At 47.1% G+C, this 71,299-nt stretch overlaps 2 protein-coding genes and 1 pseudogene across 7 annotated transcripts; 2 read left to right on the forward strand and 1 right to left on the reverse strand.

Annotated features, from left to right (window-relative positions):
• Positions 1-2,196: 2,196 nt before the first annotated feature.
• COG2 (component of oligomeric golgi complex 2) lies at positions 2,197-48,993 on the reverse strand. 6 transcript variants are annotated; one of them, XM_040464967.1, is made up of 18 exons: positions 48,791-48,991; positions 35,777-35,938; positions 34,603-34,668; positions 32,311-32,391; positions 30,527-30,630; positions 27,892-28,000; positions 27,160-27,339; positions 25,373-25,497; positions 20,727-20,853; positions 18,441-18,580; positions 13,689-13,750; positions 12,082-12,233; positions 9,254-9,451; positions 8,363-8,435; positions 7,921-8,060; positions 5,814-5,953; positions 4,356-4,536; positions 2,197-2,906 (listed from the first exon to the last, which is right to left on the reverse strand). In XM_040464967.1, exons 1-18 carry the CDS (start codon positions 48,860-48,862, stop codon positions 2,805-2,807), a joined length of 2,214 nt encoding a protein of 737 aa, XP_040320901.1. In that variant the 5' UTR covers positions 48,863-48,991; the 3' UTR covers positions 2,197-2,804. The 6 variants fall into 6 exon arrangements, with proteins under 6 accessions (XP_040320901.1, XP_040320900.1, XP_040320903.1 ...); XM_040464966.1 differs by having other exon boundaries at positions 7,921-8,063; XM_040464965.1 differs by lacking the exon at positions 2,197-2,906 and adding an exon at positions 2,921-3,967 and having other exon boundaries at positions 48,791-48,993.
• Positions 42,773-46,600, forward strand: LOC121023163 (rRNA-processing protein FCF1 homolog; annotated as a pseudogene).
• A 21,707-nt stretch (positions 48,994-70,700) lies between the features above and the next one.
• Positions 70,701-71,200, forward strand: LOC121023230 (60S ribosomal protein L21-like). Its single transcript, XM_040464971.1, has one exon. It carries the CDS (start codon positions 70,718-70,720, stop codon positions 71,198-71,200), a length of 483 nt encoding a protein of 160 aa, XP_040320905.1. The 5' UTR covers positions 70,701-70,717.
• The last annotated feature ends 99 nt before the right edge of the window (positions 71,201-71,299 follow it).

Below are 71,299 nucleotides of genomic sequence, written 5' to 3' on the forward strand. Positions count from 1 at the left end.
CGACGAGAGCCTCCCGGATTACGCAGGTGGGTCCTAAATCCAACGGCAGTGCTCCTGTAGGAGACAGAGGAGGAGACACGGAGAAGAGCAGGAGGCCGCGCGAAGGCCGAGGCCGAGGCCGAGGCCGAGTTGTGCCATCGTGAGCCGAGGGACACCTCGAGCCACGAGAAGTGGGACGGGCAAGGGGGAGAGGAAGTGTGGCCCAGCCGACACCTGATTTGGACTCCGCCTCCAGAACCAGGAGGGAAGAGAATTCTGTCGTTTTCAGCCATCCCGTTTGCAGTAATTTGTTACAACAGCCACAGGGAACTAACAGGAAGTGACTCCCGGGGGGGGGGGCCCCCACACGGAAGCCACAGGATGGAGGTGGCGCCTTGCAGGCAGCCTGGGTCCCTGAGGACTGTGTGGAGCACCCCCACCCACTCATCCCCTGCCTCCCTGGCACCACATGACCAGTTGGCCAGAAAGACTCCTCTGCTTGAGACTTTTAGATTCTGTAGGCTATAAAGTAAAACACTATTATAGTTTTACTGTAAAAACGTATTATTCGTCTTCATAAACTTTGTTCCGTTATGACTCTTCAAGGCAAAGCTCAGAAAACACACGTTAAATGAAGGAGACGTTCTGGGGAGCCAGGGATAAGTGTTCTGGAACGTTCTGCTTTTTACTAAAGGTTCTTGTTTCTTCAGCCTAGAAACAGGAGTGGGACACCATGGGTGTCGCCCAGAACGAGCCCAGAAACGTGGTATTACTGAACCCAGGCCGAGCCTGGGGCTTGACAGGCGTCCGGGAAATGGATGCCTTGGGCCCCAACCCTGCCTGATCAGCCCCTCTGTTCCGATGCTCATATGAAGGAGGGAGAATTACCTGCTGCTGAGCAACCTGGACTCTGGAACCATCTTCCCTGGATTTAAATTCCATTTCTTAACTATTTTAACTCCTTAATTTCCGTTTCCTCGTCTCCATGATGGGGATAAGCCGGCTGGAGTTGGAGGGGATAATACACTGTATCCTTGTCAACCACATTTTGAAACAAACGAGAAAGAACAGTCAAGGAGAAAGGAAACACTGGGGCTACTGCTGACCAGCGGCGGGCTGGAGGGAGGCGCTCAGCCATGTGGCTAACCGGGGGACCACCGGCAGGTAGGCAGGTCTCGTCACCCTGGCAGGGCTGGGTCTCCACTCCCAGAGCTCCCAGAGCTCCCCGCTGGGCAAGGAGGGAGGTCTGCCTTGCCCACAAGGGCATGTCTGCACTCAGAAGCTCCCGTAGGCCCAGCCACCGGGTGGCTCACACGGCTCCCGGCACGACGCGCGGGCCCTGCTGGACCTCCCTCAAATCCTGGGCCAGGCACGTGAGCTCAACTTCTGCAGGCCCATCGCCGAACTTGGGGGATGGGGGTGGGGGCGGCAAGAGACAAACGTGGGTGCCAATCTATCCCCACTGGCTCCAGGTCGGCCCTGCCCTCTCTCACTTCACGTCCAGCTTCCTTCCCGGCTGCCCCGTGCCCCCTGCCGCCTACGAGCCCAGCACCGCGAGGTCCAAGCCTGATGCCAAATCCCTTCTGCTCTCGCACCCACGGGCCGGGGTCTGACTGGACTCCCAGTACCGACCCGTCAGTCCCGCTCCAGCCGGGGCAGGGCTCAGTGCTGAGGCTGGGGCACCGGCTCTCCAGGGGAGCACAGGCAGGCCCAGCGTGCAAGCCCCGAACGCTCGCGGGGCCGCACGGCCGCGGGGGCGGGGAGGACACGCGCCCGAAGTCGCTGCTCTCACCGCTTTTACGGGGGTTCCTCTCACGCTCCCTATTTCCCCGCGCTGCCTCATCACTGCGCTCACACACATACAGACAAAATCTCTGCTAGCGCCCGGATCTGCTTTCTCGATTGCCGATCGCTTCCTCTTTTCCTTGCTCTCCCTGGAGCTGACCTCCGGGCCGGGAGACGGAGACGCGATGAAACGCAGGCTAGAGGGAGAAGCGCCCCTGCCTCGGCGGCCCGTGTCGGGCGCCTACCTCTTCCCAACATCCCCGCAGCCTCTCCCGACACGAGGGCCGCGGCCTTGTCGCCTCCCACACCTGCAGGAGGACGATCCGCTGAGGAGAGCGAGAGGCAGGTGCCCTCGAGGAAACGTGCCCGACACGCCACCCCGCGGCCAGAGCACTCAACCCGCACCGGATGCACAAACACGAGCCCACGTGCTTCTGGCAGACGCTTCTTTTATTCAGGAGACGCATCTTCCTACAGGTTCCAGCTCCTGCCGGGACAGCGTGACCAGGAGCACTCTCGCTGAGCACTCAGGGGGAGGACGGAGGGGGCGCCCCTTGCCGCCTCTCTCAGGGCGTCACGAGGCGTCACCGCGCACACCGGCTTTCCCGGTGGAGGAGGGGGAGCCATCCGACACGGTCGCCCCCCCACCCCCGGCGGGCGGGCGCTTCCGACAGCGGGGTCGGGGCCCGGGCCCAGCTTTCCAGAGTCCTACGTATTCACTTTAGTCGTATTTTAGAAATCAGCTCTTCCGCGCTAAGATTTACAATAAAAATAAAATAATTTGCTCTGTAAACTAGAGTAGAAAGTTTCAAGTGTCTTAAAAACTATCTTCCATACAACGGAAAAAGGCTTCTGTGTTCTGTCCTGGGCAAAAGGAGACCCCAGTGTGCGGAGAGAAGCTGCCCTGGCGTGTTGCTCGAGACGCCGGGCGCCGTGGAAGCACTTCTTGGCCGCGGAGACTGGGCCCGAGGACAGAGCCACTTTCTTCCCCTCGGGCTCCACGTCCAGCTTTCCCCTCCCCGCGGGCTCTTCCAAGATGCTCACGGCTGCTCTGCCGTTGCCTGGTCCTTGGTGGCGGCAACCAGCTCGGCGAGGGCCGGGAAGCTCTTTATGTCCTTTGTCGCCAGGCCCATCTTTTGTATCTGCAAAGGCCACGAGAGCGGATAAAGGCACCGCGGTGTGAGCTGAGCGCGAACAAAAGAGCCTCATAAAGAACACACGGGATGTCACCCCCATCCTCTCTGGAATCTGAAAAGGGCAGCTCCCCAAAGGCTGGCAGAGCCTTCTCCCTTCACAGGAAGGATCTGCTTATTGCAGAGCTTCGCTTTTGGGGGTTAAACCCTGTGCATTCAAAGACGCCAGTATGTTCATTTATCTCAGTCCATCAGATCAGGCTCTTGCCAGGGGAAGAGCCCCTTTTGTGGACTGCAAAGGAGGCGCACGAAAAGAAATCACCGAGCGAACTATTTTTTAAGTGGAGAGTTTTCACAAAAGCGTTGGCCTGAGCACTTAATGTCTTCACGGGTCATGGACAGATTTTCTTAGAATCTGATGGACTGTGGTTGCTGTGGCAGAGCAACTACCGTGGATTGCCGTGGTAACTGAGTCGTGACAAACCACGTGCCCGCTTTTGTTAACGGCAACACACGCACGCACACGCACAGGAAAATCTGGAAAAACCCACACCAAGCATTTAGCATCTGTCGGCGTGCTGCCGTTCATTCTGGGGGCTGGCGACCAAGGAGTGCTGTCTCTTTTCCTGCACCCCCACCCCCCCCCTTTCTCTGGCTTCTTTGTTCTTCATATTTCTTTACCAGATTGTCTGGTTTGTAAAAGGACTGCAAGTTTCTCTTATGAGAGAAATAGGGCAACGGACTTCCGCCGGGATAGATCTCTAAATTCACATCAAAGCAGCAGAATTTAGATCTCCAGGGAGGACCCTGACGTGCAAGAGTCCTCAGTCAGCTAGGAAAGCAAGCACTTCCGGATGGAAATTCTCCTCCAGCTGCAAGATCTTCCTGGAGGGTGTGTGCTATATGGGGACCCTAAACAGTATAGAAAGCCAGCTTCTCAAGAACGAGAGAAGTTTCCTGATCCTTGAATGAGTCACCTGTGTGAAGAGAGGCCTGGCATGCAACCCACATCTGCCTCCTAAGTGACACCACGTCCAGCAATGCTCCTGCGCCTGCTGGGACTCCAAAACCTGTGTTTTATGGGAACAGAGGAGACTCGGCCAGGGAAGCAAAGAGGTCAGGCTTAGACGACCTCTCAGGGGCCACACTGAGAGATCCACGGGCTAATGCTTCTCTGCTTATTCTAACCGCCTGACTACGTGTCAGGCACTTCCCCGGTGGTGGACAGAAAGGACGCCACCTCCGTCTGGGAGCTGCCCCTCGAGTGGGCTCCGTGAACCAAGTGGATGCCAACTGCACCAAAGACCAGTTGGTCAATTTCCGGTATTCGTTACGCACATCCTTTCCCCTCAAGTATTCTGGGACCCTGACCACTCCCTCCAGTCCCAGGAGGACACGCCCGCCCTCGGCAGCACGTCCGGGCTCACGTGAGGCACCTGACGACGGATCAGCAGTTACCTGCTCTCCCAAGTACTCAACGTCCAAGGCCAGCTGCAGCCTGATTTTGTCGTCGTCACTCATGCCGCCACCGGGACCGATGGGGTTGGTGGGAGTGGTTTTCCTGGCTTGTTTCAGCCGCTTCAGACTCTCCTCCATTTTCTTCACAGAGTTCAGAACGTCGGACACGGTTTCGTAGTACCTTGGGCACAAGACACGCTTACTGGTGAGACCGAGGGGCTAGTGTGCATCCCCAGACCGACTGGCTTGGTGGGCCAACACAAGAGATTCGTAAGACCAACACTCATTTCCAATAAAAGAAATCAGCCATGGTGAACTGACCAATGTTTTGTAAGACTGAAAAAAAGGAGCCTTGACACCCTAGCATCACAATCCCTCAGAACTTATGAAATACACACGTGGACTCTGTTTACAATTTTCCCGGACACCAACAAGAGAACATCGAAGGCCAAATGATCTTTCCTACTCGAAGGGGGCAACAGCTGGAGCTCATTCCCCAAGTGCAAGTAACAGATTCATTTACGGTCAGTTTTAGGAACAGTTCATCTTAAGAACAGAAAGCTTTCAAATTTTTAAATAACACTAATTACCTTCACAGTGCTCTCAATATAATTTGCAAATTATAAAGGAGTTGTATTTCAAAACTTTGTTTACAAGCTGGCTACTTGGCACTTGGTATATATTTGCCCACAAAAACAAGACTCTAATTCACTGTTATGTTCTAAATTAACCCACAAATGTTCCTGAACTCAGAAGTAATTGAAATAAATCAAGTACCATCAGAAAATAAACAAAATCCAATAGCAAAATTGAGCAAGATGCTTTTGACATAACTCAATGCCAGCATTTGGGGAAAAGTCTATTGAATGAGAAACGAAGAGACATTCGACCAAAGGGATCCCGAAGACCTCCTGAGATTTTCACGGGTTGCAGGGTTTTAGATACTGAACGCTATCAGTTACAATCAGGCTTCAGAACGTGTGTTTTCTCTTCCTTGGCTGCAGTGGTCTCGCCAGTCTGCACTTTCAATTATCTGGCGCGAGCAGAGCCACTGTGGACACAGGAGAGAGCGGATCTTACGGGAAAACGTGTGCCTGGCCTTGCAGAAAGAGGGCCACGTGAAACGCACCCTGCACACCAAAAGCTGGGCGTGCCGGGGGAGTGGGATGCGCCTGCGCCCCCAAGAAGTACTTGATCCAGGAGGTGCGGGGCCAGGGGAACCCCGGGCGGCCGGGGGGCAGGTGGCCCATCGCACTCCGGGTGCAGGGAGGGGGGGGGGGGGGGGCCCAGAGCAGCTCAGCCACCAACTCAGGTGTGAGCGCCTGCACCCGACTCGTCCAGAGACGCGGCCATCTGACGTCGTCAACAAGCCACGTGCCACCCTCCGATGGCCTCCGCGGTCTCTGACTCGGGGCTTCCCTAAGCAAGTCTGGGATGGCCTACTTCTAAGGTACTTACTTATGAGTGCTCTCAGAGAGGGCGTCTTCTAACCACTGTCGGATTACTGCCTGTCTCAGCTTATCCTTGTGCCCACTCTGAAGCTGGCGAAATGGCTTCAGGGCACTGTCCACGTAAGAGGAGGCTGTGGTTGGCACTTCCTGGAGTAATGATGGTAGGGGTTGAAAAAAAATGTATAGAAAAAAAAAAAAGTTATTCAAACTTCGGAAGGATGTTACTAATGTGCCAGTTTGGAGACATGAACGAACCCCATCCCTCCCCAGTAGTGACACTAAGGTTGTCTCCCGAAAGATATCTGAGAACAGGAGGGGTCAGGAAGAGTACAGCAAGGGAAAATAATGTTTAGAGCCAGAGAGAGAGAGGGAGAGAGAGAGAAAAGGACAGAGAGAACAAGTACTGCAGTGCGCAGTTACGCGGGCCGGGAGAGCTGTGTTTGAGGCCGTGCATTTCTAACGGGCTCCCACCAGGTCATGCTAATGCTGCTGGTCGACAGAGTGAGACGCAAGGATCTACGGCGAGTAATTTGTTCTGTTTTAGCTTCTTCGTCTGCAAACAAGGACACTGGGGCCTACTCTGGAGAAGAGCAAACGACAGCATCTGACCGCCAGCACACCGGATCTGGCCCGCAAGCACTTGGTCAATACCCCGGACGGGAAAGCTGGTGGCTTCCGCAAAGAAAATGAATGTATCTAGGAATACAGAGGAGGTCTCTCTCTCCCGCTCTGAAGTGGGAGCTTCAAGGCAGACCAGAAAGGGAAAATCAGGTGGCAAAGTCCTCTTGCTGGAAGCGGTAGTCCTACTGCACGCCCCAGATTTTGGGAAAAGGAAAAGAAGAGCCACAAGAGAGACTCTGTCCACCTCCGCTGAGCACTCACTGCCTCCAGAGCACCGAGTCACGCAGGCGGGGGTGGGGCAAGGCGCCTGTGCTGGGCACACAGAGACCGCCCCAAACCAGGGACGCAAAGGAACTCCGGGGACACTCCAAAACAACAGGTCCCGAAAATCACTTTGGTGCTAAACTGCCTGACACCCAATTCTACAACTGGAGAAAAAAGAAAATTCGATGGAAAATTAAGCGAGATGTAGCAAGAAGGAAAGGTGCGTATAAATGCACAGGAACGGAAACGACAGCTCTGGTCGAGACGAATTCCCCAAGTCGCCTTTCTGCCAAATGAGACAACGGGGGAATTCGATTTTAAACCCCAGTGTGCCCACACCCTTTTCATCTCAGAGATGCTTTTCATATTCCTGATGCAGCTTTTGGGGTCTTTTCGAGTTACAGAACAGCAGAAAGCAGGTACTTGCTAGGACGATATGAAGGGAGCAAGGTCGATTCAATTTTTTCCAGATACAAGAATCAAAGTATAGGAGTTAGAAACATTTTAAGGGGCGCCTGGGTGGCTCAGTCGGTTGAGTGTCCGAGTTCGGCTCAGGTCACGATCTCTTGGTTTGTGAGTTCGAGCCCCGCGTCGGGTTCTGTGCTGACAGCTCGGAGCCTGGAGCCTATTTCGGATTCTGTGTCTCCCTCTCTCTCTGCCCCTCCCCTGCTCATGCTCTGTCTCTCTCAGAAATAAATAAAAAACATTAAAAACATAGATCTGTGGGGCGCCTGGGTGGCGCAGTCGGTTAAGCGTCCGACCTCAGCCAGGTCACGATCTCGCGGTCTGGGAGTTCGAGCCCCGCGTCAGGCTCTGGGCTGATGGCTCAGAGCCTGGAGTCTGTTTCCGATTCTGTGTCTCCGTCTCTCTCTGCCCCTCCCCCATTCATGCTCTGTCTCTCTCTGTCCCAAAAATGAATAAACATTGAAAAAAAAATTTTTTTTAAAAATATGTATCTGTTAAAAAGCTTTCTTTTCAAATTACTACCATCTTTCCTTAAGGCCAAGGGAATCCGGGAAGAGGCCGTGCTGTGTGAGTCCAATTACCAAAGCAGCTGACCATCCACCTGCAGAGTCCCCTTCTCACAATTAAGGAGGAGGCCGGGCAGGCCTGCCTTGGGCTACCCCTGTGGACTCATTTCTGGGTCTCGCTCAACAACCCCCTGCCTCTGTGGCTTTCCTGTCATGTATTTCCCCAACTCAAAAGGCTTTCCAGGGAACAGTGCTGACCTTATTGGTTCTTCGGTAGAGCCTGGGGACCTCTAGGGCACTCTTCAGGTAGCCGAAGCAAGACTCGCTTAAGTCTTGGATGATCCTGTCACTCAAGGCAGGAGCACAGGCGGACAGAGACGTCTGGGAGTCCTCCAGGGCTGCTGTCCAGACACAGAGACTGAGTTTAGCCACTTACTGAGGCCCGGGTGCGAATTTTATTTTAGACACTGTCACAGTATTTACAGAGTGTACAACAATAAGCCGAATCAAATCAACTTATTAGAATTAAACAAAATATCTCATCTAGAGAAATTATCATCACAGAACAGAATATAGAAACAACCAAGGATTGACAACTAGAAAAGAAAATGGTGGTTTAAATATATATTACAGGCTCTAAAGTTTTATTTTAAATTATTTCTTATTCAGAGATGTGCTGAGTCTAAAGATTCATTTTTACCTGAGATAGAAGAAAAATTCTTAAAGCCAATCATTTCAAGTTTTGGCTTGATTGTTTCCAAGAGTTCTGGAAGCTGAAATAAATATATGCACTTTACATATTCAGTTACTTTTTATAAATCAAAGGAAGAGGCAATTCAGGTTGCACCTATAAACTCTAAAATACTATTAATGAAAAATGAAACTAAACTCAAGACTTCCTACAGTTTTCATCAGAAGAAAGCAAAATTCTTAACGCTTTCACTAAAACAGAATCCAGCAACACGGGAAACAGCAGTCCCCGGCTATTAACAGGCCCAGGGAAGAAGCGAAACCATTTTCTATTCTGTGGCTTTCCCCGATACCAAACAAAGACCAGCGGAAAACACTCACGTATCAGAGCACTCAAACACAAATTCGGCCCACAAAGCCCTGTTAATGATAAAGGCCCCAAACATGGACATACCCACAGAAACAGGGGGAGAAGTTTTCACAGTTCACTTTCAAAGTACACGCAAAGGTTAACTGTTGCCAGGAAATACGTGGTCGAGTAGGGGTACAACCCATTAAAATCCAACCCGCCAGCGATCATGCCAAAACGCGGAGCTAGTGAACAGTGGGGCACGGCTCACTTGTCACTTGTGACGGGAACACTGAAAAGGCAGCAGAGACCCCCCTCCCCCAGGTTCACAAAATATGAGACTAGACTGACAAGCAAGGAGGCAGAGAGCCCCCCCGCAGGGGAAAGCTGGAGAGACCGCTCGGAGCGCGGGCGAACCTGTGCTCTCCGGGAGGCCCTGGGCCCCACGATTCCAAGCCCCATGAGGCCATATGGGGTCAGACCCTCGCACATGTCACTTTCTACGAAAACACCGAACCGAGCCCCTGGACTTCTCCTGGGACACAGGCCTACCTGCTCCTGAAGCTTGTCCAGGTCGGCGACCACATATATAAGCTGCGTACTGGAAATGGAAGCCACGGGCTTTGTTTCCGCGGGGCCACTTGCTTGGTCTTCACTGTTTCCCTGGGTAACTGAAGGGTCTTTGCCACCAGTTACCAAAGGCTTTTTAATATCCTTGGCACTTTCATTAGAGATGGGCCTGAGTAAAAGCTGAAAAACCGTTTCAACGATTAACTACTTTTCCACCTGCCACATACCTGAGCATTAAGTTTTGTGGCCCACCATCTGCAAAGTATTCAGTAAAAGTTTACCAACGAAAGAACAACAAGGAGAAACAAAGCCAAACTACAACCCCACGGACATTTGTCCTCCTTAAGCTCGTGTCTACTTTCTGGTGATTAAAAGTAACAGGCAAAAAACAAAACAGGTCCCTAAACGAAATGAAAATTAATTTCTGGAATATCACAGTTAAAAAAAAATTCATTAGCTCAACTAGGTAAATCATTTACCAGGTTTGCTCGGTAAATTTACCTAATGTTAATTATAATTAATTAATAAGGATAAAAAAAGCACAATCCAAACCTCACCACATTTCAAACAGTATCAGCAAAAGTGTTACTTGCATAATGATTTGTTACAAGGGAAAAATCAAAGAGAAGTACCCCCGGCATAAGGAAAAAACGGAATAATGAACATGTGAGGCAAAATAATTTATTGGAGACCTGAGAATTACTGGCTGGTAAGAATGCAGGACCCAGCCTACTCAGGCCTACCCGAAGAATCACATCAACCCCGTTGCCTCCCCCGAATCAACTGCACAGGGGTCTTCAGAAACCGCTTGGTGGACAGGGTGGTCTGTTAAGAACCCTTCTGCTCTCAAAGTAAATAAACTTAAAAAATTAAAAAAAAAGGGGGGGGGGCCTGGGTGGCTCAGTCGGTTGAGCGTCCGACTCTCAGTTTCAGCTCAGGTCATGACCTCACATTTCGTTGAGTTTCAGCCCCACATTGGGCTCTAAGCTGACAGCACGGAGCCTGCTTGAGTTTCTCTCTCGCTCTCTCTCTGCCCCGCCTCCTCCCCCACTTGTGCTGTCTGTCTCTCTCAAAATAAGTAAATAAACTTAAAAAAATTAAAAAAAAAAAAAAAAAAAAAAGAACCCTTCTGAGCAGAGGAAGGCAGAAGGGAAAAAGAGAACTAGCTTCCACCGAGCTCCCAGAATCCGCCAGGCACTTCCGTCAACAATCTGCTGGTCAACAGATCCCTTTTTACTGCTCATGTATGGAAACCGTTTGCCATTTCACAGGTGAAGCATCTGGGACCCCTAGAGCTAAGTCTCCCAAGGCCACAAAATTTCAAAGTGGCAGAAAACCTGGGGGCGCCTGGGTGGCTCAGGAGGTTAGGTGGCCACCTCGATTTCAGCTCAGGTCCTGATCTCACGGTTCATGAGTTCGAGCCCCGTGTCGGTGCAGAGCCTGCTTGGGATTCTCTCTCTCTCTCTGCCCCTCCCCTACTTGCGTTCTTTCTCAGAATAAACTTGAAAAAAAAAAAAAAAAAGTGGCAGAACCTCAGTCTGTCTGCCATGAAAGCCAGTGCTCCTTCCGTTAGAAGACCCTGCAAGACAAACCGGGCTCTCCTCTCCAACTCAAGATTGCATTCCTTCTGATAGCTGAGGCTTTGTCACACCGTCCTTCCTGACAACTTACGCACGCCTAGGCCCATTTTCATACTCATCACGCACAGTGAACAGGCTGCATGTCTGTCTGTCCCCTGCGACTGTCCAGGAGGGGGCAGGGCCTCTCTGAGCACGAGACGCTGGCGCGGGGCCTGCCTGGGTGCTCAGGGCTGACCCGTACGATCACTGCTACGGCTGTGTGCACGACACCTGATCCATCTTCACAGGCATGTGGATACTTAAGAGAGTCAACTACTCGACAAGGAGAAAAGGAGGGTATTCTGAAATGAAGGGAAGGTTAATTAATTTTATTACCTTTTAGTCCAGATGATCATACGATTTTTTAAAACTTCCAAATTTAAAATGCGTATGTTTTTATTTCTACTCATTTTCATTAAAATGAGCATCTCTGTCTTAATTTCGAGGCATCTCGAAGATTCTGGCTTTGAGATGGGAAAATGAGCTTGTCGGGACAGTGCTTTTCCACAAGAGGAAGCACGGACAGTGGGATAATAGACACCCACCCATACAGGCAACGGTGGCAAGAGAAAGGAAACAAATACTGGATACAGACTTGAGAAATGAGTCGACTGTTGTCCTCCAAATGACCTCTCATGACAGCCTGGCCTTTAAGAGTCTTAGCGTATTTAGCTTAAGGTATCTTTTTTTTTTTTTTTTTTTAATATTTATTTTTGAGAGAAAGTGTGCACATGAGCGAGGGCGGGCAGAGAGAGAGAGAGAGGGAGAGAGAATCTCAAGCAGGCTCTGTGCCATCAGAGCAGAGCCTGACTGATGGGGCTTGAACCCACCAACTGTGAGATCATGACCTGAGCCGAAATCAAGGGTCAGATGCTTACCTAACTGAGCCACCCACATGTCCCTCTTTAATTCTTTTTTAATATTTTTTAACAATGTTTACTTATTTTTAAAAGGGAGACAGAGTGCAAAGGGGGGAGGGGCAGAGAGAGAGGGAGACACAGAATCCGAAGCAGGTTCCAGGCTCTGAGTTGTCAGCACGGAGCCCGACGCGGGGCTCGGACCCACAAAGTGCAAGATCGTGACCTGAGCCGGAGTCGGACGCTCCACTGAATGAGCCACCGAGATGCCCCCCCCCCCCCCCTTAATTCCCAACGGTCGTGATTCTGGACGAGCTACGCGGCCAGCCCTCACCTCGCTGACAAACACGGAGTACCGAGCCAAAATCTGCAACGTGAGCCTCCACAGACGATGCGCCAGCACCGGCAAGAACATCTCATCTGACCAGCACCTCTGAAGGCTGCTCCATGTTCTGTGAGAAGCCAAAAGGCAAAACGAACTGCCAGCTAGAGAAACAGACAGACATGTAAAGAATCTCAGGCAATTCCCAGCTAAATTCTAATAGTTCCGATGCTTAATTCAAGAGTGAAGAACGCGGCCATAATCCATGCTGTTTCATCTTTTGAGGCAGTGCGTTTTTATAATTTTACACGATTCCCCCTCCCGGATGTTTGAGATTGAACATCTATGGCATTTGGCAATCACTTGTCAACAGGTATTTTGTACCAAGTCCACAAACCCAAGCTGGAGTGGTCCCCTGCAAGCGTCTCAACTACAATTCCGAGTTTGTCCGGTTTCATTTGTCTGCTCTTCCGTTCCTCTACCGGAACTCTCTACATACAGGAAGTCGATCACACAGGACCATGTTTTGCAAAGACAGACGGAAAACCACCTCGGAGCCTAAAACGGTGCAGTCAGGCTGACTTAGCTATACAGAAGGGAGCAGAAACTTAAGTGGGAGTGGCCTAGAGACCCGTGTGGCCATCGAAACAGCCGTGCGTTACGTGAGTGGCCACTGGGAGTGACTACATGACACAAGATCAATGAGGCTGTGAAGGAAACCAAACCTGTCTGCAACCCACGACCCACCGTCACCTGCCCAGTGTCCCAGGACTGGGGCCGAGGGCTCAGGAGGCCTGAGGCAGGAGCCCCAGTTGTAAATCATCCCCCAGGAGGGAAGGGCCATCCTGACGCTTTACCTTAGCCTGGGAGGAAAACGGATGGAATCCAGTTTTCTAGAAAAAGCGCTGATCACCAGGGGCTAATCCCCCGTGACAGGTTATATTCAGAAACAAAACTGAGGTCTGCTTCTTACGTTCTTAAAGCATTTATTTTCAATCTTATTTTAATTCCAGTGGAGTCAACATACAGTGTTGTACTAGTCTCAGGAGTACAACATAGTGATTCAACACTTCCATACATCGCTCGGTGCTCGAGATACGTGTGCTCTTTGTCTCCATCCCCTACTTCACCCCTGCTCCGCCCCACCCCCCTCCCCTCTGGTGACCACCAGTTTGTTCTGTCTGAGAGTCTTGTGTTTTTTGGTTTGTTTCGTTTTTTTCTTTGTCCATCTGTCTCGTTTCTAAAATTCCACCCTATGAGTGAAATTACATTGTATTTCTCTTTGTCCAAGTGCCTTATTTCACTTAGGATTACGCTCTCTAGCTCCCTCCGTGTCGTTGCAAACGGCAAGATTTTGTTCTTTTTTTTATGGCTGCGTAATAGTCCGTTCTTTTGATCCTCTCTATAAGGAAAGAAGCTTTATGGACCAAAAAATATACTTTTAGCATTTTAGAAAAAAAAAAAAAAAAAGAGGTTGAGCCGTGTTTTTAAGCTACGTTTTCACCTACTGCGCGACAGAAGAAGGTGAAAGTACCCTCAGAAAACAAAGGCTTAGGTAAGCGCTGAGCTTAACTAACCCCTTGCGTGACATCCGCCATTGATCGCTTTACGGAAATTACCTGGAGCGTCCTCCAACCCGGCTGTAAGTGCTGCTTCTAAGGATCCTGCGATCTCTCTAAATCTGAGGGAAAAACAAGAGCACAGATTAGGGTTTATGCTGCTGCTGCATGCCTTTACCTCCCCGTTCTCCCTTCCTCCTGAGCCACAGGAACTTCCTCCGCTGGCTTGTCCCAAAGAGCGTCCCAAAGACACCCTTACAGATGCCCGGCCAGCCCCAGGAAGCCCATTCTCCCACTGTTTTCAACTGAGCAAGGAACAAATTTCTCCCGATTAAGCCACCGTCAGGCAGGGCTTCTCTGTTATCTGCGGCTGATTGGAATCACAACCAACCCCGTGTTTTTCGAACTAAACAAACCACCCGGTTAGACTGCCATCAAGATGCCCGTGTCAGGCCAGGCCCACGTGGCCTGTACTCGGTGTCATCGCCTCGCGGCCACAAGACCGCGGGATCTCCGATCCGCCTCGACTCACGCTGCCGTAGGGAAAAAAGGAAACGTTTCTAAAGTAAGGAATGGGAAGGCTGGACTCCAGATCTGTTTGCAGTTTGAGAAAAGTCACCGCGAACAGCCGGTGAACATTACAAAAGCCCGCTGCGTGTGCTGTTCACACTGCTGCCCAGCCTCCCGTGCTGTCCGCCCCCGCCTCCCGGGTCAGTCCTCCTGGGTTGTCAGCTGGCCCACCAGGCAGCGCCTTCTCCCGTCACAAAATTCCGTTTTAGTAACTGCGTGGGCACGTTTTCAGGGCTGTGTGACACGAAAATGCTGTGTTTTGGAAACAAGCTGCGCACGTGGCATCGGGTCCCAACTACGGAACCTCCGCCGTCGGACCTTCCCCAGCACACCCGTCACCTGCTAGTTCCCTTGCTGGCAACACATGCTGACACCCGCTCAAGATTAATTTCCCTGAGCCTTTTGGGTTTTTTATAGTACAAATTTTTTTCAAAGCAGTTCAGAGCCTGAGCTTAAGGAATATGTCTGGAGGGTGAAAGGAACAGCACGTCAGACCAAGAACAGCGGCCGTGCCCTCCATGAACGTGCAACACGGCCCAGAGCCCCAGACCCCGGGCCGCCCCGAACTGCGAGAGCTGGCTGCTTTCCCTTGGGGAAGGAAGCCCCCTCCTACTGCCCAGGGGAACCTGCCAGTGAGCGGCACGGGTGCTATGTCGCAGCCTCGACACAGCCATCTGACCGTGCAACCACGCTGGAAGACCCATCAAAGTAAAACTGCCCAGGTCACTTGGCAGAGCTGTGCCTCCCCAGCCGGCAGCCCAGCAGCAGCCCCTCGCGCAGCTCTGCTGGGCAGTTAACTTCCAGGACTGAGGTGAGGTGCTGTCGTTCTTGGAAAACGGCAAAAAGGGAGAGGCCACCTTGGGGACCCTTGAGAAGCCGCGCTGGAGTTCGTAAACGCGCGTGTGATGCCCACGGCACTTGCTAGGGTATCTGTAACAGAGGTGACCCCAGACAGGATGTTTCTACATTCTGAAATCTGGGTTGGGGGGAGGCCTCTAGACCTATCCCTCCACGCATGCCACAAGTATGCAATCACCGCAAAGCGCTTCCGTAAAAATAAAAGCGGTGAAGGTAACACTGCCGGGCGTTGGTTGCAATCTCTTCCCCGTAGTATCCGAAGCGTCGCGGGGCACATGTCTACTCCACACACACGCGTACTCGGGGCAAAGGGAAAGCACGTCGATGCTGCAGAAAGACCACATCGCTAGGAGGAGATATATTATGTTCAGCATGTACTGAATGCAATACATCTACAGTGAATGTTGCGGGTGTATACAGTATTCTAGAAAGACTTCAATTAAAGATGGCGGAGAACTTAGCCTACGGCATTTCAGGGACTGAGCCCAGTCTCTGTGGAGCCACCAGCTCACTGCACTGGAGACCAGTGGGTCATACTTGCATTTACTTTCTTCCTGTGAGAAACTGAATCGTAAACCTTTTTTCTTGTTTTTGAAGTTTGTCCATTCATTCTGAGAGCGAGCGTGAGCAGAGGAGGGGCAGAGAGAGAGGAAGACAGAGAATCCCAAGCAGGCTCCATGCTGTCACCTCATGAACGGCGAGATCATGACCTGAGCTTAAATCAATAGTGGGACGCTTAACCGACGGAGCACCCCCCCCCCAGGCGCCCCTAAACCTGCTTTCTACTATGCCTACGGGAACAAGTGACATGAAGGCCAGGCAGGGCATCGGGAACAGTGAGGGGTTCAAGTGCACCCCCGGATGGAGCTGCTGGAAGGGCCACCTCGGTTCCTAGGATGACGGGATACAGGTTTACCGTCAGACCAGTGGCGTAAGCCTGTTCCCAAGAGAGCAATGTTCATGTTCCTCCCTACGAACATGTCAAAGTATGCCACCCCACGGGTTTTGGGCCTCCTTTAAATGGCCCTGAAGTGAATCCCCTCACAATGTAACTCTGACCCTAGTCATGTTTGTGGAACTTCTGGTCGTCACTCAGAGTAAACAATGTGACGCCTGGTAAAAATCAATAGGGCAGTCCCACAAAGTATTACTTGAACTTTTTTTTTTTTCAACGTTTTTTTTTTTTGTTTGTTTTTATTTTTGGGACAGAGAGAGACAGAGCATGAATGGGGGAGGGGCAGAGAGAGAGGGAGACACAGAATCGGAAACAGGCTCCAGGCTCCGAGCCATCAGCCCAGAGCCTGACGCGGGGCTCGAACTCACGGACCGCGAGATCATGACCTGGCTGAAGGCGGACGCGTAACCGACTGCGCCACCCAGGTGCCCCGAACTTATTTTTTTTTTAATGGAAAAACAAACATAAGTGAATACAAGTTCCACACTTCGCAACTCAGACGTGATGTTTTACAAATTTCACAAATTTTAAGTAAAATGGTTTACAGAGAAAGGCCCACCGATCCTTTTGATTGCTTACTGTTAAAATCTGGTGGACGTACAAAATCATTCAGGGAACTGGCTGACTTTAAACCCAGCTCGGCTGACGGCCCTGTGAGAGGTGGCTGAGGGGAGGGTGTGCTGTTGCTGTGGCGTCCGGCCTGGCGAGCCCAGAGCACGCCCCGAAACAGCCACCAGAGCTCCTGGGGGGCAAGTCCGGGGGGGGGAGGGGCGAGGAGGGGGGGACGACAGTGCAGGATCCCCAAGGGTGGGGTCACGGGATCTGGGGAAATGACTAGGAAGAGGAGTTTGGAGGCAGCAGGCGGGACTACGTGATGTGACAGTATTGGATATCTAAAGCAATCTAACTCCACACCCGGACCACAGAAGAAATGCTAGACATTTCTTCTCCACTGCGGTCATATATATACACACACATACATATGTACATATATACATACACGTTAGTCCCCAATTTTATTTTTTTTATTTTTATTTTTAGAGAGAAAGGGCACAAGCAGGGGAGAAGGGCAGAGAGGCAGAGAGAGAGAGAGAGAGAGAAAGAATCTTAAGTAGGCTCCATGCTCACCGCTGAGCCTGATGCGGGGCTCGATCCTACGACCCTGGAAACACGACCTAAGCTGGTATTAAAAGTTGGGCCTCGAAAAAAAAAAAAAAAAAAGTTGGGCCTCAAACGACTAAGCCACGCAGGCGCCCCTCTATTGCAGTCTTATACTATGAAAGAATACTTCACTGTTTTAAATTCCGCTCCTGCATCAAAAGGGCTTCCTGCCCTGGGTTGATCTTCATTACCCTGCAACAACCACTCCCAGTGCAGTCCATGAACACCTTAGAAGAACAAATCCTTCATTTCCTACTGAGAGACAAGCTCCGTGGTGATGTCACGCTGGCAAAATTAAGCATAAAATACAGTGTGGTACGAGCAAGGGCGCCTCACTAACATTCTGGTAGCTGTGATTTCATTATCAGAAGATGATTACATACATTCTCAATCACGGCAAGCAATTACAATCAAAGGACCTAATCCTTAACATATTTCCCCCTCTGTAATTTCCCCCCAGAACTCTAGGGAAAAGGACTGCATCGTAATGAATGAAAGCACTCAGCGATTTCAACAAAAAGCCTGCAACTCTTTCCAGACCTTCCTAACTAAAACGCTCTAGTTAATGTCATTCGATGAAGGAACTTACCATGACCTCGTTCAAGACACTCTGCAAAAATGGCTGTTTTCGTCTGTTTTTCTAACAGAACATATGTTGCTAAGAGTTTATCCTAAATGCCCCCAGTTTATGAAAGCACTTATTTACGTACGTGGTATTGTCACGACATCTGTTAGAAGTGTCACCATTTTCCAGAACAGAGAGAACAAATGTCACAGATGTCAAAGACATCCAAAAGATGTCAGAGACGGCCAAAATAATAACTAGGATTCTCATAAACCGACTGACGGAACCAGCTGCGAAGAATACGCTTCTCCCCACTCTCAGGGAAAAACCAGCACAGAGAAGCCAACAACAGACCCACGTGGGCCAGGCCTGCTGCCTGACGAAGGCGGGTGGGGAGAAGGGCAAAACAGACAGGCTGCCGCGGACGGAGCGCAGGAGGACGGAGCTGGGCGCGGGGCCCACCTCGGTCCGAGGCCGGGGTCCTCAGCCCTTTAATTACCAAATGGTTTTTCTGTCATGCCAACCAGAACGCCGGCAATGACGACACTTCTTGCACGTTCCCACTTTCGATCTTGTTTCCCAAGGAACAGCACGATCATCTCCGAGGACTGTTTCCTGGAGGCAACACCCTGACCTGGTATTCTAGTCCCATTTCAGAAGGCTGGGGGGGGGGGGGGGAGGAGGTGAGGAATAAATCACTGACCTTATTTGAAAATAAACAGGCAAGTTCCACTTATTACTGAAGCTGTGATAGGCGGGATGTGCTCTTAATCTCCTCACGCTGGCCTGTGTTCCACACTGCTGTTCAAATGCTCTTACAAAATCCATGCTTACGGTGTATTTCTAAAATAAGAACAGGCGGAATTTTCACTGTGAGCAAACTAACCAGGAACAAGCACATACAGGGAAAACTGTAATCAAGATAAAGAAGGAGAACACTCTGACTCGTAGCTTCCGGAACTGACAGAGACCTGAAAGGGGTCGCCCGTCCGAGGTCCTGACTTGAAAATTCGGTACTGCCCAAAGCAGGTCGGTGACACGCTCGAGGTTTTACGCGGCAAGCCTCCCTGGAAACCCAGTGCTCTGCAAACGACAGCTCTCGTATTCTTGGCACCCCTAACCTCGTCCACCGGAACTGGAAGAGCCAGTAAATTAAGTGGTATAATTGTCACTGCCACTCCAGAGGAAGGAGTAGAACATTTTTAAAAGGAAAGAACATTAAAAGTAGAACATTTTTTTTTTTAATTTTTTTTTTTTTTTAACATTTATTTATTTTTGAGACAGAGAGAGACAGAGCATGAACGGGGGGAGGGCCAGAGAGAGAGGGAGACATAGAATCTGAAGCAGGCTCCAGGCTCTGAGCTGTCAGCACAGAGCCTGATGCGGGGCTCGAACTCACGGACCGTGAGATCGTGACCTGAGCAAAGTCGGACGCTCAACCGACTGAGCCACCCAGGCGCCCCAAAAGTAGAACATTTTTAAAAGGCAGGTGAGCCATCACATGATCTCCATAGACCAGACAGCACAAAAACGGACGGGAAGCTACCGACACGATGAAGAGCCGTGGCTGAAACTTAACATTCATCACCCGCGCGCTGTGCCTAAAACTGTATTCTTTAACATGACCCACAAAAGTACCCTCCCAGGTTAACTACTGTTATTATCATTTGGAGGATGACGCTTCCTCTTCTATTCAGGCTCACAGAGAATTTACCCAAAGACAAAGCTGAGAAATAGAGCAAACAGCACCCTGGTTGGTCAGCAAAGCAGAACTGCAGCTGTCGGAAATGCGCATTCCTCCGTGGGTCCTCTGGTCCCCCCCCCCCACAGGGCCCAGGCTCTACAGGGAACATGTGTGGACACTCCATATCCTTCTGGGTCACCCAACCATTCACCGAAACTTCCTCACGTCTGCGCTTGGGCAGGAATTTTAGTTCACTCAACACTACAGGCTTTTCATTTCTTTCAACTGGTTGGGCGAGGTGTTGAGGAGTTGAGACCAAGGTATTATTCATCCTTTGGGGATAAAAGAAGACAGACCTCTGCACACGACGAGACGCTAAAGGAACACGAGGTATTTCTCTCCTCACGAGAAGCACGTCACAGCCAGACTGAAAGCTGAAAGCATTTTGTGAAAGGAACTGACCGACGCTGTGCTCACTGGAAACAGACCCAGCCACGTTAAGGACTGGCTTAGAATTCTGAAGTCAAAGTTCTGCGAGAAAGTTTCCTTTCTGAGCTGAAACATCTCCTGAGCATAACGTGACCAGCACAACTCCAGAGGACAGCAAAACGTAAAGGGTCTTAAATGGTGAATGCTTAAGACCACTGCATCATTCTGCTTCTGGGGTCTATTTTGAAAAGCCCTACTGTTTTCAAATAATAAAAATCACTGTCACACGACTCACTGAAAACGATAGCACGTGATCACATGATTCAGCATACTGTCACGTCGCACAGTTAGTCGGAACAGGGAAGTGGTATTTCTGTGACACTATGGCTCCAAATGTGTCTTCTCGTCTGTGTTGAAGGCCAGCAGGCCCCAGGCTCACCACACCTTACCGTCTGCCTCTATACACTACAAATTAATGAGGATTTTAAAATCCAATCGATACCCTGTTTTCCTTTAAAATTATACCGTACACATTTGCAAAGCTGATTTTCCATAGAAAACCACTGCAAAGGGACTGGCTTTTAATGGTCTCGAGGATCTTTTTGAAACAGCGAGAGAATGAGGTGCATACACATCTTGTCACATTGGTACCTAGGCTGAATCTTACCCTGCATTTTAGAATTATAGTATATAGTCCCAACAGTACCAGAGACTACTACTTGGACGAAACATTTTGTGTATTTTAAGGAAATGCTCACTCACAAACTCAGATTTTTATTTTTAACAAAGCACAGAACGAAGTCTGTGCAGAAAGCATGATTTTTCCCAAGCCCCTGGTTAATATCTTGGAGAATCAGGATGATGGAGGAAAAGTACCTCGTGAAATGCATCGGGATTTCCAGGATTAAAAAGTGAAGGCAGTTTTTCTTCTAATCCTCGTACTATTTCTGGCCAGACAGAATTCACCAAAAAATCATATCCAGGAACACTGTTGCCTTTTTCACTGTAAGAAACAGCAACACTCCAGTCAGATACATGGCACCCTCCTATTTACAAAGGGCAAAATTCTACAGTGGTATTTTAACTCAAAGTTCCTCAGCCTAAAACTTACTTCCACCTTTTTAAAAAACTGTACATCAGTTAGCTTGTTTATAGCCTTCAACTTCTATTTTACTCCTTGATTCCAGTCTCACCTTGAACCTGAACGCCCTCTGTATTCTGACTCCTGTATTTATCACATAGGAGAGCAAGCTAGTGTCAAGGATAAGGCAAAACTACTACATCGAATTGCCTTGGCAGGATTTCTCCCTGGAAGCAGGCTATCGTATTTACACTCTATCTTGGAAAAGAAGTCTAATAACACAAGAAAAGCGATCTTCGCGTGCAGTCTTTTTTTAATGTTTACTCATCTTTTTTTTTTTTTTGAGAGAAACAGAGACAGAACATGAGTGGGGGGTGCAGAGAGAGAGAGAGAGGGAGACATGGAATCCAAAGCAGGCTCCAGGCTCTGAGCTGTCAGCACAGAGCCTGACGTGGGCTTGGACCCACAAAGTATGAGATCATGACCTGTGCTGAAGTCAGACACTTAACTGAGCCACCCAGGCGCCCCTCTTTGCATTGAATCTTAATACCACTAAGCTCTAAAGCCCTGTAAATCATGCTAATTTGCCAGTTACTAACAGCTTCGTGAAGATTAAGCTATCTCTAAGATTACCTTCAGTTCTCAAATTCTATGACTATTCCATGTGAAATCTTGATTCCAAATCCTGATGCAAAAAAACTTGTCACAGTCGTGTTTTTTTGTGTATCCATGCCTTATTTCGCCTTTTTTTTTTTTTTTTTTTTTTTTAAGCAAAAGTCTAGACTCTGGATTTCTAATTCACAGACTTAGATGAGAGGCAACACTGAGATGAAAGCATTCACTCAGGAGCCAGAATACCTGGGTTCAAATGGTGGGCCTTTTACCCTCTGTTTTGTTTTCTTCATCTTTAAATTGAGATGACAGGATGGAGATCAGAGCATCTTCAAATGGGTTAATATTTGTAAAGCATTTAGGCTTGTGCCTAGCATACAGGAAGTGCTGTGATAGTAGGGCTTAAATATATAAGTAAATAAATAAGTAAGGCAGATTGCTCAAGTTTTCTCTTGCACTTAAAGACACAAAAATAACTTCTAGGTAAATACCATCTCACTGAATGCTCAGTTTTAAGATAACTTTCTTTAACAATGGCCAGCGATTCAATATATGGTCTTTTTTTAAGTCTTTATTCAGGTAATCTTCACAACCAACGAGGGGCTCAAACTCATGACCCCGAGACCAAGAGTCACACGCTCCTCCGAGTGAGCCAGCCAGCTGCCCCAATATACGATCTTATTTCGGCAAAACTGGGAGTTTTGTAGCTACGTTGCGATATGAAATTGGGTATTGAAAATAAAGAAAAAAGGGGCGCCCGGGTGGCTCCGTCGCTTTAGCGTCCGATTTCGGCTCAGGTCATGATCTTGCGGTTTGTGAGTTCGAGCCCTGCGTCGGGCGCTGTGCTGACAGCTCAGAGCCTGGAGCCTGCTTCGGATTCTGTGCCTCCCACTCTCTCAAAAATAAACAAACACTTAAGAAATTAAAAAAAAAAAAAAATGAAAACAGAGATAAAAGCTTTCCTAATTTTCCTCCTTAGCAAAAATTGCCAGGAAAGATAGATTATCCAGGAAGCCAGGCCTTACTGGCCAGCAAGGGCTACCAAACAATTTTACTATAGTTAAGTACTGGTAAGAAATCACTGGCCGGTTGGAGGAGGGCTGGGGAGGGCCAACAACATGTCTATTTCCCACATACCCAATTCCACACCTCGCAGTCTATACTTTCAGCCACGCTAAGAACGAGCTCTATTAAGGTACCTGGAGAAGAGAAGAATAAAACTGGGAATTTTAAAACTACAGATGCACAGAATATAAGCAATATCAAATGACAAGATCCCCTCATCCCCAAAGCAAATATCTACTTAAAGCCCCAAAGAGAAAACTTACATCTACAAGATTAACAGCTGAAACAGATGACTAATGAGAAAAGCGAATCCACATTCTCTGGAAGACAGATCCTGCATGCTGCTGCCACTACAGATATAAAAGGCATATACAGAGGGCGACACGAAGGAAAAAGAACAGAACGTGCGAGGGAAGCACCGAGAGTGGGGAATCCTGGAGGCCGGAGCCGAGCGAGGGCAGGTCAGGGCCAGCAGGACAAAGGTGCCTGAAGCAAATGACGACCTACCAACGCACGGATTAGATTCCCCAACCCTCCGAGGCTTCGACGTGAATTCTGCCACGCTGAAAACTATGGAAAGGCCTTCGCAAAGCTTTGAAACTCGGCATTTTCAGGACCAAGACCGGCCTTGTTGAATCTAATGACTGTTTTGTTTCGGAATTGCGGCTTCCTTAGTTTTACATCATGACTTCTACTAATTTCTTACCCCAAATCCAAATTCAACTAAATCTTCATGATGACTAAACACAAGCGGCAACCCAGGCCGAAATCATGCGGTGGGAATAGAGAGAGTACTTCAAAGATCAGGTGGCATATAGTTTTTCTTTTTCTTGTCTTTCCAAAGAACAAAAATTCCCTTTACAAAGAACAAAAATTCAAGACCAAATGCACTGATTGCCTACTTCATAAAGATCTGAGACCTCCTCTGCCTTTCTGACGATGAAAATGGACCAAGTCTTTCATTCTGCAAACACGGGGAAGTCGCTATCTTCAAGACACGGTGACTGGTGAGGAAGGTGTGGGCAGCGCAGAAGGAGAGCACATCCTCAGCCTCCGGGAATGACCCCTCCACAGAGGTTAAGAGCCAACATGTACTGGAACCGAGGACATGGTGAATGCTGAACATCAGGGGAAAGCGGTCTCTTGAAGGAAGTGGTATCTGAGCGGGAGCTCAGATGGAGTTGACAGGTTAACCAAAAGCCACAGGCAATGGGAAGCGCAGGAGGCAACGAGGAAAACCACAGAAGCCCCCAGTACAGATCTTTCTTGACTTACGACGGAGTTACATCCCAATAAACCCCTCGTAAGTATATCATGAGCTGAAAATGAAAATACACCCAACCTACTGAACATCAGAGCTCGGCACACCCTACCTAAAATGTGCTCAGAACGCTCACAGCAGCCTGCAGGCGGGCAACATCACCTAACACAAAGCCTATTTTACAACACAGTGTTGGCCACCTCACGCAACTTGCTGAAGCCTATACTCAAAGTGAGAATACGGAGGGTTTCAGTGTGTCGGTTGCGGACCCTCGTGATGGCGTGGGTGCCTGGGAGCTGTGGTCACTGCCACTGCGTGGCATCACAAGAGGGGATCCTACTGCGTATTGCTAGCCCGGGAAAAGATCCAGATTCGAAGTCTGCGATATGGTTTCCGCTGAATGCGTATCGCTTTTGCACCATCGTAAAGCCAAAAAGTCCTAAGTTGAACCGCTGTGAAGTCAGAGATCTTCTGTACAAGTTGTGTTAGGGGAGGTCAAGTGCTACAGTTTGGCCAGGGACCATAGTGGTATGGGGTGGGGTTGCGGGGGCGGGGGTGGGGGGGTGGAGTTTCACAGTAGAAAGGTCTACAGTGGAGAACCACCAGGACCAGAGCATCAAGGACCTCACGGGCTGTGCCAAGAAGACTGGATGTTCCTCTATAAGCAATGAGAAGCCATTAAAGACTTACGAAGGTGGCAGAGCTCTGGGCAGATATGACAGCCAAGGGCTGCAATGAAGAGGGACAGGTGGAGCCAGGGAGGCCAGGAGGGGAGAGCCTGTTATTCCAGAGAAAACATGACAAAGGCCTGGACCAGGGCGATGGTGAAATGGAATGGGATATTTATGAAGCAGAACTGGAAAGTCATGGAAATTAAGTAAAAGAAGGTGGGGAAACTGAAGATAACCTTAATCACTATTAGCATAAAACTTATTGAATCAAGCTGAGGGGCGCCTGGGTGGCTCAGTCAGTTAAGCGTCAGACTCTCGGTTTCAGCTCAGGTCATGATCTCGCAATTCCTGAGTTCAAGCCCCGCATGGGGCTTGCTCTGACAGAGCACAGAGCGGAGCCTGCTTGGGATTCTCTCTCTCTCTGCCTCTGCTCATGCTCGCTCGCTCGTTCTCCCCCTCTCTCCCTCCCTTAAACTTAAAAAAAAAAAAAAAACCCAACTTGTTGATTTAAAGCTGAATTGATATTTATAGACATCAGAATAATGGAAGGAAACCAATTTTGATTTTGAACCCGATTAAGGAAGAAGTATAGAGAAGGTAAAAGGGGTTTTGGATTCAGAGAAATGCAACCTTCAAGATTAGCTCCTACTGTTAGTTCCATTACCTAGAAACCGAGGCTAACAACACCCGCCTCATGGCATTGGTAACAATTAAATAGGAAAGCGCACTCGTTCCCAGTTCAGACAAGACAGCCAGTAAGCAGTACGCACGGGGAGCCACCAAGTGCAATCGCCGAGCTGAGCTGACCGGGAAGCTCAGCGGTTTCAGTTACCTGGAGATGGCCCCTCCTGTGACTTCTCGAAGAAGGCGGCAATGGTGAGGAACAAACTCCAGGAGCTTATCATACATGATCTGAAGGCCGTTCGGATCAGACTCAACAATCTGCTCTACAATCACCTATCAAAAGGAGCATCATTTGTTTTAAAGCACCTAAAAGAGAAGTATGAACTATATACTACAGAGGAAAGAACAGAGAAAACCTTAAAAACACAATTCCTCTCTGCCCCCCCTCCTCCCCAGCTGACATGCCTTCGAAACAGAAGGTAAAGCACACCTTCACTCAACATCGGCTCCTAGGGTTAGGGGACACAGCTCTGACCCGGGGGAGACACAGGCTGGGTGACAGAGACTGGCCTAGAGCCGAAACACCACACACACTCATCTGCTTCCCGTCTTGAGCTTGAAAGCAAAATATGTGTGTCCTGACAACAGCTCGTACTGCCTTGACGTTGGCCTAGCCAACCACCACCAGATTAGGGAAAGGGTTGGGACAGAGAACGATGGAAGAAAACACATTTTATTTTACTTTATTATTTTATTTTTTGTGGGAAGGTTGAGAGTCAAGAGGTAAAAGAAGGACAAGCACACAAACTTAAAATACAAACGTGGCCATCGTCCCTTTAATATGCCACTGAAACTTAAAATATTTTCTTAATTTGGCACATTAGATGCGGCTCAATGAAAAAAGCATACATTAGGAACTACCCTACTTTCACTTACGGATAAAGCATAACGTAGTTAATCGGTCTTTTTTATCCCCACAGAAATAGCCATGAAATAGAACAGGATACACACAGGGAACTGGCAGAACGTTTATTTTTAGTGATCCTAATGAAGTTGAGAGGCTTACTGAAATTAAGCCTTAAATTTCACTTTTACCAACAGGATTCACTGTCCCATTTTAAAAATGGAAGGCTTTCATCCTGAAGTCACAGGGCTTGGAAGCTTTGTACTTACTGGGACAGGAAGAACATTCACACTGACAGGTGACTGCAAGAGGGTCTTCAAACACTGAGGACTGGCTTTATGGCTTCTATCGGTTTGAACCAGACGGAACCGCCATTTTCTAAGCCAGAAATTGTTGAGTGTTGGCAACCTTGTATGATACGACCTATATTCTGGCTCCTCAAAGCAGGATATACTCCCTGCCTGTAACTTAACTATACCCCGATAGGTGAAGGGTCCTGGACAACCAAGTTCAGGTTTAAGGTACTAATCTGCCCAGAAAAGCCCTTCATCTTTGAACATTCCCTCCTTCCCACTTCCTGGCCTGGCAGACTCCCCCATGGTTTTCAACACTTAGGCCCAATCTATTCTGGGAAGACACCTCCCTCGCGGACTTTCCAAGCTCACGGGGCTGTCCACACACTCCGCCACCAGGCACGTGCTGCGGAGAGGTCATCGACCTAACTGTTCTACTCCTCTACCCTGGCAGTGCAAAAATGCTTTTTCACAACCTCACTGACGTAGATTTGACACAACTTAAAACTGACCTGCAAATGTTCGGATCCGGACCTTCTCCCTAGGCAAGACCCTCACCCCTATGGTATTAGGATGATCCCTGGGTTATGACATCACTAGAGAATACTGGAGAGCATGTTCAGTTCCTGGCACTCTGACTGTAACCAACGGGGGGACCGAGCTTTTCCTACAACTGAGAGTGCAGTAACTATGAGACTGTACAGAAAGATCTCTGATCTATCCCCCCACAGCCAGTGAAGAATCCAAGTCTGAGTAGATGCTCTAGGAGCGTCTGAACGAAGAAACGAGTGCACACACCTCATCCACGTAGGGTTTCACTAGAACTTGACCGACTAAGGCCTCAGCATCCCGTGTCTTGTCAATTGTGGCGTAGGTCCGTAGGCAGTGCCGTATTATATCAACGTTGGAAGTCTGGAGACCTTCTAAGAGCAGGCCTTCCAGTGACTGCTGTAACATGGCTGTAATGCCGGCTATCCGCTGCAAGCAAAAACAGCTGTAAGGAAAGTTCCAGGTAGACCAATTGCTAAAAATTCAAATATGTATATAACAGACCTCCTATTCTACTAGAATATACGTAAGATTAAAAGATTAACATTTTCTGGAGAGTTAACAGTGATATCTCTTCTCCCCACGATTTCTTTACAAGTAAATCTTTGCTTCATCTAAGAAATGACAAAAAAAGTTATTTTCTTCTTAAGCTACAGAGTAAATCCGACAAATGTGTTTAAACCCAGCCAAGGGCTTTGGGTAAATTAATTCTGACTACCTCGTACAATGTGTCGAGTTACATGAAATTCAGAATTCATTTTACTCGTGTAATTTGGAGAATATGCTTGTGACTTTATGCAAAATCTCTCTAACATGACATGAGAGAAGCAGGGTCCCCAGAAACAAAAACTGAAAGAAAAAATTCAACGTTGGTTTCAAAGTCCTCTACGGCAACAATTATCAGGGGCAATACGAGATTTAACTAAAATCATTCAGCAAATTCCCAAACAGCAAACTGTGAAAATCTAAACCAACACTTACCGGTCTTACTTTGTCCAAAAGAGGCATGCCTTTGCTTTGAACAGCATGAAATTGTAACTGGTTAAATTCTGTGGCAATTCTCTCCAAGATCTGTCCAGTCAAAAGTGGGCTAGTAGAGACAGTTACAGAAATTTAGTTCCCAGAGTTATTTAACTTCCAAGAGACGATATCACCCAATTAGCAACAGGGAGGCTTTAGCACCCACGGTGTCGTACCTTTGCTTCAGGGTGTTTTCTCCCACAGACCCCTTGTCACAAGGTGAAAGCTAACGTACCTTCCGTGCTGTGGATTTTCACTACAAGCCGTAAGCACAGCATGTTCTAGGTGTGGTGGGGAGGTCGTCACGTATAAGCAAGCCACTGATGCTGCCTGGCCCCAGCCACAGGGCCCACACAAGCAGCAGGAGCTGGACCGGGGGAGTGTGGGTGCAACTGTGTGTTTCCACCACATTCCTCAGGCTCTCCCATTCATGAGGTCTTCATCTCTAACCCCCTTCTCTCTCTTGCCCTTTCCCATCATTCATAGATGAATCCTCCTCTTCTCTACCTGCCTCATTCTCCCTCCTTCCAAAAGACCTCTAATACGTCTCAGGCACCAAATACTGTTGTCCCTTCGATAAAATAAAACTGGCCCTCCAGCAGCAATAAATGAAACACCTCAAAGTAGCTTACTTTAAGTTTGCGTGTACCAAAGAGCAGAAAGAGCAATCTACATGCTCCGGGTCCTACCGAGAAAACACGCGTTTGTATCAGCTACCACATGTAATAAATGTACTCCCCCTCCCTCCAAACACATTATAAAGCATCAACATCACTTAAGAGGAAGCTGAATAGTGAAAGATGAAAACCACAAAGGCACTGAAAGTACCTGCTGGGCTTTTCTAAGGCATCCCACATCTGACGAGGCACAAGCAGGCAGTGAGGGGAAAACCCACATCATCAGGAAATACAAAACGCTATATGCAGACCAGCAGTGATCCACCCGGCCCTGTTTCCACAGCATCCAAATGAGCGTAGAGGGAAAGTGCCCAGCGTGACCAACCCCGAAGCTTAACCTCTAACTTGAATAACCTAGCGTGGACGTGTTGTTTACCAATTATCTCAACGTCTCCTGGCCTAGGAAGCATGATCTATTTACTATTCACCAACATGGCTCTGGCTTTCCTTTGTCTACAGCTCAAAGCTGCTGTTCAAAAGGAAAGAAAAAAGCCTCAAAGGTGATTCTGAGCAAGAAAGAGCATAATATCTATTACATTAAAGGCAGAGTTGCCAAAGGAACAGTATTACAGAAACAGAAACCACTGAGGGATTTCTATCAAAGGAACACAGCAGGAACGGGCAAAAACAAAGAAAACTGGAAGGCATGCATTGGAGCAACAGAGAGGCCGAATGAGGATGCGGCTAGAGGGACCGTCAGCAGAGCAGAGCAGCTGAAGATGAGCCGGTTCCACTAGACGGATAGGAACGGACGTTCCATGGGTCTCTGATAAGTGACGAAGGGTTCAGGGGCACAAGAGCAGTGGGCCGAAGAAACCCACCCGGCAGGCGGCGACTCCCATTTTCACGTCTGGATTATCAAAGGAGGCAGAGACGGAGGACCTGAGAACCCCCTTCCTTTGGGATGTCTCCTTTCTTTACTCCATAACGAGAGATGTGGAGCGTGGGGTCTCTGGGGACCCTTCCGAATCTAAAACATTAGTTCCTAAAGCTAAGAAATCCCCCATGCCTTTTTGGTGGGACCAAGCCTTTGAACTCTAGGTATATTCAGTTTGGCTGTGGGTGGTGCTGCCTCAATGATCCAGTATTCCTCGTGGAAAAACGTTATAGCTATCAGGGTGATTTCAAAAAGACAGCTCACGTTAAACCCAGATTTCCTAAGGGGGCGGGCCTGTGTATGCCAGGTATGGCTGACAGTCCCTCACTGGTTGAGACAACCTTGCACGTGGGGTTGCTGTCAGCCTTACACTCCAGGGGACACAGGGCACCGAAGGACCTGGACTCGGGCTCCCCAAGCCTGCGTTCTTCCCACTGTTCCACAGCGCGTCCCGCTGGTGCCGCCGTGCTCTGACAACTCATTTTCCGAGTCCCTCATCTACCCGGCTGATTGAAAATTCACACTAAGAAGGCGGTAAGTTGCAGCGTAACACAGCGGTCATCTTTTTCTGATTTCAGAAGCTTTTTCTTCCTCGTTTGTGCATTTCACCTAGACGTGCCCTATACTGTTTCTGTTAACGATATAATGCTGGTGCAAAACCACATCAATGGTTAATACTCTGGGCAGGTCTAGAGAAAATCTGAGAAAGATGAAGGCTATACCTTGAAGATCAACAAGGATTTTGCTAGCTCTTTAGGGAAGGGGATTCCAAATGTAAAAACTTTCCACGGGAGGCACACTGCCTCTGACCCCCAGTGTTGGAACTATATGGCCTAGGACCACAAAGGGTTTAAAATGACGTATAATAAACTTTACCATTTCATGCACTCTACTCTCCCGGAGCTTTGTTCGAAAACACTAAGCTACAGACGTGGATTTTCTCCTTATTCAGAAATGAATTCTAACTAAAACGAAACAAAACAATATTTAAACTGGATGTGAAGTATTAATTTACGTGCTATTTAGTAAAAAAAATACTTACCTGCTTGCTTCTAGTACAGATGTTTCTTTAGAGCTTTGAGAATTTAAGATTTTTTCAATTTTTTCAACTGATCGAATAACTTGTATAAGCCTCAACACGCACATCTATAAAGATAAAAATTAAGCAAACAAAAAAAGTTATTATAATGTTTAACCTTAATCATCTTGTTTTCCATGCTAAGTGCCAGAAAATATAAAACCAAAAGTCAAGTTTGAATATATAGAGCATCCTATATTTTGAATATTTCTATAAAACACTGAATTGCCAAGAATGGAAATCTTAATTTTGGCTTTCTGGAACAAGCATATTTCAATATTCTACTGCAAATTAGTAGTAAAACACACACACACACACACACACAAACGAAAAGCCCCTAGACTTTTGCTTTCTCACGCTCTGTACTCTTATTTCTTCTTTTTCCCATCCTGAATCTCTCTATGAGCAGTCCATTTATTTTCTTATGGCCCTTTCTTCACCTTTTCAGTTTCTGATCGTACTTATCCTCTCGGTTTACATGCGCATGATACACCTATATGCCCTAGTGTCAATTCATTGAAGGCATTTTATGCTATAAATATTGCCAAGAGGTTGAGGGACGTTATAAGAACTCTTATCCTTAAAAGAACGAAAAATACAAAGTCACCCGTTAAACAAAGAGTACCTGAGAACCCCTCCTGGGAGCTAGACATTCTTCCAGACAGTGGGGACAGCAGTGAATAAAACTAGAAAAATGTCTGCTTTCATGAAGCTTACAGTCTTGTCTAGAAACACACCACATGAATTCTTTGGACAAAAGCTGGGAGAAGATGTAAAGGAGAAATAGACAGTCTCTAAAATAAGCTTCTTTCTCCCCCGTGAGATTTAAGAAAATATGCTAATAAGGGGGCACCTGGGTGGCTCAGTCAGTTAAGCATCTCACGGTTCATGAGTTCGAGCCCCACATCGGGTGAGCACGAGCCCCACTTTGGGTAAACTTGAGACCCACTTCGGGTAAGCCCCACTTCTCTCTCTCCCCCTCACTTGCTCCCTCTCTCTCTCAAAAAATACTAAAAATAATAATAATAAAATATGCTAATAAATACATGTACAAAACACTGGATAGAGTCAGAAGTCTGGAATCCCAATTCCAACTCTGCCCTGACATCCTTATGATCATGAATAAAACCAGGGCTGTGAAGAACAGGTGTCGAGGATGAAGGTGTGCCCTTGCTGTGATGAGCACTGGCTGACGTACGGAAGTGCTGAATGACTACATTGTACACCTGAAACTAACATAACCCCGTACGTTGATAACTGGGATTCAAAAACCAATAATAAGAGCTAAAACCAGAGCATAAAGAAAAAAATCAGAAAATAAAATTAAAATCCAGGGCCACTAAACAGTAAAGGCAGTGCACGCAGACGTGTATTTAAAGAAGGGAAATGAAAAAAGAAACAAACATGGCCGAGCCTGAGACAGCAATACTCCGCCTTTTCTAGAACAACTAACCTGCAGTAGAATACAGGGGTGGAGAACATTTACGTGGCTGTTAAACCACCAAGTGCTCCACTGACATCAGTTATTATTATTTCTTGTTCTGGAAAAAGTGAGGGACCTTGAGACCTTGTGGGTACCTCTAAAATTCCGTCTTACTATTTCAAGTAGATAACGTGACATTATAATGCGAAATATGCACATGCAAAAGAGCTTTGAAAACAAAGCTGCATAGTACTGACAAGCATGAAGGGACACGAGGAGGGGACACGTAACCGGCACGTAACGTGGGAAATCTACTAAGGGATACCTTTTTCTTCCTGATGTCCTCTTGCTTACACATCCGTTCATCCACTGCCCGAATGCCTTCACTGACAGACGACCTGAGGCTCTTTAAAAGCATAAACAAAGTATACTGCAGAAACTGTTCTGTAACATGATCAGGTTTATACATTTAATTCAACCTCACAGAACTTAATACCTGCAGACCAGTGTTATGCAGACACTGACAATAACACGAAATATCAGACAAATGTTGTTGAGGGTACTCATGATTTAGGGGCAAAATGACATAAAGCCAGGGTCGCACTGTATTAACGGCCAGAAGAATAATAATACATATACAGTGAATGTCATGGGTGGTCAGAGTGGAGAATAGGTAGTCTGAAGCAAAGTACAGAAGAGTCTGGAAAAGGGGTGGGACTCAAACCCGGCTCTGAAGCCGTGCATGGGCGGAGAGAGGATCTTCAGAAGACAAGAGGTAAGAAGGTGTAGACGCGTCCACACTCAGGGTCGCAGCCATGCACCCGGGTGCGCTGTTGGCTTCGTTTTGGAGAGAAGTAGAAATAAGGGAGGGGTCAACTCAGGAGGACTTCACTCAGATGAGGGCTTTAGACGGGATTCCACACATTATGGAGAACTAGAGACTGTTGAAGCACTGACCTATCGTAGGAAATGTTTTGGAAATATTAGGAATTAAGGAGTATGAACAGAATGGCCAGGAAAAGGGAGAGCTCACAGGTGGAGAAAGAGGGCCGGAAGCTGAGGAATGAAACCAAGTAGAAGACAGGAATTAGAGCCAAAACAAAGGCTCATGGAAACAGCTGGGATAAACTGGACACATCACAAAAATTCTACAGAAAGGTGAATTATTTCACTCAGAAAACATCATGAAATACCTACTAGATGTCAGCTGTCGTGACAGCACATGAGGATACAACAACGAAGACAGAAACGGTCTTATCCGTTAAAGATCTTAGAATCTCTTAGAATTTTAGATCTGGTCTCTGAGTTGGGACCAGAAAGGAAGGTCAGGTCTGTGGCTCATTAGGACAAAAGCAGCTATAAAGATGGCTGTGGAAAAGGAAGGGGATACGGTGCTCGCAGGGACGAGGCAGGACGGGAACCTGTGTGCGAGGCGAGAGCAGTAGTCAGCAGAGCAAATCTACCTTTGGGGAGAGGGGTTTCAGAGAGGAGCGGAAGGCCAAATGAAGGCTGGGCTCGGGGGACACCACGGCTATGGGGCTGGGGGAGGAAGGGGCACACCAAGGAGGAGGCAGGAGAGACACGCGGCAGCAGGCGTGGAATCCAATAGTGGACCACAAAAATCGCTCTTCCCTTCCGGGGGAAAGCATCTCAATAAGATTTTGTAACATTCAAACGAGACATAAACAAGGAAGAGTATTAGCTAGCTCGAGGCACGGCTCCAAATTTCCCTCTTCTATGAATTCTTTCCTGCCTACCCCTCCTCTGGGCTTCTCAGCACTGACATTGCTGGGACTCCACGTTTTTTCCAGCTTTATCCATGCACCGGTCCTTCCCTTAGATCATCTTCCACTTCAAGTATCTCCTCAGGTTCCAGGCGCTGTCTTATGGGCTGATGCACGAGGCCACTCAAGCTAGGGGTGACATACCCAGGACAGGATGGTGCAGAGCACCAAGTTCACAACAGTGCATCCAAACAGAGGGGTCGGGGGGGTTGGGGGGGGGCGAGTCCGGGCACCCCCCCCCCCGGGGGGGGGGGGGAGGACAGGACGGCACAGTTTTCTGTTGGAAGTGATGCCCTAAGTTCCCCTCCGCTGTTCACCAGGTGGAGTTCCCATTCCCAACGTCTGGGAGTGGGGAGTTCTATTCCCACAGCAGGGATTTTCTCAGAGAAACATTATTAGATGTTACATCTATATCATCCTTCGGTTACATGAAGGATTTCATAGCTGTACATTACTGTCTGGGCGGGGAGGGGATACTTACAAATTAGGAACTGTTCAAATGAGCCATTCAGAAGCTGGAAACCACTTACATGGGAGTCAGGTGGCATTAATAAGTTGAATTTGGAAATATGCTTCCTCTCCCCTGACATTTTAAGGCTGTCTACTCTGAAAATCTGTCTTCTTCAGATCGAACATGTTTTTTAGGTCATAATACCACATGCAAAAATAGAAAATCATGTACAACTTTTCTGAAGGCAAATACAATAATCATGAAACCATGAGAAAACAACCACCGCACCACGAGCTGACAGATGAAAGGAAATCTTCTTGGAGAAGGCAAACGAGGACCACATCCTTTCCAGTAGCTTGTTTTATACTATGTAGGGACTTACCAGAACTTCTTCTCGTAACTGTCCCAAAGGCACAGAAAGCTGATTGAGGGCCTTGTCCATGCCAACCTAAAGGCAAAATCATGTTGGCACACACACATCACAATCAGGAATAACAGTGAAATATCTTTTAATGATCAAAGCAGTACTAGACTTAAGTTATTTTTTTGGTATGACTGTATTTTGCTGAGTAGTTAAATAACGGAAATGTTACTTGCCATCAATGTTGTTCATAGAATACGAAAAAAATCTGTTGGTATACATGAAACTATACAAACAAGGGAAGTCCTAATAAATGAAACCTTCAATTTGCCTTTAGATGCCATTTTAAATGAATGTGAAAAATTGTAACGGAAGGGGCACAGCTATCTGTCCATAATTTATGATACCCAGCCAGTTGATGCGAAAGGCCAATGGGCTATGTCTCTCCTAAACATCATTATAACCCTTGAGAAAAATCCAAATTAAACAGAACAGAAATCAAATTTTCTGGGTTTCTAATCCCACTGGAACATTTATGTTAGGGGTATATTTCCCAAAAGCAAATATGCCTCATTATTTTAATGCTTCTTGAAATCCCCACGGAGCCGCCGACTTTCGGCAGATTTTAAACAAAATGAAGTAAGAACAAGGAGACTTTTCTGCAAATATTATAACCCAAGCATTTCTAAACAGCTTTCACAAACACTTGACATGCTCACTACAAATCATTCTTATGTTTTTATAAAACCATGCCTTCTAAATATCAATACTGGCCCACGTCCCCTCAACCTAGCTCAGGCTAACGCATCCACCTGAAAGTAAATTCAACACTTCCTTCAGAATAGTTGGTATCTGCTCTTGCAAATTAGCCTCAACCAAGTAAGACTTCAGGGTAGTCACTTAGCAACTACCAAAAACAACGACTCCAATATTCTTATCCTCTGCTGTTGACTTCTTTACTAACGATTTCAAAAAAATAATCAAGCTAGGGCGGCCTGAAATGAATTTAAACACTAAAACCAAACAAATGCACACCAAACAGTTTAGTTATTTTACTCGTGAGCTTAGTAATCTCTTTAGGTTTTTTTTGGGGGGGTGGCACAGGGGGAATCGACTGAAAGCTTTCTTTTAGAAATCTACACTCCACTCTGAAGAATAAATATGGATGAGAGGGCCTTGCGGATTTCAGGCTTACCAAGTTTGTGGACAGGTTGACAAAATCCGCGTAGTCTTTGTTGATGAGCTCCACCATGGCTGTTTTGAGGAGTCGGTAATAGAGTTCCAGGTCACCTCTCAGTTCCTCCAGCTGCACGCGCTTCCGGCAATCGGACACAAAGTGATCCACATCGAAATCTTCCTGAAAAATCAAACCACAAAGAAAAAATGATCGCCAATGATATCACATTTTACGTATAAAAATCAAATCGGAGACAGAGAGAAAAATGCCATTCTACTCATTTAGAAGGGGCCCTGTGACTGCACGGGGCGGGGGGGGGGGGGGGGGGTCTAGGGACACACAGTGACACCAGGGCGCCTGCTCACATCACAGAGGTGCGGGAAAGGGGGCCCCACCAAGAGCATTCTCTCCTGCTGCCTAAGTTCCACAAGGGATTTTTTTTTTTATTATACATTTCAGAGGCTCGTCTCAAAACAGAAACAGCCTTTGCTTCTTTATTTTAAATGTAACAAATGCTCAATAGCAAACTTGCAACCAATAAGGAAAGAATTATATTAAAGAGTGTAAAAAATCATCTGCTCTCTGAAGCTCTACGGATAAGCACTGTTCACGTCGCCCCCCCCCCCCCACCTACTATTTAACATTGTGATTCACATCCTCCCAGACTTGTTGTATTTTGGTCTTTTCTCTTTAAAATGTTGTTACTTTTTCAAAAGTGGAGATACAACGAACACATAATCTTTCAGGTATACAAGATAATGATTTCATGGTTTCATCTACTGTGAAATGATCACCCCAAGACTAGTTAACATCCATCACCACACACACATTTTTTCTTGTGATAAGAACATTTCGGAGTTACTCTTAGCAACCTTCAAATGTACCGTATGGTATTTCCTAGAAGTACACACTGTATATCACATCCCCAAAACTTATCTTACTAACTGGAAGTTTGTACCATTTGACCCCTTCCTCCATTCCCTCCCCACGCCTCCCCACCACCTCTGGCAACCACCAATCGGTTCTCTAGGACATCATTTTTTGTTTTTGTTTATAGATTCCACACATAAGGGAGATGATACGATATGTGTCTTTCTCTGACTTATTTCACTTAGCATAATATCCTCAAGGTCCATCCATGTTGTTGCAAATGGCAAGACTTCCTTCTTTTTATGGCTGAATACTATTCCACTGTATATACCCACATTTTCTTTTTCCATTCACTCGTTGATGGACACTTAAGTTGTTTCCAAGTCTTGGCTGTTGTAAATACTGCAATAAACATGAGGGGCCTGTGAGCGTAAGCCTTGCTGGTCACTGGAGCCACATGACCTAGAGGAATCCCTTAGGTGGCGACTGCAAAACATGGACACCAGATGAGCATCCAAGCTCCTTTTCCGGAGATACCAGTGAGCAGGGGGGAGGCAGAGAGACGGCACAAAGGTAACACCTACCAGTTCCATCTTTGCAGACTACAGAGTGGGCCCCAGATGAGTGTTAAATTAGATGCCAGCCCGTCAGTGCTCTATGATAAGCAAATGGGCCTCTTTTACAGAAAATCTGAACCTTTTCCAATCGGCTACTTCTGTGCTGAGTCCTGGAGTTGGGGGACTCCACTCACGTGACTGCTTTAAGAACTGTTTCTCTGTTCCCCACAGCCGTGTGGGTCTCACGGATGCAAGCCTTGTTGGCTTTCAAAGCTTGTGTCTGAAGTGCAGGTCTTAAAAGTTGGGGTGCTGGATGTGGGGTTCAAACCACTGCTCCTAGGGGCGAAGTCTGGATTGTGAGCTCCCTCCCAATTGTGGGTCACTGTGCCAGGGGTGGGATTTATGGCAAGACTGCATCTCCCTTCAGCGTAGGTTGTTTCTTTATTCACCTAATGTGTAGGAGTCACTCAGCTAGTTTTGGGTACTTTTCGGAGGAAACTGTTCCATATGTAGCTGTAGGTTCAGGGTATCCATGGGAGGAGAGGAGTTCAAGATCCTCCTACACCGCCATCTTGAACTGAAACCCAGACCTTCTTTATGTGTCTGCGCACGCGCGCACACACACACACACACACACGGCAGCTTAATATTCATGTTCTTCTCAACTGTTATTTCCCATTTAAAAATGTAACTTCAATGTCTTTTCATAAAATGTATACATTTGTATTAATATTTTACATGGATGTTAAGTGTTCCATTGAACAGATGTTCAGAATCTTTCATAATCAATTTCCAAGTACTGGTCTCACAGATTAGTTACACTCTTGTTTCCCCTTTATTACATTTTGGTGCCCCTGGCATAAATGTTAACATAAATGCTAAGAACCATATGCACCATTCCTTAAGAGTACTTGTTTCAAATGACTTTCTTAATCAGCCAAACACCTACCCTGATAGTGTCAGAGAAGAGGAATTCATACCAAACCATAATTTCACAGCCATCTACTGAAAAACCACCTGCTTCTTAAACTGGGGCCAGAATTAGCCTGGACTTTTGCCTCTTGAGACCTCAGACAACACCTTACGTTCATGGCTATGAAGTACATCAGAGAAGGAATGCAGAGGCAGAACTCAGCTCAGAATCCTGGCCGTGCTACTAACCAGCTGTATGCCTTTAGGTAGATCATTTTTCCTGCCTCATTACGTATTCTCTGAAGTTCTGAACTTGACGATGGCATTCTAAATCATGTAACTCAGACCCTTGAACAAATGCTACTAGGTAGCATCAGTTCTCAACCTGCCATTTATGTATTTGTTCTCAGATAAACAAATGTTGCTCAACACAAGACTAAATCACTTCCCAGTAATCTGTGAATACTGAATTAGGCAGCTTTTGCTGTGACAACAAGCCCAAACTCACAGCGGCATCGAGCAACAGACACATTTCACTTACCAGGAATGGTTTTACTCTATAGTGTAAATCTGCTAAACATTTAAAAGGAAGACTTTGCAACCCATAGACTTATGGTCAATTGATTTTTCAAAGGATGCCAAGACCAATGGCTGGGGGAAGAAACAGTCTTTTCAAGTGCCCACTGCAGGGACAATATCTACACACAAAAGAATGAATTTGGAACACCAACCTCACACATGCACAAAAAAGTAACTCAAAGTGGATCAAAAGCTTAAATAAAAGAGCAAAGACTATAACACTCTTAGAGAAAACAGAGGTGAAAATCTGTGTGACTCTGAATTACATAATGCTTTCTTAGACATGACACAAAAAGCATAAAAAATAATCGGTAAACTAAACTTGGTCAAAATAAAAACTTTTGTGTGTCAAAGGATACTACTGAGAGAGTAAAAAAGACGATCCACAGAATGGGAGAAAATACCTGCAAATCGTATATCTGACAAGGATCTAATGACCTGAATATGCAAAAGCCCTTATAGCTCAACAATAAAAAGAGAAATAACCTAATTTAAAAACAAGCAACAGACTTCAAACTGATATTTTCCCAAAGAAGACGCACAGATGGCCAATAGCACATGTAAAGATGTTCAACATCATTAGTCTTTAGGGAAAATGCAAATCAAAACCACACTGACCTACCACTTCCCACCCACCAGGATCCAATAAAATAAGAAAAAAAAAAAACAACAACAAAAAAACCCAGAAGACAAGTGTTGGCAAGAAGGCAAAGGAACTGGAACCTCCTGTATTGCTGGCGAGAATGGAAAATGGTGCAGCTAATGTGGAAAACAGCTCAGCAATTCCTCAAAAAGTGAAACATACAACTACCCGGTGATTCTACATCTAGGCATATACCTGATAGAACTGACAACAGATGCTCACACACAAAAAACACTCACAGCATCATTCATAACAGCCAAAAAGTATCAACAACCAATGTCCATCCATTGATGAGGATACTTTAAAGATGGCAAAGCCTATCACGCAGCCAAAAAAAAGGGGGGGGGGGAATAAAGTACTGTTACGTGCTGCAACATCGATGAACCCTGAAAACATTCTACTCTAAGGTTAAAGGAAGCCAGATACAAAAGGTTGCATATCATATGATTCCATTTATAGGAGATGTTCTAGAACAGGCAAATCCATAAAACCAGAAAGTACATTAGTGGTTGCCAAGGAACGGGGGGAGGGGAGAATCAGAGCTGATAGGTTTCTTTTTGGGGGGAAGGACATGTTCTAGAATTAGACAGTGGTGACGGATGCACCATGGAGTAATGTACTAAAAACCAGTGAAGTGGGGCGCCTGGGTGGCGCAGTCGGTTAAGCGTCCGACTTCAGCCAGGTCACGATCTCGCGGTCCGTGAGTTCGAGCCCCGTGTCGGGCTCTGGGCTGATGGCTCAGAGCCTGGAGCCTGTTTCCGATTCTGTGTCTCCCTCTCTCTCTGCCCCTCGCCCGTTCATGCTCTGTCTCTCTCTGTCCCAAAAAAAATAAATAAACGTTGAAAAAAAAAATTAAAAAAAAAAATTAAAAACCAGTGAAGAATACAGTTTAAAACGGTAAATTTTATATCACGTGAATTACATCTCAAGGAAAAATGAAACAACTTAAGCATCAACAAGTCAAATGTGCAGATACTTTAAAAAATTTAAAGTAACACTAATTTAGGGGCGCCTGGGTGGCTCAGTCGGTTGAGCGTCTGACTTCGACTCAGGTCATGATCTCATGATTCATGAGTTCTAGCCCCACATCAGGCACTGTGCTGACAGCTCAGAGCCTGGAGCCTGCTTCAGATTCTGTGTCTCCCCCTCTCTTTGTCCCTCCCCAGCTTATGCTCGCGCTCTCTCATTCTCTCTCTCTCTCACTCTCTCTCTCTCTCAAAAGTAAATAAACATTAAAACCTCCCATGTCTGAAAAGCTGGAAGGAGTCAAGACTTGTGGTCTGTAAGCCCTGAAATAAGAAGAAAAATAGTTTCTCTTTATACTCAGCAGTATTTCCTACTTGAACCCAGGTAAAGTACAAATGCCCCAAAAGGCCGGAAGTTGTGAAATCACAAGAGGTGCTAGAACACAGGATATTAAGTCAGCAAAACAGACCAGTTGCAGACAATTTAAGAACCATTAACCACTAGAGTAGCGGTGACATCACTCAAATTTAAAACCAAACAGAGTTTAAAAGTTGAGCTACTTTAATGCCTTTGCATTCCGGGACGGCAAACAAAGACAAATACAAAATAACCAGGGAATTAAGCATTTAAAACTTACCAAAGACCCAAATATCAAGTATCCTTAACACGGTGATAACTGTGCAAGACTGTGGAAAGATCAAAATGCTCTAAGCTGCCAAGCAGAACATTCCCCCAAATACATGGAAATGTAAAGTCACTACCTACCACATCCACAACAGAACCAGAGGCCCTCCCCACCCCCCCCCCCACCCCCGCCCCAGGCACTACTATTCTGCATCTACAAATTATGGGAGGTACGGAGAAGGCACACAAAATTTATGATCTCTGCCCTGAAACAGATTCCATTTCATCGAGACACAAATACAAAATAAATGCTAACCCACACATTACATAAAATACAGCTCAAAAGACCTAAGAAATTAGTGTGAGCCCAAGTGTGTGTTTCCAACCTTCTTGAAGACCAGAGGACAACAGAGACGAATGAAAGTCCTTGTATATCCCCCAAATATTACTTAAATATTGACCACGCAACTCGAGCTCTGCTCTAAAACCTGGGGACACAGCCATGAGAAGGTCTCCGCTCTTAAGGAACATATATTCTAATGCAGAAATGAGAAAACAAACATGTAAACAAATAAATGTGGTACTAATGAATAGTGATCAAAGTTACAAAGAAAATGGGACACTGTGAAGGTGAGTGATGAGACAGGGAGGTACCTGAACTTGCATGACCAGGAAAGACACAGAACAAAGACATCTGAGTTGAGATCCAAATGACAGGACGGAGCTGGCCTGGGGAAAGTGTGGGAACAGTGTTCCTGCCCGAGGGAACAGCATGTATGCAAGAAGGTCCCTGGAGCTCTTCCCTCGCATCCCTGTCCTCTGATCTCTCACTGTGGCAGGGTGACGGGCACATGACATAGCCTAGGACTTGTGTCTCCAAAACACAACTTTATTTGGTTACTAAGCTATTCAAGCTTGAGAAGTTTAAAAACATACACTAATGAGTTCTTTCCACCATCTATAGACAGATCATCTTAAAAGTATCATGAAATAGTAACACTTAAATTCTAAGCAACATCTGTTATAACATTTTGTTGCTGCTGTTCCAACATTATTTTAATCAATTTTATATCTAACTCCTTCGTTCCATATATATATATATATACATATATATATACACACACATATATATATACACATATATATATATACACACACATATATATATACACACTCGTTTGACATACTTATGAGAAAGCAAAGGAAATCTATATTCTGTAAATTTATTCACCCATCTAACAAGTATTTGAGCACCTAATTATGCTCTGTTCCAGCTGATTTCCTCTCTTTCTCTCTCCTTTTCCCCTCAATTTAACACTAATCATAATCTATGTTGGGTTTTAGTTTACTTTTTCAACTTAATTTCTTGAGCTACTTAGTGGAATTATCTAGTTCCAACGTTCTCAACATCGGTCGTACGTTAGAATTGCTTGAGGAACTTATAAAAAAAAAAAAAAAAAAAAAAAAGCCCAAGCCCAAGGAGCACCTGGCTGGCTCAGTCGGTGCAGCGTATGACTCTTGGTCTCAGGGGCGTGAGTTCGAGTCTCACGTTGGGTGTAGAGACTACTTAAAAACAAAATCTTAAAAAAAAAAAAAGAAAAAAAGAGCCCACGTCCCAGTTTGTGATTAATCTGTTTAAATGTTTTAAGAAATTTGATGCTAAATGCTATCAAACTAGTTAAATAACAAAAAGATCTTCTTGCTCTCAAATTTTGAATATTACTAATAATCAATAACTCGGTAGGCTAGAAGTGCAACATTTTATTCAAATGAGAAACTTTATAACAGGATTACAAAGAGTGGATTCGAAAATCAAAAGCAAGGAAAATAAGACTGCAGCGTGAACACGGGGAAGCGAAAGCAAGAAAGTACGTGACCATGAAGCGAATGCTCAGTCTCTGAGATCAGAGGCTTGAAGAGAAGGATTAAAACCTAAAAAGAAAGAAAAGAAAGATCTCAGTGCACTCAAGGAGAAGTCCCCCAACACCCTTCCTGCTTATTCTTGTGATGCAACCACATCCTGGCTGAGGCCAACTTTACCGACTCTTCCACGAAAGCCAAGCTTGGCTTAGTACAATCAGTGATGGACTGCGTGTATGCCAAGTGTATCCCCTGCAGAACGGACTGTGTAATGGCTGAAACTGAGGAATTCAGGCAGAACGAGTGGCTCTAAGGACTGCCAAGGATCCAAGATGTGAACGACGACCACGCACACACAAAGGGACCCATGCAGAGGACTGCTTCGTCCAGGGAGTAATTCAGTACAAGTTTGACACTGTGGCCTCAGATGACCCAGACCTTAAAGGAAGGATCTGGAAGGTCCCTGGAGTTCCCATCACGTACATTTCTAACCACAGGTACAGTGTTGAGCGGATGCCCGATGATTATGGAGCCCCTCAGTTCTATTTCTTAAAAGAGAGGGTTCCTGAGCCTTCCTTTACCAACTTTTTGTTTCCATTTTGTACAGCAATATGCCACAGCATGAATTATCCTACTTACCCATTTGCTCTGTTACGAGCGGAGTACGGTTAAATACTCACTTTCTGATGTTGTTTTGAAACTGATGTTTTGTATCATTTTAAATTTTGTTGGATCTTTTTATAAATCAGAGAACTGCTCACATAAAAAAAAAAAAGATGAAAATCAAAAGCAAGGACAACCAAAAAACCACTTCTTTTTGCAAGAACCTCGTCTTGCAAAAGTGCCAATCAAATAAACTTTGTCCAATGTCACTTACCTATCGTCCAAAGTAGTTCACATCAGTAAACTTTTCTATGAAAATGAAATGTAACCTAAGTTCTAGACGTGGCTAATCCCAATTTTTTTGTGGCAGTCAGTCTCGAAAATATTATGATGTCTCAAACTGATGCGGAAGAGAAAGGAATCTTTTCATCAAGACGTGGCATCAAACCAAGAACCTACAAGGTAGAGCGCTCAGCTCCTGTGAGATGAAGGCACTCCCCGGGGTGGAGGCCACTGGGCATCGGCCGCGGACCCGCTTTCAGACTGTCTGCGTTTCGCCACTTTCCTCTTTTCCTTCTCTGTCAGTCGCTCTGTCAGTTTCTAGGTGCCGTCAACGAAGTCCACCTCGAACAGGCCACCTTTTTCCCTCTCGTCTCATCTACTGTACCTAAGCTACAGGCCAAGAGTCCAGATCACCAGCCTTGTCAGAATTTCTTCTAAAATAGGAGGCAGCCCTCGATCTCTTCCGTACTGGTGGAATGCAGGCATTCAGACTCTGTGCCATCTTCTGGGCTGTTCTCAATATTCCGATTATCCCACTTCCCAAAGTTCCCACCTGTGGCCTCTGGAAAGGAACATGTTATACAGTATTATTTCCCAAGACTGAAGCATGGGGGTCAGGAGATAAGGCCCGTGATGTGCCCCCAAATAACTGTGTGACTTTAGGGGAAGTCATGACACCCCAAGGCCTCAGTTTCCTTGTCTTCGAACCTGAAAAAGTGACTACTGTCCTTCTTTCACAGAAGCATGAAATGTCAAGGGCTGGAAGAGGCTGCAGAGATTATGCAGATACTGCAGAAACCGAAGCCCAGAGGCAAGTGATCGGTCCCAAGTCACCGGCCAACGGACAGCAGGGCTGAAAGTGGGACCCACGTCTCCAGGTCACAGCCACTCAACCAGCAAAATACAAGATCTGAGCAGCTGCTCATTTTTCCCTTTTCTATTTCCCCATTAGAATACACGCTCCTTGAGAACAGGACCGCCCTTGACACACTTCCTGCTTCAATATCCCCAATTCACCCAATTACAATAAGGGAGGAGCCTCAATGACTCATCCCCCAGATCTGTATTCTCTTGTAGATGCTTACAGTCACCATAAAGAGGGTTCCTGATGGCGCTTCTCATTAAAAAGGTATTGTGTGCCTACCCAGGGTGCCTACAAAGCCACCATGCGCTGGGGGTGCAGGAAAGGAACTGATACAGTTCAGAAGAAGCAGACTGGCTCAGCATAGAAACGCACTACACTGCCTGCCAATCAAAACTATCCCGCAGGGGAATGAGACTCTTTGAAATAGGTTCAAATGTTTCGGAAATGTTTCCTCGTGAGCCTGTGGACTAACCAGCCACCTGTTACACGAGACCAGATACGTGTTTCGAAAAGAGCGCTCTGCCTGTAGTGTAGACGAGGGACTAGAAACAGGCGAGGACGGGTGCAAGGAGACCGGGTAAGAGGCCTTGATGGTGTGATGGCCAGACAGCACCGTGAAGGTACGCGAACAGATGGAGAGTAGACGGATTCAAGAGGTATTCAGGAAGTGAGATCCACGGGACTTGGTAACAGACTGGATTTTGGAAGGGCGACAGAGGGAGAAGGGGACTTCTGGTTTGCTGACTTACAACTCGATGCATGGTGGAGCATGTTCTGAGACGGGCAACAGGACAAGAAAGCTGGCTTTCAGGGGAGGAGGTGCTCACCAATTCAGTTTCGAACATGGTAAGTTTGAGGGACCACAGAGACATCCAAGAAGAGACAACAAATGCAGTACGTAGGTTTGGAGCTCAGGGGACATCTGGGCCAGAAAGAGGCATCTGCCTCCCCTGCCTATAGCTGGTCACTAAAGCTGCATGAAGGGCCACCTGGGGCAAGGAGAGGACACGTGACTGAGCCCATAACCAGCCATTCATCAGCTACAGGAGACAGGAGACGGACCAGAGAGAGAGGAAGAAAGCCAGAAAGCAATGCAGAGCATTTGGTCTGCCGGGAGGGCAAGTAAGGAGACAGAAAAAAAGGCCAGCGGGACTGACTTACATCCGGTTAACTTGTTAAGAACTCTTTAGTGGGATGAGGGTGCCTTAAGAGTGACAAGTGAGAAAGTAAAGATGACCCCTGAGCACCGGCTGTGATGTGCTCCAGTGTCAGGGCGACCCCTCGAGGCGGGAGGGCCAAGTGGAAGAGGCTAAAAGAGGAGCATGGGTGCAAACCAACAGGAAGGAGTGCAGGAGAGGATGCGAACAGGGTGCTGAGGACGCAAGAGGGCACGGGCTCCAGGGATGGGTGAAAAGCTACCTGGAGGAGGGAGGAGAGCCCCTCCACAGACCAGGGAAGGAGGGGAAGGGAACAAACACAAGGATGGGCTTGTTATCAGCAAGACGGAGGAGTTCCCATTTGATGGCCGCTATTTTTTCTGTCAAACTGGAGATGAAGTCATACATCGGGATGGAAGGGGAGGGCCATGACGTCAACAGCACACCCACGCAAACGGGTCTAACTTACCTTGGTCGGCATTGCCACTTTCTCTCCCTACTGCCAACACCTTACGTCCTATTCGTCTATGAGTTGGCTGTCGGGCCTAAGGATCTTGGTATTTTTCAGGTCACAAAGAATGCTGTTGCCACCCCGTCGGCCCCAAGTGGCCCTTCCGGACCTGCCGCTCCTGTGTGTTGATCACCTACGTCTTTCACAAACCTTTCCCCTCCTCTGTGTTTCTCGTTAGGTCTCATAAAAACCACTGAAATAACTTTGCAAGTAGTCTCCTGCCGCCACTCAGCTCCAATGCAACAGGCGGGACCATGTAACTTCCCGCTTTAAACCGGACGATGAGTACTGTCTCCACTTAGACCCCTGGCTGCAGCCTTCAAGGTACAACTTGCAGGCCCACCCCATGCACCTGGCCTCCTTGCTGGTCTCATTCCTGGCCACTCTTCCAGGCCCTGGCCTCTCTGGACTAAGGGTGGATTCTGGGCACACACGTTCGTCCTACCACCACGCTCAAAAGCCAATGCCAATGTGTGTTCCCTGGCTTTGTACCACCACGTCCAAATTGCTGGCTGGCACCCAGCAGGTGATCAGTGAGTGTCTGCTGACCGGTGAGCAACTGCTACCACTGCCCAAGGAGGTCCACCTCGCGTGTGACCGACTGAGGGCCCATTTCTAGTCAACTGACCGGATTGCAAGTTACCTCGGCTCTCCCAGTGAAAATACGATTTTCTCTCCCTCTCCCTCGGGCACAAAACCTCTCCAGTTACAAAACCTCTCCAGAAACAGAACCCCGACGGCAAGCTCTCCACCCATCCTTTCTGCCACGGAACTGTAACTTCTAAAACGTCCCTCTGAAGGAAACCCACACTGCAGGTAACCTTTATCTCCAGGTCGCACCCAGAAAATCAATAGCAAAATACACAGAGCAGCTGTTCCGTGTATTTTCCTTCTACCAACGAAGTGGTCAGGTTAATTAGCCCTACAGATTGTGTGGCATGTTTGGAAGTTTTAGAGCCGTGAGAGAACACGGAGCCGCTGGGATTCCAGCCACTTGGCCAGTATGCTCTCTCCCTACCTCGAAGCGCTACTTTAGGACTTCTATTCTGAGAGTTCTATTTTCTGAAGCTGCTTTGACCAAAAGCATTTTGTCAGCTCACAGTGAGAAACATGGCGGGGCGAGGGAAGTCTGAGAAAATGCTCCTGTGATGTCTCGTCATCATGTATCCTTAGTTAGCAAGGGGCTTCCAGATCAGTGAATTCACTTTGTACTCTCTTTTAGACGTTCCGTTCGAGGAGCACCTGGCTGGCTCAGTCGGTTAAGCGTCTGACTTTGGCTCAGGTCATGATCTCAAGGTTCATGGGTTCAAGCCCCGCATCAGACTCTGTGCTGACGGTTCAGGGTCTGGAGCCTGCTTCAGATTCTGTGTCTCCCTCGCTCTCTGTCCCTCCTCTGTTCATGCTCTATCTCCTTCTCTCTCTCTTAAAACTAAATAAACATTAAAGTTTAGACATTCCATTCGAGTTACACCTTTTATTACAGTGGTTTAGAAACACCACTGTACAAGAACAAGAGTAGCTTCTTCCTCAGTCTAGACAGCCCTACATATTAAAAACAACAATGGCCACAATACAGAGGATCCAGATAGAAATGCTTTTTAAGGCCAGAGTTTGGGAGATATGATCTGAATGCAAATATCAAAAGCTGGTTAGCCTTGAAAAGGAAAAAAAAAAAAAAATATTGGGACTTGAAGCCACCAAAAAATAAGACACATAAACTCACTCTTTCAAAATTTTAGGTGCCTACAGAACCAAAACTTTTAACTTTTTAACACCGAAGCCAGCTACTAAGTGGTGTCAAAAATCCCAATCCTTAAAAGGTACACATATTTTTTTTGATAGTTTAAGTACAGACCCAGAGAGATACACAAACTGGGTATGCAAAGTTCCTCCTGGCTCTGATTCAAATCTTGGACATTTTCAAGGCTGTGCTTTGATGAACCTTTATCGTCAGTAAAACGTTCTCAGTTTAGATCTCTAATCAGTACGTTTATGTCCTACAATTATCCGCAGACAAGTTTCAAGTTTACCTTAGGAAGAGAAATGGGGCAACTTTAGAAAAGGACAACGGTCCTCTCTGTAGCCCTGAAACAGAAATAAGGACAGTACAGTCTTTAGATCTCTCATTCCAGGAGCTGTAGACGAATGTCAGGCAAAAACTTTAGATTAAGGGCCTTTTTTACCCGACCCGATCCCTGGGTGAGCACGTACGTTTAGAGACGTTTGCAAGACACGCTCACCGAGCTTCTAGGGGCAAGGCACTGGCAACAAGCTGCTGTCAGGCAAGGGGGCCGGCAATCTGACCGCACCCCGCGCGGTAACGGAGTCGGGTCCTAACAGGGGCGTTTACGTTTAGCTCAAAACTTTCAGGCCTTTTCACTCCGTATGCGCGATTTCACAGAAGTGCTGTCTCCAGGCTGCACCTACCAAACCCGAGGCCAAGAGACTCACTGCGAAGCGCAGCGAGGTCCCCGCCGAGGGCCCGTCCGCGGCGGGCGCGGCCCGGGAAGCGCCCAGGAGAGGCCCGAGGAGAGGCCCCGGAGGGCAAAGGAGGGCAGACCACCCACGGCCCGGCTCCAGGGAGCGGAGCCCCCGGCGCGCACCTTCATAAACTCGTCCTTGTCGAAGCAGAGCGTGTCCGGCCCCTTGGGCAGGTTCATCCTACTTTTCTCCATCCCGCCGGCCGCCGCCTCTCGGCGCCGAGACTCGAGCGAGGAGAAGCAGGAGGCTGCGCGCTCGGACGCTGCGACCGCAGCCACGGCCCGTTTCCACCGCACAGAGGCACCGCTTCCGCCAACATGGCAGCGCCCGCGCCGTGGCCAATGAGCGAGGACGCCGCGGGTCCGCCTCCGCCTGCGGCCGCCAAGAGCGGCGCGCGGACCGCCGCCGCTGCTTCGGCGGATGGTGCTGCCCCCTTGCGTCGGAGGGCGGCACTGCGGCCCCGCGCACGCTTCCTCCGGGTAGCCCAGCTCCGGGCCAGGCGGGGTGAGCCCGGGAGGGGACCGGCGGGAAGGGTCAGGGGCGCTCCCTCCCCACCCCACCCTTTTCACTGGAAAATCGGCTCGCAGCCCGTGTCTTCTCCCTGAGATTGTTCCGCGGAGAGCATAGCCGTGGCCGGATGCTGGCCCCTTGGTTCTGAGGCCGGTCTCCCAGAGTTGGGCACATCGCCATGTCACTCCTCCGATCCCCGTGCGTCGCCGCCGCTGCCGCCTGGGCGCTGAGGCCTGGGTGGGAGACTGGGCCACCGCCCTTAGCCCCGGCACCCGCAGGCGAGCGTAGCTTCTCCTCCCGTGGGCTCCGATCCTGGGAACTGCCGGGAGGAAGGTGGGCAGCTGGGCACACAGCCTTAGGTCCTCTGGGCAGCAACCTGCTCCACTTCGGGCTCAGGTCCAGGGTGGGCAGCTTCGGAGAACAACTTTGGGTCCTCAGGGTTCTTAAAACCTCGAGATTTTGTCGCTACCTGCTGACAAAACACAGCCGACAAGTAGTGCATGCGTATTTTTTTCTAATCTAAGCCAGGAATTGGCAAATGTGTGTGTTTGTGGCCGGTATTGGTGCAATCGCCGCACCTCCCCGCAGTTTCTGAGATTTTCTCTCTCCTCCTCGCCGCCACCCATCCCCAACATTTATTTGAGGTTTTCTTTCTTCTTCCTTTGTTCTTTCTCCCACTGCTCCCCCCGCCCTTTCGTGTGAATGCCATGGTCAAATGATGATTCATTTTTCTTTTTTTTCTCCTTGAATCTGTGACAACTCAAACCAGAAATCAGGCTTCACACTCTTCACCCTGCAAGTCTTTGCTTCCTGCAGCCTTGCTTTAAGAAACCAGGCCTCGGCTGCTGTTGGAGATGCCATTAACCCTTAATAGTCCTAAAAAGGGGGTGGAACAGTGGAAGACAATGCCTTACAAAGACAGTCTTGTGTTCAAGTCACTCCAGACAGGAAACCGGCCACGTTTTAAACATGTGGGTATAGAATCTGCAACAACCTATTCCCTCCCATCGGGCCTGGCAAGGCTTCGTGAAGAAAGTATTTCCAGCCAATACTCAGAGAATGTGACAGAGGATGAGAGCTGGAGTCAGTCCAGAAAATCAGAATAAAGTGCCAGAGGAGCAATTATGAGGAGGGCACTCTGTGGCCCTATTATGTTTCTGTGGCTATAGGGAATGAAAACCTCATCATTTGGTTTTCGTTCGTTTACTCTTATTATGAAATTTTGCAAACATGCAAAAAAAAGGGTGGAGAGCACAAGCCTTCCCGAGCCTGTCCAAGAACAAGGGGAGGGGGGAGTGTCTAAAATACATATTTTAAGTTTATTTACTTATTTTGAGAGAGAGAGCAAGCAGGGGAGGGGCAGAGAGAGAGGGAGACAGAATCTCAAGTAGATTCGGCACTGTCAGTGCAGAGCCCCATGTGGGGCTTGAACTCACGAACCGCGAGATCGTGAGGTGAGCTGAGATCAAGAGTCAGACGCTTAACCCACTGAACCACCCAGGCGCTCCTGGAATATATTTTAAAGCAAATCCCAGGCACCACATCATTCCTGGCTCCCAAATACCTTGGTTTATAGTTCAAAGAAAGCTGAGGAACTCTAGCTGAGCCAGGAGTTGAACCGCTCCTTATCTCCATTATAATTCCTTTCTGCAAGTATTGCCAGGCCTTTGGTAAAGAAATGAACCTGAACGTGTACCGCCTGGGGTACTAATGTCGGGGATGCTGAAGGGGTTAGGTGGCAAAGAAGAATAAAGACCCCTCTACCTGCTCTCCTCCCAAGAGTCAATGGGGAACAGCCAAGACCTCACAGAGTGGGCTTGGAATCATAGGCTGTGGTAATGATGCATCCTATCAAAGCCAGGAGCTGCAGGAAAGACCCCAGATGCTGATGGAGAGCGTCTCACTTCGGCTCAGGTCATGATCTCACAGCTCGTGAGTTCGAGCCCTGTATTGGGCTCTGTGCTGACAGCTCAGAGCCTGGGGCCTGCTTCCGATTCTGTGTCTCCCTCTCTCTCTGCCCCTTCCCCCACTTACAATCTGTCTCTCTCTCTCTCAAAAATAAATAAACATTAAAAAAAAAAAAAGGTACGTAGCCTAATCAGTAAAGACACGATCGGCAGTCAGTCTATCCTAGTTTCTCCTCTCTTCTCCGATCTGTACTTTCCTCACGAGAGAGGCTTGAAATTGACATTTTTTTTTTAATCTATTCCCTAATTTGTCTTTCTTGCCTTAATCTCGTTCTAAAGCTTGTGCCTGCGAGTTCATTTCTAAGTAAATGTTAACCCCCTGTGGCTTTGCATCTCTGGAAAATTCTCCGTTCCCCATTTTCTCTGCCAATGTGACAGGTCCCCATTTCTCCTTCCCACTCTTCTCTATTTATACTTTTCATATTTTTGGCAGCTTTGCTGCGGAACACTCAAAAATCGCAAAGAGAAATATTGTGCTCCGGGAACTCACACAAGCGTTTTCTCCAGTATCATCCATCTGCCCCTTCTGATCCTCTCCTGAACTGTTGGACTGAAGCAGCCAAATCCTCCAACGGCAACCGGAGTTGTCTTTGTTCACTACTGCAGGAGAGGAGGGTTTCCATTTTTTTTTTTAAATGTTAATTTTTTTTAATTTTTGACAGAGAGAGAGAGAGAGAGAGAGAAAGAGAGAATGGGTTGGAGCAGAGAGAGGAAGACACAGAATCCGAAGCAGCCTCCGGGCTCCGAGCCGTCAGCCCAGAGCCCGACGCCGGACTCGAACTCACCAACCGTGAGATTGTGACCTGAGCTGAAGTCGGATGCTTAACCGACTGAGCCGCCCAGGCGCCCGGAGGAGGGTTTCCATTTTGAACTGGAACTGAATGTATAGTCTGGCAGCCCCAAATTCCCAGGAAAGCAAGCGTGAGGCGGGGTGTGGAGGACAGACATCGTGGCGGAGGGCTCCATTCAACTTGAAAATCTCACAATGAGCCAAGAAGACCATTTCAACATCTTCTGTATTTGAATTATACTACCCTCTTTCGTTCCAGAGTGGATTTGAGGTCATTTGGTTTGGTTCTTAAATATTTCCCATTCCAACTAGAAAACAGATTAATCCTAAGGGATCCCACAAATTCTGCCTCTTCCCCCCAATCAGTGAGTACCCAAATGGGGTATGACAGTACCAGAATATTCTCCCATGTGTATTTTATAACAGACTAACATTTTATCTGTCTTATTCAAAGAATAGAAATGATAGCGATAACTTTTTAAAAGCATTATGGGGAAAATCATGAAAGACTATGAAATGAACCTGAAAGATTGTAGTGTTTTCAGAGGGAAGTTAGGTGTTGTCTCACGTATCCTTCTGGGCTATCTGATTCTGTGGGATATTCTGTGCCTTTCTTGTGTTTGAGCTATTTTGCAACTCTGTAAATCGTACGTAATTGTGGTGGTAACATCTTAGTGGTTCCCTTGTTAATTAATGAATTAAGTGAAATCCTTACAAGGGTTCATCTTATATTTGCATAAAGGTTATTATTTTATCTTTTTGAGAAAATTAATGGGGCGTCTGGGTGGCTCAGTCGGTTAAGTGTCTGACTTTGGCTCACGTCATGATCTCACGGTTCATGGGTTCAAGCCCTACGTCGGGCTCTGTGTTGACAGCTGGAGAGTGGAGCCTGCTTCAGATTCTGTGTCTCCCTCTCTCTCTGCCCCTCCCCTGCTCATGTTCTGTCTCTCTGTCTCTCAAAAATAAGTAAACATTAAAACAATTTAAAAAAAAAAGAAATATGTATTTTAAAAAAAGGAAATTATATACAAGCAGCATTTCAACTAATAAACTATGGTAGGATTCTAGTAAATGAGAGTGCAGAGAAATCAAATCAGAGTGAATTTTAGAATCACCTTCTGTGCCCCAGTCCTATGCCTGAGGGAAAGAATGGATGAAGTTCAAGACCAGGCAGTGGCCCTGAGGCGTTCGAAGAATCTGTGTAGACACTGGCATGCATGACAAATGTATAGGACTCTTTTCCATCAGTGTTCCTCAGGGTTCGGTTAACCTTTCTCTTCCCAGCTCCCCTCTCCTGTAGTGAGATCAACTGTGCCCTTGGTTTCAACTCCCGTTCACGAGCTAATACCTCTCTAATTGCTTAACCACCATCGGCTTCTTTCCTCCCCACCAGACCCATGTAACTGATCACCTCCTTATACTGTTTCACTTTCATATCCCACCGGTGCCTCAAAACTCGGCATGTTGCAAAGATCATCCAAACGATGATACATCATCTTTTCGGAAAGGCTTGCTTCTCCTTCATTTTGTTTCTTTACAAATGGCCTCCGCCAATGCCAAGTGCATGTACCAGAAAGCCAGGAATCAATCATACAACCGAGCCAACCTGTTGTACTTTGAAACACTTGACCACAAACCTGCGATGGGTATTCAACACTGACTACAAACTCCCTTGTCTCTCCAGTGGGTTTGCTACCCCTCTAATGGATGACCATCTTCAAGACTTGCCTCAACAACCCCCCCCACCTCTTCTGAACAATGTCTCCTCCCTCTAAGCTCATGCCTACTGTCACACTTCAAAGAAATAAAAACGAATTATGGAGGAATTCCTCTTGTCACCATCAAATCAAACCTATACCTGCATTTGTATCCATTTTTGTTCATTTCTAAGCATTTATTCCACAAATATTTAGTAAGTACCTGCTATGCGCTCCACACTGCCCTGAGTGTTTGCAAATCTGTGGGGAACACTACAGAAAAGTCCCCATCACTATGGAATTTACATTGCAATTGGAGAAATGCACAAGAAACAAAGACAATGTTAGCTGAAGATAGCTCAGGGTTATCGAGAAGAGCAGTGAGAGACTATTAAAGGGGAGGACGTGCCCCAGCTCTAACCTACCCAGCTGGGTGCCCTTTCTTCTGCTTGGGATTCTTTCTCGGCATTGCCAGGGACATCAAGGTCTCCTTTCCAATGGATTGTTGCCGTTAGCATACAATTGACCTTCTGTCTTCAAAACAAAACAAAACAAAACGGACTTCCTTTGACCTTACATCTTCCTACAGCAACCTCTTTATTTCTTTCCCCACTTCATTCACAGTATAACTTGTAAAATATTTGTCTATACCTGTGGGTGCCGAATTAGGGTACCGTGTCCCCAAAGATACTTGAAAACTCTCTAAAGAATCCTTGAAAAGGGGCACCTGGGTGGCTCAGTCAGTTAAACGTCCAACTCTTGGTTTCAGCTCAGGTTGTGAGCTCATGGTTAATGAATTCAAGCCCCATGTCGGAGCTAATAGCGTGGAACCTGCTTGGGACTCTCTCTCTCTCTCTGCCCCTCCCCTGCGCACGCGTGCGTGCACTCTCTCTTTCAAAATAAATAAACTTAAAAAAATGCTTTGTGCCCAGATCATTTTAAGGGAGTCCATTTCCAGATCCATACTCCATATATCCTCTGTAATATAATTCTATGTCCAAGAATGGGTCTGATATCATGATACTCCCCTCACACCCTGGACAGCAACATACACCTCCCAAATCTTATTAGAGTATATGACTTGGGCTGATACCAAAGTTGAAACACCACCTTTGTTTTAAGTAATGCCCTTCAGTGAGTAATCTTGGGGCTCTGCATTTAGTGCTTCCTCTCCTTATTAAGGTTGAAGGTTAGCATTGGAGAGAAGGTATTTGGGCTGATGTTGACATGCTGCGAAATCAGAAGGACAATCAGTTCGGGTTTGTGACACGGATGCCTTTATATTTAAATTAAACTATATATATATATCCTTTAGGGACACAATAGGAAAAAAAAAAACACAAGTAAGCATTGTAATGATTTCTTTCCGTTCCAGTGTGGTTTGGTAAATAAAATAATAGAAAACTAGCTTGTTCTTCTTTTCAAAAAATGACATGGTATCAGGAAAATGTTATTCCAGTGAAGTCAATCCTTTCCTATGTTATTTTTTTAAATATTGTCCATGTCTAGTTAATAAACTATACACGAGCTTGTGATGCAAAGTCTCTAATTACAAATTTCAGACGCCAGCTTAAAAATGTTCGAGGCGTGGGGCGCCTGGGTGTTTCAGCTGGTTAAGCATCTGACTCCGGCTCAGGTCATGATCTCACGACTCGTGAGTTCGAGCCCCGCTGCATCAGGCTCTGGGCTGACAGCTCGGAGCCTGGAGCCTGCTTCAGATTCTGTGCCTCCCTTGCTCTCTGCCCCTTCCCGCACCTGTGCTCTCTCTCTCTCTCTCATAAATAAATAAATAGATAGATAGATAAATAAATAAATAAAACATTAAAAACAATGTTCAAAACACCAAAAGTGTCCCCAGCTATTGTTCAATCTGCCCTGGGAGCAAAACCCCCAGCCTCCCAACCCCCGTTTGAGAATCACTGCTCTAGATGATTCCATCTGGCATTATTGATTTCAGTACTTTGTACAGACTGAGGCTCTGAAGTTAGTGTCTCCAATCCTGACCTGCCCTTGGAGCCCAGACTCACATGTCCAACTGCCTACAGCATTTCTCCATATGAATATGTAACATAAGTCGTATTGTTTTAAGTTTATTTATTTATTTTGAGAGACAGAAGGAAAGAGAGCAAGCATGCACGGGGGGAGGGGCAGAGGGACAGAGGGAGAGAGAGAATCCCAAGCAGGCTCCACGCTAACAACACAAAGCCTGACTCAGTGTTCGATCCCGCAATCCACAGGATCATGACCTGAGCCAAATTGAGGAGTCAGATACTCAACCTACTGAGCCACCTAGGTGCCCCACGAGAGTCATATTTTCAACACGATTTCTTTTTTTTTTAATTTTTAACATTTTTATTTATTTTTGAGAGACAGAGACAGAAAGAGCGTGAGCGGGGATGGGTCAGAGAGAGAGAGGGAGACACAGAATCCGAAGCAGGCTCCAGGCTCCGAGCTGTCAGCACAGAGCCCAACGCGGGGCTCAAATTCACAGACCGCGAGATCATGACCGGAGCCAAAGTCGGAAGTTTAACTGACTGAGCCACCCAGGCGTCCCTCAACATGATTTCTAACCTGCTCCCTCCTCAACCAGCTCATCTCCCAGTCTTCTCATATTAGTAAATGGCATCCCCATCTACCTAGTGGCTAAAGCCTCAACCCCCGAGATGACTCCTTCTTTTCCCTTATCTCGTATCTAACCCATCAACAAAACCTGCTGATTTTACCCCCAAAAGCGAAGTCAGACTTGATCACTGCTCTTCCTATCCACAGCTCCCATTTGGATCCAAAACCTGAAATTTTTTTTTGCACTTCAGATACTGCAGACAGGCTCTGGTCCCGCGACTACACCTGTACAGGTGCATCACAAGACCGTTAGGAACTACCACCTTGCCGAATCCGATGATCAATTCCCAGATCTCAAGTGACTCAACCCATCCGTCCTAAATGACACAGAAGTCCTTTCACTTTGCTTGGAATGTCACACTTTATTCATCTAGGTTCTGACTCTTCCTTCATTTTCCGCCCTTGTCACTGATGGCTGCTCTCGGTCGACTGGGCTGGGTTCTCCTGAACTTCCTGACCTTTAAACGTCGGTGGGCTCCAGGACCCAGACCTTCGGTCTGAGTTTCCTGTTGCGTTAAAAACCAAAATTCAATTGAGCAAATTTTAGAGAACTTACTGGCTTTCTTTAATGATTCATGAAATGGGAAGCATCCCATCTAACAGATCGAAAGGAGCTCTGAGGAGCTGTATAAAATGAAAGGCTTGTTCGGCACAGGGCAGGAAGAGCATAGAAGCAACACCAGAAGGTGTCACCTGAAGGTGACTTTCCTTCAGGGGATGGCAGGGGTCTATCATGCAGATGATCTGGTGGCTCCTGATTGACTCGTTTGAGAGGGGGAGCCCATGCTGTAATTAAGTCTCAGTTTGGTGACATGGGCTTAGCATAAGCGACGCCATTTTGGGCCTGTCGCCTTGTTTTTAATGGTTGCTTCATAGCGAATAACAGCAACTTGAGTAGCTTTAAACAACCCAGTTTATTATCTCATCATTTGTCACCAGGAGTCCAGGCACAGCCTCATGGGGTCCTCCACTCAAGCTCTCACTCAAAGCAGAAGTGAGGGTGTCAACCAGGCTGTTCTCACCGACGGGCTCACCTGGGGAAGAATCCGCTTCCAAACTCACTCAGGCTGTTGGCAGAACTCACTTCCTCGCATCTGTACGGTTTGGTGGGGGGGTGGGGAGGAGATTCCGGCTGTGAACCAGACATTATCCTCAGCTCCCAGGGGCCACCTGCAGTTCCCTGCCATAGTGGCTTGAAACATGGCTCTTTGCTCCTTCAAGGCCAGCAGGAGATCCTCCTACTATCGTGTGAAACCAGAGTCTGATTTAATGTGATGTAATCATAAGAGTGATAACCTCTTACCTTGCCAAGTTCTACTAGGTTAAGAGCAAGTCCTAGGTCCCGTCCACACTCAAAGGACATAACACAAGGGGACAGACACCAAGGGGCTGTCGAACAGCCTCTGTCCATACTCACTGCGTAGATAAGCCCACTCCTTCTCATGTCCTGAAATATCACCTCTATCCTAATGATGCTCATATTTGTGTCTCCAGCCTGGACCTCATCCTTGAACTCCGAACGCGTGTACTCAGCTGCCTGCTTGGCATTCCTGTTTGGGTTCAACCGCCATCTCAAAAGTAATATTTCCAAAGCCAACCACCCCTGTTTCCCATCAAACCTGCCTCTCCTGTAGTCTTTCCCATCTTAGCAAATGGCACCTTCGCTGTTCCAGTGCCTCGGGCCAAAGAATCGTAGAATCATCCCAACTCTTACCTTCTCCATACACTCTGCACTTAATTTATCTACAAATCCTGCGAGTTTGCCCTTCAAAATTCACCCAGAATCTCACCACTTCTCCCCATTCTCACATCTACCACTCCGGTCCCTCCACCACTCTACTCACCTAGATCGGTGGTCCTCAACCAGGAGGGTTTTGTCCACCGAGGGGACTTTGACAATCTTGGAGACCGTATTAGTTGTCACAACTGGGGGAAAGGGTGCTGCTGGCATCTAGTGGTCAGAGGCCAGGAGTCCTGCTAAATAAACATCCTGCGGTGCACAGAATAGCCCCCACGACAAAAAAAATCTATGTGGCCCAAGATGTCAACAGTACAGAGGTCATGAAACCTCCATCTACGTTAATGCGAATAACCTCCTGACTGGTTTCCCTGCTTTCACCCTTGCTCCCCACCCCACAAGTCTATTGTGCACACAGTAGCCTGCATAATTCTTTTCTAATCTAAGTCAAGTCAAGCCTCTTCAAAGCCATCCAACAGCTTCTCATCTGGCACAAAGTTAAAGACAAATCCTTCTCAAAAGACAAATCCTTTGAGACTGAACACGACGCCACTGCCTCCCTTACGCGCCTCTTACCACTTGCCCTCTTGCTTTTTTTCTTTGTCCAGAATTATTGGTCTCTGTTCCATTCTTTAAGCGCACCGGATGTGCTCCTACCTTGGGCCTACTGTTTGCTTTGTCTGGAATGTTCTTGTCCAGACAGCACAATTGCTCGTTCCTCAATTTCCTCCAGGTCTTTGCTCAAACGAGAGTCTTCTCTGACACACTCCTCTATAAAATACCAATAAAAAATAAATCCGAATCTGCTCCCTTAAGCCCCCAGCCTCCGTGTCCCCTTACCCAGCTTTACTTTTCTTCCTAGTCCTTGTCAACATCTCACATGTGTGTGTGTTTATTTGCTTATTTTCCGACTCAGCCGCTAAAATGGAAGCTCCATGGGGGCAGCAAATTTATTTTTTCTATTGTTGACTATTCTCTCTCTCTCTCTCTTTTTTTTTTAGTGTTTATTTATTTATTTATTTTTTCAACGTTTATTTATTTTGGGGACAGAGAGAGACAGAGCATGAACGGGGGAGGGGCAGAGAGAGAGGGAGACACAGAATCGGAAACAGGCTCCAGGCTCCGAGCCATCAGCCCAGAGCCCGACGCGGGGCTCGAACTCACGGACCGCGAGATTGTGACCTGGCTGAAGTCGGACGCCTAACCGACTGCGCCACCCAGGCGCCCCAGTGTTTATTTATTTTTGAGAGAGAGAGACAGAGCACGAGCAGAGGCAGAGAGACAGGGAAACACACAGAATCTGAAGCAGGCCTCATCTGTTCTCTACACAGCAGCCAAAGTGAACTTTTAAAAATGCAAAAGGAGGGGCGCCTGGGTGACTCAGTCAGTTGAGCATGTGACTCTTGATTTCGGCTCAGGTCATGATCTCATGGTTCCTGGGATCGAGCCCTGTGTCTCTCTTTTTCTCTCTCTCTCTCTTTCTTTCTCTCTCTCAAAATAAATAAATAAACTTAAAAAAAATTCAAAAATAATCCCATCACCACCTTCCACTCACCAGGGTAAAACCCTTCAGTCACTTTCCATTTCACTCAAGCCCCAGTTGACAGTCTACAGACCAGGGCAGATCAAGATTTCAGAGTTCTTTTTTTTTTTTTTTTTAATGTTTTGTTGTTTATTTTTGACAGAGAGAGAGGCAGAGCATGAACAGGGAGGGGCAGAGAGATACAGACATGCACACACACACACACACACACACACACACACACACAGAATCCGAAGCAACTCCAGGCTCCAAGCTGTCAGCACAGAGCCTGACGCGGGGCTCGAACTCACAAACCGCGAGATCGTGACCTGAGCCGAAGTCAGACACTCAACCGACTGAGCCACCCAGGCACCCCAAGATTTCAGAGTTCTTAATCACAGAAAACATTATGGTGTCATCGCCACCAGAGATAATTTTAAAAAGTTTAAATATTAGATCCCAAAGTAAGTCAGATGCAACATAATGGCCACTAGCTTCCACTGCTTGCCGAACATGGCACATAACGACCTTACAGATCTGGTGCCTAATGATCTCTCCAACTCCACTTTTATCCACTCCTCCTTCATGTTCCATGTTCTTTTTTTTTTTAATGTTTATTTTCGAGAGACAGAACGTGAGTGGGGAAGGAGCAGAGAGAGAGGGAGACACAGAATCCAAAGCAGGCTCCATCCAGGCTCTGAGCCATCCAGGCTCTGAGCTGTCAGCACAGAGCCTGAAGCAGGGCTCAAACTCACGATCCGTGAGATCATGACCTGAGCCGAAGTCAGACGCTTAACCCGCTGAGCCACCCAGGTGCCCCGTGGGTTCTGTATTCTAACCACAGTGAACTGCTGTGAATTCTTGGATGCCTTTGGCTATCTCTTACCTCCAGGAGGTCACACCGACTGCTCCCTGTACCTAAAACACTTTGCTGGCTTGTTTTACAAATATAATCCTTCCTGGCGTGCTTAGGTGACTCAGTCAGTTGAGCATTCCGACTTCAGTTCAGGTTGTGATCTCGTGGGTCATGGGTTTGAGCCCCACGTAGGGCTCTACGCTGACAGCTCAGAGCCTAGAGCCTGTTTCAGATTCTGTGTCTCCTTCTCTCTCTGTCCCTCGCCTGCTCCCTCTCCTCTCTCTCTCTCTCTTTCTCTCAAAAATAGACATTAAAATCTTAAAAAAAAAAAAATACTCCCTGACATTCTTCAGTACTCTCCTCATACATCACCTCCTCCAGGAAGTCGGTTTTGATTTATGGATTTTTTATTATTCAGGGATAGTAAGGCCAACAGATCAGGAGATACCTTTCATTGAAAAGACCCTTGGTTACTGACAGACCCCATGAGGAGGGAGCATGCCAAGTCACCAGGGAGGGATGGGACAGGGACACAGGACAGCAGCAGCATCTGTCAGGATGGGGCTGGGGATAGAGCCTTTATTGTGGTTTCTGCAGGTAGAATGGGGGAAGCAGGGGCAGCAGGTTAGGACCGGCTGGTTTGAATACTTTCAGCAGGTGCTGGGGCACAGGGGCTGTCCCTGCTGCTACCTGGCTCTGGTATGATCTGGTCCCTGAATGTGCGAGCTCCATAGGAGAGGCGATTAGGGATCCAACTCTGGATTCATTGCTCTGCGTTTAAAAAGCACCCCCCCCCCAGGTGACTTGTTTACTCTGTCTGGGAATTGACCAACCCTGGGAGGGGCAGTCCTTCCGGGGTCAGCAAGGCCCCAGATTGTCAAAGCATCAGAAAACAGAAAATAAAAGACTTGGTCACTAGTCTTCCCTGACATTTTTTTCAGCCTCTTCCCCTAAATCAGATTTATGCAGCTCTTCTCTGTGATCCTATAATCACTTGTACAAAACTCTGTCACAGCAAGGTGGAGGTGCCAGCAACAGCTCCAGCGAACTTTGACCTTCGAATTCCTTCTAGGGAAGTGGCTGAGAAGTTTAAGCTGCTTGAATTTAGATTTAATGGGTATGTGACCTCACTTTATGCTGATAGCCTATAAGACTGCACATTGAGTCGTCGCTCATGCGTCTTTAAAATATTTTTTCATCATGTATTTTATTAAAGTGCTGAAGACAACACTCTCAATGTGCTATATCCTGAATTTCGACACGGTACCGGCCGCCCCCACATTGACTCATGCGGCCACCGTTCATTCATCTTCGTACAGAAGCTATCTCTTTTCTCTGCATTGTGGTGCATATATTTGACCTTCACAATACACAGTTCATTAGCAATATTTAAACTCTGAGATGCCCTTTTCAACCGTTCAGGCCTGTGGATATCTGTGCATATAAAACCTGTAAAATCTTACGCCAAGATGCTACTTGTGCACTTGGTTTGTGCCAGTGGGCATAGCTCGATTTGTGTTCGTCCCTGAGGTCTTCATGCTTTCAATGGGACGCGATAGCCAGCTATACGATAGCAAGTGAGGGACTAACACATCGCGGTGTACATTTCAGCTACTCTCCGTTTAGGGATGTGAACATGCATTTGGCATTCTTAGGGATTCAGCTTTGAAGCAAAGATTTTTATCATTCTTTTCTTCAAGCTTTTGGGTCACTTGAATTAAGGAGTGCCCTGAGATTGTCATGAGTCAGCATTTATCTGCAATTACTTATCTCTATAATTAAAATTTTCTGAAGAAACACAAGTAAACACAAAAGAAAACACAGATATAGTTTGGATTCTGGCTCAAACTGTCGACCACAACTCCCGATTCCACATTTTATCACCTCAGGGTTCTCGTTCGTTGACTATTTTAAGTAAATATATTTTATACATTTGCAGTTATAAAATGAATTTATAGTAATAAAATGCACTTTTATTGCTTTTCTATTAATGGATTTTGGTTAATTCCCCCCCCCCCCCTTTTAAAAATAGAATTTATTTAGGTTCTGCTATGGACTGAATGTTTGCATCCTCCCTTCAAAATTCATATGCTGGAACCCTAATCTCCAGTGCAATGATATTTAAAGATAGAGCCCTTGGGAGGTAATTAGGTCACAAGGGTGTGGCCTTAATAATGGGACTAGTGCCCTTGTGAGAAGAGACAAGAGAGAGCCAAATTCCTCTTTCTCTAATCTCTACTATTAGTGTTGAATTATATTCCATTGTATGGATGCGCCATAGTTTATCTATCCATTTCCCTACTGAAGGACATCTTGGGTAGTTCCAAGTTTTGGCAATTATGAATAAAGCTGCTAGAAATATTTCTGTGTAGGTTTTTGCGTGGACATATGTTTTCAGCTCATTTGGGCAAATACTGAGAAGCACGATTGCTGAATCTGATGATAAGAATATGTTTAGTTTTGTAAGAAACTGCAAAATCGTCTTTCGAAGTGGTGGTACCATTTTGTATTCCCACCGGCAATGAATGAAGGTCCCTATTGTTACACATTCTTGCCAGAATTTGACGTTGTCAGTGTTTTGATTTTTTGCCACTCTGACAGGTGTGCAATGGTGCTGTAGTTTCAATTTGCACTTCTTAATGACACGTGATGCTGAGCATCTTTTCATTTGCTATTTGCCATCTGTAGATCTTCTGTGGTGACGTGTCTGTTCAGGTCTTTTGCCCATTTTCTAATAAGGTTGCTGTTTTCTTATCGTTGAGTTTTAAGAGTTCTTTGTATATGTTGGATATCAACTCTTTTATCAGATATGTGTTTTGTAAACATATTCTCCCATTCTGTGGCTTATCTTCTTATTCTCTCGATCAATTGGTATTTTTGCTCAAAAAAAAAGGGGGGATGCCATTGATTTCAAAAGTCAAAAAGTGCTGTTTTGGTAGTTTTCCAGACTATAGGTGAATCTCCTGGTTTCATTGATAAAGTTTCATTAGAAGTTAAGTGTTCACATGGGGTGCCTGGGTGGCATCTGACTCTTGATCTCAGCTCAGGTCTTGATCTCAGGGTAGTGAGTTCAAGTCCTGCATTGGGCTACATTCTGAGAGTAAAAAAAAAAGAAAAGAAAAAAGTTAAGTGTTCACAAAAGACATACAGCAAATAGTCGCAAAACCGTGACTAGAACATATGTCCCTAACTACCATGTGATGATTCTTTCTTCTATTTTCTTCTATGAAACACTTTCTTGGTTCTTTTTTCTTACAAGATGATGAGACACAATCATGAGTGCCAGGATTCGCCCCTAAATTAATCTATGGCCTTCCTTTTGCATAATGCTCTAGCTATTGGGATTTCTGCTCAATAGATTTTCAAGGTGACAGAGAGACTCAAGCAGACTTAGGGCTTCTGTCCCTTTTTTTTTTTTTTTTTTACATTTATTTATTTTTGAGAGACAGAGCACAAGTGGAGGAGGGGCAGAGAGAGAGGGAGACACAGAATCTGAAGCAGGCTCCAGGCGCTGAACTGTCTACACAGAGCCTGACACGGGGCTTGAACTCACAAACCGTGAGATCACGACCTGAGCCCAAGTCGGACGCTTTACCGACTGAGCCTCCCAGGCGCCCCTTCTGTCACTTTAATAAAAACTTTTTAGGGGCGCCTGGTCTGTCTCAGTCGGTTGAGCGTCCGACTTGGGCTCAGGTCACGATCTCGCGGTCCGTGAGTTCAAGCCCCGCATCGGGCTCTGGGCTGATGGCTCGGAGCCCGGAGCCTGCTTCAGATTCTGTGTCTCCTTCTCTCTCTGCCCCTCCCCCGTTCATGCTCTGTCTCTCTCTGTCTCAAAAATAAATAAACCTTTAAAAAAAAAAAAATAAAAAAAAAAAAAAACTTTTTAGAAAGTATTTCCTTGAGTTAAAATTGGCATTGTCAGACAGATGTGTGAGTCTGAAGCTATTGTTTCTGAACCCTCACTTATTTCACTGATATTTGTTGGAGTCTGCTTCAATAAATATTTAATACTCAATGAGTATCAGTTATTATATAACAAAATATTACTATATGTATTAATATGTAATAACATAATGCAGAATTATAAAATAATATATGATATTAATATAAATATGACACACTAAATATAATATGTGAAATATAATCATCATATTATATTATCATATCAATAACTAAATGCAACCAATAAATAGGTAGGCAGGTCCTATACAAGACACAAGAGGCAAACAGTAGCAAAGAGGAAGTTCTCCCGGCCCTTCTGACGTTATATATTTTTTCCTATGATATTAAAGACAGTTATTTTGTGAATTGGTGGGCCAAAAGAACTGATTTGTGTGTAAGCCCCTCCTAAAAGGGCTCCCAATCTGTCATTTACTTTGAATACTGTACATTTGACTCAAAATCATGGAAAATGGAAAGAACAGCTCTAGTCTGGCCTGAGCTAGACACAAAATAAAGTGAAATGGCGTGACTTACAGAAATCGCTTACAGCAATTTATTGGGAGGCTGGGTCCTTGAGAGAACGCAGGTGCAAACCGAAGGCACTGAGGGTATTTGTGGGTGTTTCGGAAGGAGTGTCCATTCAAGGACTTTGGTTCGCATATTACTGTGCCTTCCGGACTTTCAAAAAGCAGAGACCGGGAGTGAACCGGGCCGTGTGAAAGGATTGCGGACTTCATCAGCGATTCAGGATGCGGGGCCAGGACGTGAGGGTGATCTGGCTGCGACGTCTGTCACCCCATCGATCGCCAGGGTTGATTTGGCTGATCTGGCTGGCTAGGCAGGTGTCCCCTTCCTCCCTCACCACTCTGTGCGTGCCCCTCCAGAAGCTGCGTGCTAGGTCGAACAGGACGACCTTCCCTGATAGAGGACAGTTCTTCGGTCAAGGTTATACGAGTTAGAACCTCCAAACAAGCTCTCACGGATGCAGGGCCAGAGGTGCGGACGTCGTCAGTGAGGCAAGGAGCTGGGGAAGGTGGCGTAAGTGTTACGTATCCCGGATAAGCCATTCGGGGGTTGCTGGCAAGTTTCGGTTTCTGAAGATGGAAACATCAACTTACATTTTAAGTCCTTAAAAAGACGCTAAAAAGCTAAGCGAGTATCCATCCATCATTTGACAGTGAGAGTATAAGCAGGTGTTTTCACCTAAGTAGAGCTCCCCCTACCCCACATCCGCCCTTCCCTATGGTCACTGAGGTTTGCTGGCATTGCGTGTGGAGGTACGCAGAAACAGAGCAGAGTGTCCCAAAGGGAAGGGGACAGCAAGTCTCCATGTTCTTTTTTTATTTCTATTTTTGAATCTTCATTTATGTATTTCTTTACTTTGAGGGGGAGGGGAGGGGAGAGAGAGGGAGAGAGAGAATCCCAAGCAGGGATCGACACGGGGCTCGATCTCACAACCGTGAGCTCATGACCTAAGCTGAAATCAAGAGTCAGACTCCACTGGCTGAACCACCCAAGTGCCCCAGTTCTGCTTGTTCTAAGACTGACATCAAGTAATGGAGACCATCTTTTTCAAAAAGGAAGTCAACGTAATCCCACTTGGGCCTGAGGTGACATTCCCACGGGGACTTCCGTCCCTATAGCCGGGCCGTAAGTCTCAGGGAAGACCACAGGTACCACCGAAATCGAAGAAGTGGTTCACCATCTGAGTCGCGATGTTGAGATTTTTTTTTTTTTTTTTTTGAATCCACAGTTAGAAAAAGTCTCTTCCTTTTAATCTTCTAGAAGCCAGGCCTAGGAGGAGCCAGTCCCTAGGAGGGACTCCAGAGGGGTGCTTCTTCCCTAGTGTGGGGAGAACGTTCTTCTTGTCATGAAAGTTGGGTCAAGACGCTTAGTGTCTGGGTGGAGGAAGGTACGGTGGGGGGGGGTACGGTGGGGGGGGTGCGGAGTTGGCTGGACAGAAGAGGCCGAGGCAGGCTCCTGGCTCCATACGGCCTGTGTGTGGCATACAGATGACCCAGCGTTCCTCCAGCTTCTCGCGAGGAGCGGGACAAAACCAAAAACCAAGGGTTGAGGGGCCACAGGATGCAGGGACTTGATAATAGGAGCCAGTCTCCAGCAGGGGGAGCCCACGAGACCCACCCCAGGGCCATCCACAAGCCAGCACTGTGAGGAAAGACCTCCAGTGCCACAGGATACAGCGGGAAACCAAAGGCTTTGGGCCCCCACTGCCTCCAGTCCCAACCCACCCTACACCCAGACCCACGATGGGGAGGAGGATGAGGTGTTTAACCCCACCTAGGGAGGGAGCTGCACTTGGAATGGTCTGCAACATTCTACTTAAACGAGAAGGTGCTGAGATGCGGGAAGTTTCCCAACTCACTCTCCCTACAAGGCACGGCGCCACAAGGAAGAATGGACAAGCCAATGGAGAAGCCATGTCATCTTTTTCCCACTGATGGTAGCATGCACCCTCTCCCTCCACCGAGTGGGGGCAAACACAGACATGTGCCAGAGTCACTCTGATAATCAAGCCCCCGAACCTGCGTGGGACAATGAGGCCGTGAGAGAAAAATCGCTGTGGGAAGGCAAGGAAGCCGACTTCGTTCTGGGTCGTGTGGCAGCTGACACAGAATCGCTCTGTCCGCCATCCCAGCAGGCTGTGGTAAAATGGATTGAGGGACCCATGTCAGAGAGAGCAGACTAAGTGTCCGTCTCCAGATGAACGGATGTGCAAAATGTAGTAAATCCATACAATGCAACATTATTCAGCCGGACAGAGGAAGGAGCATGGCTAATGTGTCTCACGGTTCATGCTGGTTCTCGGCTGGGACCTCAGCCAGGGCGAGCCTGAAACCCTGCATGGGCCCACCAATGTGGTGTTTCCTACTGTCTGCCCTCCCAAAGGACAAGTGTCCAATGTCAGAGCACGGGGGACAGGAATGGTCTGAGTTAGCTCTTATACTAAGAGTAGCTTCGGAAACTTCTGAAGACCCATCTCGTCATCCCGGTAAGACTCCCTGCCGTGTGGGCATAAAGAAACACCTATGAAATTTATCCCGTGACCCACGTATTACTTTCTAGAATGCCGAACGTTCAGCAAAGCTAGTGAGTGGTCGACTTATTTGCGAGCTTGGGTTGATGCTTCTTGCCTTTAAAAGCCAACTACTGTAATGGCTCCCGTAGATGGGTACAGCCTTTTACAAGTTTCAAAGCACTTTTAGTTCTTCCCCTATCATTTTATTATTTAGCTTCTAAAATAATGCGTCTCCGTCAACATTCTTTTTTTTTTTATTTTTTTAATGTTTATTTATTTTTGAGACAGAGAGAGACAGAGCATGAACGGGGGAGGGGCAGAGAGAGAGGGAGACACAGAATCGGAAGCAGGCTCCAGGCTCCGAGCCATCAGCCCAGAGCCCGACGCGGGGCTCGAACTCACGGACCGCGAGATCGTGACCTGAGCTGAAGTCGGACGCTCAACCGACTGAGCCACCCAGGCGCCCCATCGTTCTAACTAGTTTGGGCAGCAAAGGACTTTATTAAAACATTATCAGGGGCCTCGAAGAGCCTGCAGGGGGCCAAGGCCAAGTTTTGGGGCTGTACCACCCCAGGACTGCCCAGGGGGGATACCGCAGTGACACCCCAACAGTGCACCCTGGATGGAGCTACAACGACAGCTGCTCAGAAAACTCCAGTCCTTTACCTCCATCCTTAGAAGCAGATCCCGTTGGTGCCTCCTGCCCTCCCACCAAAGCCTCGCGCGGGTAAGTCTGATCGGCGGAGCTCAGGTCGCTAAGCTTGCATCAGGGACAAGGTAGAGTGAGAAAGTGCTTTTCTGGCTTCTCTTCTGGGGACAAAAGGTACAGTGGGAAAATTCCTCAGATGTAGGAAGAGTGTCCAAGGGACGCTGGCAGTCACAGATGATGACAAACACGATGAAGTGTCGCCAGACCAGCAGAGGCGGGGTTTTAAGGCCTTGAAATGGTTATTGTTGACTTCTTGATGATTACAGACAATCATTTACTGTAGATTCACAAGAGATCTGATAAAAGAGCACCAGTTTAGATTTCTCTAACCAATAACGTCCGTGTACTGACCCTGTGAGAGTTCTTTGAAAGACCTGGCCAGCTTTGGTTGCCACAGTTTCCCGGTTGATTCTTTCAAACCCCGTTTGAAGCAGAGCTCAAAGCTCTGTACTCACTGGGTGGCTGCATAATTGTTTTAATTCGTTTATTAAACACAATTCTCTCTCCTCGCTTCTGCCCTGCTCCTTTGATACACGCTCTGCAGCCGGGTCCCTAATGGATATGATGAGTGCTTCCCACCGTGTGCGGCGTGGGAGGGATGGGGTGTTACATCACTAAGCCGGGGACACGTCTCCATTTTATGTGGCAGGGACTCAGGCTGTTTCTTCTGACACGCGGGGCGAAGTCAGCGAGAGGATTCTTTAATAGTTTCATGCGAGCTCATTCTGCTCGTCACACGCCAAAGGGGAGCTGGAGACCAAGGAGGAAGATAGAGGGCCCAGAACAGGTGAGGCACCTTGTGTCAAACGACCGTCCCCTCACCGCCCCCACCCCCAGCCCAGGAATTTAACTGTGTGCATTTGAACACAGACATCCCAAGACAGATCGAAGACAGGTCCTTGGCAACACCAACGAATCATCCTTCTGGGTTCTAACCCAGACAATAGATACAGCTGAATGCAAATGTGATAGGCGTTTAGGGCGAGATGGGTCAACATGGCTTAGGCTTAAGACTGAAACAGGACTCCTCGCTTCCGGCACCCTGGATTGAGAAGTGATTCCCAGGGAGTAGTCTACCCAGCCCAATGCACCTTTGCTTGCCCCAATGATAGGAAGATTTTTGTCCTGCATTTTCTTTTGGAGGTCTTCTGGTTTCAGCCTTTATGTTTAAGCCCATGATTCGTTTCTAGTTAATTTTTGGATACGGTGTGAGGTAACGGTGATGATTTGTCTTCCCATGCATCCAGTCAATGAGAGAAATGCTTTCCAGCCAGTCCCCGAGAAGAACAAGTCTGGATCTTTCCCAGTGTATTCCTGGCAGTGGTCCAGCATAGCTTCTCTCCTGAGCAGGCCAGTGGTAACCGATCGAGTAACTGGAAGAAAATCCTCAAATTTAATAATATCTCCTACTGGGTTTCTAATCAGTTTCAATGGTGGTTCGTGCGTTTTATCCATTTCCCCTTTTCAAACTGATTCCTGTAGACCACATCAATTCACCTGTTTAAATCAAGCCTGAGGAAATGATAAGGCAACAAGTTAAAGTACACACAAGAGTCGTATTGGGGCGCCTGGGTGGCTCAGTGGGTTAAGCGTCTGACTTTGGCTCAGGTCATGATCTCACGGTTTGTGGGTTCGAGCCCCACATCTGGCTCTGTGCTGACAGCTCAGAGCCTGGAGCCTGCTTCAGATTCCGTGTCTCCTTCTCTCTCTGCCCCTCCCCTACTCGCACTCTGTCTCTGTCTCTCAAAAATAAACATTCAAAAAATCAAAAAGAGGGGCGCCTGGGTTGCTCAGTCGGTTGAGCGTCCGACTTCGGCTCAGGTCATGATCTCGCGGTTTGTGAGTTCGAGCCCCGCATCGGGCTCTTTGCTGACCGCTCAGCGCCTGGAGCCTGTTTCAGATTCTGTGTCTCCCTCTCTCTCTGTCCCAACCCACTCGCGTTCTGTCTCTGTCTCTCTCTCAAAAAAAAAAAAAATAAATAAACATTAAAAAAAATGTTTTAAAAAAATCAAAAAGCGTTTCATTAAGTACTGAACTTTTATTCTTAACCCCATGGCTGAACAAAAGCCCTATTTTTTTTTTTTTTTTTTTTTTTTTTAGCAGAAATAGAGCAGGCACTGGTGACTTGGTTGGTTGAGCCTCTGACTCTTGATTCTGGCTCAGGTCACGATCCCAGGGTCGTGGGATCGAGCCCCATATTGATCTCCCCACTGAGCGTGGAGCCTGCTTAAGATCCTCTCTCTTTCTCCCTCTGCCCCTCTCTCCATTCATGGTCTCTCTCTCTCTCTCCAAAACAATAAATGAAAAAAAGAAAAAGAAACAGAGAAGGCACCCTTTTCCCATCCTGTGCAATGGTGTGCACAGAAGCCATGTCCAAATAAATCCTAGAACTTAGATGTCATAGAGAAGAGAACAGCCATCAGTTTGATGAACCACTGGAAATGGGGATCTTTGCAGCTTTGGCTCATAACACTTGACTGGTACATTCTTGGATAGCAGTTCATTATTGGTGTGTATAAGATTACTTAGAGAGTTTCACCTGAGGAGCAGAGGTGTGTTGTAGCTGTTTTAGGAAGAATCTAGAAATTCCACTCTTAAAAACACCAGGCCTCTAGCCTTCCTTTCGGCCAGGACTGCCATCTTCCAATAATTCGCCAAAATGACCCACACAAAGGGAAAGAGGAGAGGTACTCGCTGTATGTCCTCTCGGCCTTTCAGAAAACACGGAGTTGTTCCTTTGGCAACGTACATGCGAATCTACAAGAAAGGTGATATTGCGGACATCCAGGGAATGGGCACTGCTCACAAAGGAACGCCCCACAAATGTTCCCATGGCAAAACTGGAAGAGTCTCCGACGTTACCCAGCATGCTGTTGGCATTGCCGTAAAGAAACAAGTTGAGGGCAAGAGTCTTGCTAAGAGAATTAATGCACGTGCTGAGCCCATCAAGCACTCAAAGAGCCGAGACACCTTCCTGAAGCGTGTGAAGGAAAGCGATCAGAGAAAGAAGGAAGCCAAGGAGAAAGATACTTGGGTGCAACGGAAGCGCCAGCCGGCCCCACCCAGCGAAGCACACTTCGTGAGAACCGAAGGAGAGGAGCCTGAGCTGCTGGAACCCATGCCCTATGACTTCACGGCATGAGAAATGTAAAATAAATAAATAAATAAAAGACCTCAAGACCGTAAGAAACAAACAAGAAAACCCACCCAGCATAGGAGTATCGAGGAGAGGCTATGATGC

This window comes from Herpailurus yagouaroundi, unplaced genomic scaffold (genome assembly GCF_014898765.1).
Source record: "Herpailurus yagouaroundi ecotype Mexico unplaced genomic scaffold, PumYag 530, whole genome shotgun sequence".
Lineage (NCBI taxonomy): Eukaryota > Metazoa > Chordata > Mammalia > Carnivora > Felidae > Herpailurus > Herpailurus yagouaroundi.

Excerpts from the sequence above, each read along its gene's own strand:
- COG2 (XM_040464964.1), bottom strand. The coding sequence starts at position 48,862 with ATGGAGAAAAGTAGGATGAACCTGCCCAAGGGGCCGGACACGCTCTGC. Across the intron at positions 20,854-25,372 it reads ACAGGAGGGGCCATCTCCAG|TGAAAAAGGCAACAGTGTTC; the intron begins GTAACTGAAACC and ends TGTTTCTTACAG. Across the intron at positions 8,436-9,253 it reads TGGACAAGCTTCAGGAGCAG|CTTCCAGAACTCTTGGAAAC; the intron begins GTAGGCCTGTGT and ends TATTTATTTCAG.
- LOC121023230 (XM_040464971.1), top strand. The coding sequence starts at position 70,718 with ATGACCCACACAAAGGGAAAGAGGAGAGGTACTCGCTGTATGTCCTCT.